The sequence below is a fragment of the Perognathus longimembris genome, chromosome 23, assembly GCF_023159225.1.
Source record: "Perognathus longimembris pacificus isolate PPM17 chromosome 23, ASM2315922v1, whole genome shotgun sequence".
Classification (NCBI taxonomy): Eukaryota; Metazoa; Chordata; class Mammalia; order Rodentia; family Heteromyidae; genus Perognathus; species Perognathus longimembris.
In genome coordinates, this window is record NC_063183.1 from 29878651 (window position 1) to 29950739 (window position 72089).

General features: G+C 43.6%; 2 protein-coding genes and 1 long non-coding RNA gene across 4 annotated transcripts in view; 1 reads left to right on the forward strand and 2 right to left on the reverse strand.

The window, feature by feature from the left end:
* Positions 1 to 7534: 7534 nt before the first annotated feature.
* Positions 7535 to 41614, reverse strand: Sqor (sulfide quinone oxidoreductase). 2 transcript variants are annotated; one of them, XM_048331871.1, is made up of 9 exons: positions 41359 to 41609; positions 39911 to 40081; positions 33533 to 33586; positions 31003 to 31197; positions 29101 to 29310; positions 25992 to 26175; positions 21618 to 21685; positions 20622 to 20832; positions 7535 to 7545 (listed from the first exon to the last, which is right to left on the reverse strand). In XM_048331871.1, exons 1-8 carry the CDS (start codon positions 41593 to 41595, stop codon positions 20650 to 20652), a joined length of 1302 nt encoding a protein of 433 aa, XP_048187828.1. In that variant the 5' UTR covers positions 41596 to 41609; the 3' UTR covers positions 7535 to 7545; positions 20622 to 20649. The 2 variants fall into 2 exon arrangements, with proteins under 2 accessions (XP_048187828.1, XP_048187827.1); XM_048331870.1 differs by lacking the exon at positions 7535 to 7545 and adding an exon at positions 18879 to 19632 and having other exon boundaries at positions 20654 to 20832; positions 41359 to 41614.
* LOC125340352 lies at positions 22933 to 35039 on the forward strand. Its single transcript, XR_007208753.1, has 3 exons — positions 22933 to 22945; positions 25714 to 25718; positions 33686 to 35039. It is a non-coding gene; the product is annotated as an uncharacterized LOC125340352 (long non-coding RNA).
* Positions 41615 to 70469: 28855 nt separating the features above from the next.
* Bloc1s6 (biogenesis of lysosomal organelles complex 1 subunit 6) overlaps positions 70470 to 72089 on the reverse strand; it is a 10001-nt gene continuing 8381 nt past the window's right edge. The window contains exons 4-5 of the mRNA XM_048331872.1: positions 71719 to 71805; positions 70470 to 70990 (exon numbers count right to left, since the gene is read on the reverse strand). Coding sequence (XP_048187829.1) covers positions 70871 to 70990; positions 71719 to 71805 — 207 coding nt within the window. The 3' untranslated portion in view covers positions 70470 to 70870. The remainder of the gene's footprint in view (positions 70991 to 71718; positions 71806 to 72089) is intronic.

Genomic DNA, 72089 nt, shown 5'->3' on the forward strand with positions numbered 1-72089 from the left:
GTGGCATTGTGGCAAATCTTTCAAAACTGAAAAATAGATGTTGTTACTGTGCCACCAAACCTGCCCCCCACAGTTCCTTACCATCCTTTTTATTAATGGAGCCTCTTTCTCCTTTTTCCTATCACAAACAGCCTTCACCTTATCCCCTGCCCGCCCTAGACCACTACCAGCCACCAAGAAAAAGATCATTTATTTCTCTTCAGTTATTCTACTCTGTTTTCCCCTTATCTGTAATACTTGGAAGGTCCATGTCCACCTGCCCCCAACTACTTCCACATACCAAGCTAGCTCCTGTCAGTTAAAGAAATCAACATGAAATTCCATCCTTCTGCAGAACAAGAACCCAGGAGCAGTTACAGGGTTATTTATTCCCCTTTAAGCCTAATCAGCAACTTGGCAGCCAGGGCTCTGTGTTATCAGTGTTTTTGTTAGATTAGATATCACGCTAGATCCTAAGACATTCATAGCAGGACTTTGACATTCTTTTTTCTCATATTTTTTTCTCTTTTTTTCTCATTATTTTTTCTCTTTTTTTTTTTTTTTTTGGCCAGTCCTGGGCCTTGGACTCAGGGCCTGAGCACTGTCCCTGGCTTCTTCTTGCTCAAGGCTAGCACTCTACCCCTTGAGCCACAGCGCCACTTCTGGCCATTTCTGTATATGTGGTGCTGGGGAATCAAACCCGGGGCCTCATGTATACGAGGCAAGCACTCTTGCCACTAGGCCATATCCCCAGCCCAATTTTTTCTCATATTTTTTTTCTCAGAGATTTGGAGGGGTGTGTGTGTGTGTGTGTGTGTGTGTGTGTGTGTGTGTGTGTGTGTGTGTGTTGGTCAAACAAATCATAGCCATCCTTTTGAATTGGATATTATTATTAGCATCTCATCTATGATGACAAGGTGCATTGTGTATATGATAAAACAGAGGTTCAAGAATGTAACTGAGATGCCCCAGGTCCCATGCTAGCAAATGTTTATGTCGATATTTGAACTCAGATTCATACAACTGCCAAGGCCTTGCTTTCCTACTCCCTCTTCTATGAGGTTGAATGGTGATTTAGCAAACTGACCCAAAGAAGGTGAAACTTGTAAATAACAAAGAAGGTGAAACTTATTACATAATTCTCTTAGCAGATTGACTCAAAGAAGGTGAAATTTTGACATCTCTTGTTACATAAATTTCAACATATACATATATATATATAATTTCCTTACAGCTAATATCCATAGCAGTCCTTGGACGCAAGCTCTATGGAGAGAACCCTGACCATCAGAGCTGAGGACTCTGGTACGTTGTGTGGAGCTGCTCTTCCCACGACTGCCCAGAGGCAGGTCTGGGATACATTGCTTCCGAAGGTCTGCATGGATAGATCTCAAAGCAAAGGCGACGATGCTGACCACTGTGTGAAAATTCATGAATCATCCCACAGAGCTAATACATACTCCAAGCCTTAACTGTGATTTACAGAACGCACAGGCCCTGCTTGAGGGTGATGGTAATCTATTGGCAGGGACTGTGTAGGAGAGTCATTATTCTCGCTGCATTTCAGATTCCTATCGGCAAACACGTTATCACCTCCGCTCTCAAGGGGCACAAGGCCACGGCTGAGGCCATGGAGGTCGTGGGCTATCATGCTCTCACGAGTGCTAAATATAAAATAGTAAGGCCGTCCAAAGATGAAGCCGAACCAGTACCAAAGAACATCTCAATGACTTAACGTTCTAGAAAACACTAGCTTGGGGAGGAAGACTGGAACATTCCACTCCACAAATGCCTACTAACAAGAGCTCTTCGGAGAAGGCAAGCATTTGGGTTTGTATTTGTTATCTACTGCTGCATAACAAATAGTTCAAGCTTTAGCAGCTTAAAAAAAAAAAACATACATGGGCTGGGAATGTGGCTTAGTGGTGAAGTGCTTGCCTAGCAAGCATGAAGCCCTGGGTTCGATTCCTCAGCACCACATATATAGAAAACGGCCAGAAGCGGCACTGTGGCTCAAGTGGCAGAGTGCTAGCCTTGAGCAAAAGGAAGCCAGGGACAGTGCCCAGGCCCTGAGTTCAAGCCCCAGGACTGGCAAAACCAAAAAAGCATACATGTATTGTCTCCTAACTTGGATGGGTCAGGAATCAAGGAGCAGCTTATCTGGCTGCCATCATGTCAAAGCTCGAATGAAGATTACTCATAGAGTTGTTGCCGGGTTCCTCGCAGACTGTTGGCCACAGGCCACCAGTGTTTATTTGCTGTGTGGGCCTCTCCATTAGGGCAACTCACAGCATGGCTTCCCTCAGAATGAAAGGGCAGAGGGTAAGAAAGGGAAGCAACACTGAAAGGTAGAGCCTACTCTCATCAACCTCCTAGTCGTTATAACCTACTCTCAAAAGTGGCCCCTAATTACGCTACCATATTCCATTAATTACAAGAAATTCTATCGGGCTGGGAATATGGCCTAGTGGCAAGAGTGCTTGCCTCGTATACATGAGGCCCTGGGTTCAATTCCCCAGCACCACATATACAGAAAACGGCCAGAAGTGGCGCTGTGGCTCAAGTGGCAGAGTGCTAGCCTTGAGCAAGAAGAAGCCAGGGACAGTGCTCAGGCCCTGAGTCCAAGCCCCAGGACTAGCAAAAAAAAAAACAAAACAAAGAAATTCTAACAAGTTAGAGAAAAGAATTATACAAGAAGGATTATAGAAGCAATGAGCCAGGGCTGAGAAGCCTTGGAAGATGTCCATGGTATCAACAGACTTCATACCAGAAAAGCATCCAGGCCTTAATGATGACCCTTCCCGCTCTCTCCAAGTACAGTTCCCTTCTTAGGCCCGGGTGATGTATCGGTACAGAGGAGGTGAGCTTTGGCTTCTATGGGGCTGATTCCACATATAGTACTCCCTGGTGAATCTCTGATTCATGCAAATAAAGTAACACCAAAGGAAAACATGTTACAGCACGCATGCGCGCGTGCACACACACACACACACACACACACACACACACACACACACACACTGGGAGTGAGCAGACATGGAAACAAATTTTTTTCATCCTTTTGAATGTATACAATAGGGATGTAAAATTTCCTGAGGAAGGAGAGCCAGAAGAAGGTAGGGAAGGCGGGAGGGAGAGAAACATTTAAATATGAGATTTGAACTTGAGTTGGAGTGCTGGCATGATGGTGTACTTATATAGCATGATCCTGTGTCAGTAAAATAAAAGTAAAGAGAGTCTTGAGTTCAAGTGTTCCTTTTTTCTTACTCTTTTTGCCAGTCCTGGGGCTTGGACTCAGGGCCTGAGCACTGTCCCTGGCTTCTTCTTGCTCAAGGCTAGCACTCTACCACTTGAGCCACAGTGCCCCTTCTGGCCATTTTCTATATATGTGGTGCTGGGGAATCGAACCCAGGGCTTCATGTATACGAGGCAAGTACTCTTGCCACTAGGCCATATTCCCAGCCGCTCAAGTGTTACTTTAAATAGGCACCAATTATATAACTTTAACATACTGCTTAACCTTCCCTCCGCTACCAAAAGAGAAAATGGATAAAGTGGGGGGAAACAATCTAACCCAACTAGCTTTTAAAGGTCTCCTCCAGTTCCTTCCCAAGGAAAAGAGATTCTCACAACTGGTCCCTCAGAGCCCAAGGTCAACAAGGTCATTTGCCCTCTTTTTGCATAACTCCAGAGGATTGCGTTCATTTAAATTTCCATAGTAGCCAAAGGCTTTTTTTTGTTGGAGCTAGGATAATACATTTACCGGGACATTTTTAAGCCATTTAATTGGTATTCAAATTGATGGTCCAGATTCTTTATCCCTCCCGGGAATGGATACTGAGATATTCCTGTGGAGGGCATGCTTTGGAAACGCTCCTACAATCTCAACTCTCCCAGCCTCACGCATAAAATGTTCGAGAGCTGACAATTGGACACATCCAACCAGAAACAAATCATCATCGTTAAGCATCACTGATAGGCCATCCACTAAACAGATGTGTAAAAATTGGTGTTGTAATTACCTACAGAAGAGTCGCCAGCAGCTATTGCCCCCAGCACATTTTTTTCAGGCACACGGGAATATTTTATGTCTATTGTTTAATATGCCAGGAATTGAAGGTACTTTGGCATAAGTATTAGCAATCCAACTCTCTGTAATAACCTATTGTGTGTCCAGAGTCTCAAACCAGTATTCTTCCTAATGACTCATAAGTCCTAAATACTTACCATTCATCTTTGGTTACAACAGCATTTGTAAACATCAAGACTTAGGCGTGAGTATTAAAGAGCCCACTTCCCAACCTCTAATGGTAGCTGTGGACCTGTGGACCCCAAAATACTACAATAAAAACCCTGCGGATGGATTTCTACTGTATGCAGCACATATAGAATCCTTTATGCTATACCAAATCTTAGATTGGAATATGATATGTCACACACTAAATTGTCCAATAGTGTTTTGGGGGGGCAGGGGAGGGAAGCAGAATATGAAAACTAACCACCAAGGTGTAGAGCCAGAGTGACCGTAAGTCCTACCTCCCACCCCTCGCTTCCCAGTAAAGACCATATTCAACTGTGAGTTATGAGTGGAATTTTCAGTATCTAATCGTGAGTGCGATTTCCAGTATTTGTGAAAGGGATTTCCAGTATCCAATTGTGAGTGCAATTTCCAATATCTAATCAAAACCCTGCAGCTGTGCACACATCCCCCCTTGCTATACCCCTGTGGCTTAACCAATCAATTTTAAATGCATCAGTCCCTTGAACTGACCAACGACCCTTTCCAGATTCCTTCCCCCACCAAATGCGCCAAACATGCTTAAGAATTCTTTTTTTAATTTTCCCGCGGTGTGTGTTGATTTGTTGGGAGATGCTATGATGTATGCTAAGTCCCTGCCTTCCCCAATAAATGTATAAAACAGCTAGAAGCCCAAGGCTCAAGGCCTCTTGCGTCACCAGCGTGCTGAGTGCCCGGAGGACCAAGCTAGCTCGAAATAAACGCCCTTTTTGCTGCTTGCACTGGTCTTGGTCTCTGGAGGTCTTTCGGGGGATCCGAACTCAAGCATTTCAAAGGTAGCAAAGGCCAAGAGAGCAAAGAAAAAGGTGGACACAAACAACTTTGCACAAAGGGAAGTATATTAGAGGCAGCAATTCAGGGGAATCTGTCCACTTGGAGGCCAGAAGCAGCAGTTTGTATGTTAAGCTAGACAAAGGTGAACCACAGCCAATTGGAAAGTATTTGGGCGGAGGGGGCGGGAGGAGGGGGACACTAATATGTCAAACTTCAGTTAGGAAACTGTCTGGGTACCAGTGGCTGACAAGAGCTACTTGGCTGACTCTCTTCCTGTCTTTATTTTCTACTGGGGCTTGGCCTGCAGACCAGAGTCACCTGGCAGGCACAAGGGCTGTCACCCCCAAGATGTCTGTGCTCCTGGGAAGCTGTGTTTCCATAAATGGCAGCTGAGCAAACGGCTCTCAGCACCCTCCACACTCCCACCCTCCTCCCAGCACATCCAGTGTCCTCTTTGTCCCAGAGGCCTGCAATAGTGGCCAACATACCAAGAGCTCTGTGCATTTCCTTTCTAAGTTCCTTTCAGCCCTATCTACCACAGTCTTCCCGTGCCTTTCACCATGCTCCTATCAGAAGAGCTTGAGGCCCTCTGCCTCTCATTCCTTCCATCCTCTCTCCTTCCCCTTTGATCTCCTTCATGGAAACCTACTTTCCTCCTTTTGCCATGCGCCACCCACATTCCTACATGCCTATTCAGGTTCACCCCCTCCACTCAACCCCTTAAATCCACTGGGTCACCTTTGCCGCTCCCTGCCTTCTGCAGGGACTCTCCCCATCTCCCCGCCATCTCGCCCTTCCATCTCAGGAGAACAGATGACTTCCCCAGGTGGGTTTTTCAATTGTTTGTTTGCTTGCCTAGTGTGGCTGACCACTGCTGGTGTCCACCTCCAACCCCGGCTGGTTGAGTTAAAAAGCCAATGCCATTCCATGACTGCGAAAGAAAAGATGGAAAAGCTCAGAGAGCAAGCCTCCAGGACTGCCCCACTTCTCCATCCTGCCCCAATTGCCCCTGCTGCTATGACAGGGTCCTCTAGGCTAGACACCCAGACCCACCCTGGGCCTTGGTAATCAATGTTGTTTATACAGCTGTTGTATATTTGCTTAAAAATAAAATGTTCTGGATTTTCTACACCGGTTTATTTTGTTGTTGTTGTCACTGTTGCTGAGAGTTTTGTTGTCTTGATTCCTGCTGATTCAATTCTTTTTTTGTTTATTATCTAGTCCTCTAAATTCAAAGCTTCTTTTCTTTTTAAAGAATTTTCCCCTTAATCCTCTTTGTCAAAGTATTAACACTCAAAAGAGCATACTTAATTCCTTAATCTTTTACTTCAGCTTCAAACCCTTCTCCTGTTATGTTTTTAACACTTCTTTCCTGCAGATTTTTAGTCTGTTATCCTCTTAATCTTTTATCTCTGTCACTTTGATGTAGTTAACCTTGTAACCTGGTTAGTTTATATTATTTTATCTGAAATCTTATTTATTATCTTGTCATTACTTTTAATTCTGGGTTTTTATTTTGCTTTATGACTGCTTTGATAGCCTCTTGATTTGTTTCCTTTCTTTTAGTAACTTTAGTCTGATTTTCGCTTTAGCTGTTCTAATCCTTTCACTTTCCTTTAGTAGTTATACTCTTCCTCTTCCTCTGTCCTGAACCTCATTTTATCCAGCTCTTTGTTTTACATTTTTTCAATATTAGGCTTTTACTCGTTTATTGTATTTATTCTGTTTCTTTCCTTTAAGTTTCTCTTACAGAGTCTCAACATTTTTAGTATTCTGTTAATGCTCTCCTATGCTTTTGCTACTTAATATTTCCTCCCTTTTCTTATTATATATTTTTATGACTTGCTTTAAAAAAAATCACTAGCAAGACTAATAAGGAAAGAAAAGTTCCATTTTCCATCTTCTGGAGAAGGCTGAGAAACTTTCCCTCAGGGAGTTCTCGTAACTGCTTCCTGACGCTACACCTCAAAGGCTGATTGTGTCCCTCCGTCCATTCAGAAGACTCGAGAGAACGTCAGCTCATGCTATTCTGTGGATATATTTTTAAGATCACATCTGGGTGACCTACCTCTGAATTTGGGATTGCCCCATGCCTCCGCCAATACTGAAGCAGTTTTAAAAGCCCAGTGAAACCAAATGATGAGCGTTGTTAAAGATAAAGCTGGTTACATGTTCTTCCAGTCCATGAAAGGAAGATTTTTTCCAAGCTTGGCGTCAGGAGGAGAACTAGGAACACCGGTTCCTTTTTCCTATGTACTCTGCTTGGACTGCCTCATTGGACTGGCTACCAGGCATCTGGAAGACAGATGTGTAGCCAAATCCCAAGCCAGTAGCCGAGGCCAGACCCAATGATGGGCACCTTGCATACCAGCCTCCCACCTCACGCCATCTTTCTCTCAGCTGCAGTTTTCTAATCGATGGCTTTTATTCCATTTTGTGGTGTTAGGAGTATTTTTAAGCGTCATAAAACCCTCTCTAATAGTTGTACAAGGGAGCTGCCATTGAACAAAGCAGTTTGTGGATACAATGCATCTTCACCTATGTCTTATTACCTACGTGACCATAGGCACAGGTAATTCTTCTTTCTCTACTTCCTCTCCCTCGTCTGTCAGATGAACATGATAGGCCTCACCTGATGGGTGACTGTGAGACGTGAATGAGACCCTGACTGTTTAGGACTTAGCACTGTCTAGGACTTGGCATGATCATCTGAAGCTAACATTAAGAGACTCTAAGAAAGAATTGGAGCCATTCAACAAGTAAAAAAGGACTAAATGCATGGATTGAGATAGACGGTATTTCCCAAAGTTAGCAGCAGCAATATCTGCCATCCCACCTGCTCTTCTGCAAAGTGAGCTAGTTATGGGACTGCCATGAGCATAAGGTATGTCCCCACCTTACTGAGTCTGGGCTGGCCCCGGGGTTGTTCCGTCACTAAGGTACAGCTAAAGTGGTTGGGCACATTCTAGGCACATCCCTTAATATTCCTTGACATCTTACTTCCTTTCAAGGGCCAGTGACCACTTACAAAGTGCTACTTCCCTGAGAACCACACACTATATGATCTCTAGAGGCCCCGGTCTCCCCTTCCCTCTGTTCTGGCAATCGTTACATTGCTGGGCCTAACACCACAGTATGGGGGAGTTCCTCTTTTTTTTCCCCAGGAACCTGCAAGACTGCTCCCCCTATTTGCCCATGCTGGTCACGTGGTGGAAGTGGTTTCTCACTTCACTCCTTCCTGGGTGCCTGGTCATCCCTTCTCTGTCTCTCTGACCCTGTCCTTACTCCTGTTAGGATCACCTCCCAGTAGTTCTCTGCAGCGTCACCTCCTTGGGTATGCTGTTTTGTTAGGAGTCAGAGGCCCAACTGACTGATATATGCCTAGTCCAAATACTCATCCTGCCTGAGACCTTTATATGGAACACACTGACCAAGAATTACTGACCACTCAGTTACGAACTTTACCACAGCTCTGAAGCACAGCATTTACAAGATGTAAATAAATACTAGAATCCTACATTGAGAAGAATTGTAGGACTGTATCGAGGCTCTGCAGGAATAAGTTCTGTAATCAATTAGTACTGCCTGCACAGAGCGGGAAGTAGTAAACCACAAATGCACTCAGGCTGTGTTTTTCAGGCTATGATGTCAGTATCACTGTTTGTATCATTGTATGTCCTTGGTATCTTCCATAAATACTTTCTCAAATGCAAATTAATACATAAAGGCCTACAATAATTATTTTACTTCGTGGAAATCTATTTCCATGGGCCAGAAATTTTTTTTTCAAAGCACCCAGAAGATCAAGGGGCTGAGCTAACCTGAGGCTTACGCCCTTGAGCCCATCACAGAGATCTGGCTGAACAAACTAAATTTCAAGCTAAAAGGACTTTGTATGCTTGGAAAGTCTGTATTTCTTTGTAGAAACCTCCTTTAACAATGGAATTCTTCACTTAAATTGCACAATACACAGTATAATCCTATGACCAGTTCTATAATTTTGTAACCAACCAACTCTTTTGTTTTTTGTTTTGTTTTCATACATTTTTTAATTTTTTAACTTCCAAATGTTGTGCAACGGGGTTACAATGTAACAGGCTCAAGTAATTGTTCAGGGCTTCCTGTTCATCTCCCTGATGCTGTCTATTTTCTACCCCCAATACTCACTTCACATTTCCTACTTCCTTTAACTAATGGGTTCCTTGAGTAGTCTTTCTTTTTATTTGTTTTTCTTTATTGTCAAAGTGAAGTACAGGGGGTTACAGTTTCATATGTAAGGCAGTGGACAACCAACTCTTTTGTATGTGTGCATGTGCATGTGTGCTGGTACTAGGACTTGAATTCAGGGCCAAGGCACTGAATTAACCAACTCCTTTCACCTCCACAATCCCAGTTATGCTGTGAGCCAACCAGATCTAGGTATTTAAGTATGAGACTGCTATTGACAACAGGAGGATTCATCCCAAGGAACAGTCAAAAGGCAAGGTCCAGAGCTGGGAATATGGCCTAGTGGTAGAGTGCTTACCTCACATACATGAAGCCCTGGGTTTGATTCCTCAGCACCACATATATAGAAAAAAAAGCCAGAAGTGGCGCTGTGGCTCAAGTGGTAGAGTGCTAGCCTTGAGCAAAAAAGAAGCCAGGGACAGTGCTCAGGCCCTGAGTTCAAGCCCCAGGAGTGGCAAAAAAAAAAAAAAGACAAGGTCCAGGTTAAATGAGTGTGACTAATCAATATCAGACCACAATGCAGTAAGAACTGAATCAGAAATATCAAGAGCTTAGCATAAGAAATGTTACTTCCAATGGGGCCTCCAGTTTAGCAACATCATCTGGAACATTCCCCTTGAAGGATGATAGAACAAAAGGGGAGAGAAAATGAACAGCTCCCGTCCACTTGAAGACCCTCAGCCTAAACATCAGTGTGCCATAACAAAATATTGACGGCTTTGAGTAACTCAAATAAGACCAATTTATTACTCACAGTCCTGGCAGTTAGCAGCCTAAAATTCTAGTGTTGGCAGATATGGTTTCTTCTCCTAAGACCTTTCTTCCTGGCTTGCAGAGGGGCTGCCCTCGTTCTGTGTCTTCATTGGTCTTTCCTCGAAGTGTACACATCCCTTGTGTTGCTTCCTCGTCTTATAATGACATCAGGCATATTGAAATATGTCCCCACCATTATAGCCTCATTTAACTTTAATTATCCTTTCAAAGTCTTGGCCCCAAATATAGTTGCAGTGAAGGTTAAAACTGTAGCCTTGGTAAGGGTAGAAAAGGGACCCAATTCAGTCCATTACAGCCTAGAATGAGGAAGTATCACCCCCATTACAGCTTTATTGGCTAGAACAAGTTACCTAACTCTAAGGTCTAGACATGTACCAAGAAGGAAAGAAAACCCAGATATTGGAGAGTTAGCTATCTCAACCTCAAAAGTGAGAAGATTCTGGGGGGGGAAAAAAATATGTAATTGGGAACACACAGACTACATATACTAGATTGATAAGGATGGGTAAAGAAGGAATTAATGACAACAATTAACAAAGGACCACTATTTGGAGGGATTATGTAGATAGGACCACAGGAAGTGGTAGTGAGAGAGAGGTCCTCTCATCCGCCCACCCCAGCACCATAGTAACAAGCGGAAGTTAAGTCAGTTATGGGGATTCATATTTATTCCCATTGGAGTAAGCACTTCCTACCCAACAGCACTGCCAATCCATGCTAACCTCCCTTCCTTCTATCATCTGATAGAGATTTGTTACCAACAGTGGTCAGCGCAAAGAACTGTGACCCCCAAGGGTCATTATCTGACTACTCTAGTGGACAGGTCTACTTTTCCACACACTCACGGGCAACCCACTTTTCTCAAGGACCTAGAGGCAGAGGATGCAGATGGTGATGGTATGGAAGAAACAAAAATTCTTCTTCAACCATACTCCTGACCTGTGAGATAGAGAGAAACAGCTCAGGATTTCCTCACTGACCAGGGCAAAACTGATCCTTTCATGGGTGAAAAGGTACTGAATGTGTCAACTCAAGGAATGCCGCAGAGCCATCTACTGGTCCAGAGAGAGAGAGAAAAGAGAGAGAGAGAGAGAGAGAGAGAGAGAGAGAGAGAGAGAGAGAGTCAGTCTACAATCAATCAATAGGAAAAATAAATTCAACTTTAATAACTTCATTCTAGAAATGTGATGGGAAGTGTCATCTCATTTTCTTCAATGCAAGAAAATACGAGAGACGCTCGAAGCCAGGCATGCCTTTAGTGGATGAGTTTAGGGAATTAGAATTGTAATATACCGGGAGGTCAGCTAGCCCACTGTTTTAAGGAGCTCTTCAATTCTTCCAATCTTACATGTTCAAACCCTGCACAAATAAGACACAAATTCATTCTATGGAACCTGAAACTTGCCGTTTTAATTAAGGAATTGAAGGTCCTGCAGCTTGGCTGACAACTGACCTGCTCAGCACCCCATTTGCTGCTATGAGAAGACCTGCATACACAACTACAGTCTCCACAGCATTACCATTGTGTGGCTAGACCTATTTTCCTCCGTGGCAGTCACGGTTTCTAACAAAGAAACGGCTCCACTGTCTTGGGGATGGGGTGAGGGCAATATTGGGTTTGGACACTGTGCCTTGTCAGTTAAAGCAGCCATGAGGCTGATAAGGAACCCGAGTTACTTTCCATCCAAACCCTGCACCTCCCACAGGCCGGGAACATGAAGCTAATGGAGTGTGTGCTTTCAGGTACCAAACCCAGAAGTGCCACCCAGGCAAAGGCTGGGGAAGAAAACACCTTGGGGTCATTTTCACAGCCTGTGGGCATAATTCCAAAGCCCAGCCCAGGACATGAGCTACCCCTACGGTGAAATGCTACATTTGAGCACAGAACGGCTGACCTTCCGTTTAGGGTCAGAAATCGGCTAATCTGTTTCTCAGACTTGCTCCACAAAAGCTGAACAGATAGATCAGGTTTAACTAGAAAGATGCCAGACTCCATCTCTTCTCCAAAAGGAAATCTTAGAAGACACGAGTATACAGCACTGAGTACACAGCGCCACCTACAGCACAGTAGGAGCAAGTGCTCACAATCCTCTTCCCAGAAAACACTGGAAGAACACCTTTTTTTGCTTGCTACCTGTGCAGGGCAGAAAGCATCTGACTTGGTATTTAAATTCGGCAGGTATTGTGTTTGAGAGTAGGAAAAAAAATGTAACAGAGAAGCCTTCATGACGGGTCATATTATGTATCAGTTCGGGTTTTTTGGTTTGCTATAGATTAACAGGACCGATTTCTTGGGGGTGTTTTTTTTTTCATTCTTTTTATTACCTTTAAGTAATTGTACAAAAGGGTTTCAATTCAACACATCAGTTTATGAGTGTAGCACATTTTGGTTAATTTCACACACCCCTTCTTCTCCCCCACCCGTCCCAACCCTACACATCCCATCAAGATACCTGCTTTCATTTTCCCCTATTTATATTGATAATATGACAGCATCCACCTAGCCTTCCTCTCTCCATTTGTCTTCCACCCCCCTCCCCTTGACCGCCTCACCTCCCAACAACCCAAGTTTCAACTTCCTGGTATTCATTTTTGACAGAACTGATTTCTAACACAATGTTGTTTTGTCCCCATGATCTGTGTCAGGAATTCACCGGGGAGTGAAGACAGTCAGAAGTAACCTTCCAGAGCATTCGACACTGAAATGTGAAGTGTAACCATCAGTCAATCATCTGCTCTCTCTGAAATTTGTTAAATAAACCCCTAAGCCCTAAAACCCTTTAACTTATGGGGGTTCGTGTGATCACAGCTGAGGATTCTGAAAGGGGCCCACAGTGACCTCTCCCACTAACATGGGAAAGCTGCTTTCTTCCCCTTCTCTCTCGAGCCCTGACCAGTCATCTACTGTGAGATACAAGGAGAGAAGACACAGAGATGAAATGAGTTCTTACCCCTAAAAGCTTCTACCATTGATATTGCTAAGCATTATATGTTATCACTTCAATATAACAAGCTGTAATACACAGAATTCATATTTTCTACTGAGCTCTATCTGTTCAGAGAAGCAAAGGATCTCTGAGTATAAGAAGACTTCACGAGGAGGAAAGAAACATACAAGTTCAAGATCAAATGTTATGGCTACTAGAAACAATTATATGCACAAAGCTATGGAAGTAGAAAAGTACTAGAGAGCCCTATATAAAACTTCACACACACACACACACACACACACACACACACACACACACACACACACACACACACACACGGCAGAGAAAGATATGCCCTCATCTACATTCCATTCCACTCCCTGTAAGGTTTGCCGGAAAGAAAACCTGCCAAATGGTTCAGTCAGAAAGGAGTTTACTGGGGAGAGAGCAAACTGCCAGTCCACACAAGACGGAGGTGTGGGGACAAAGGGGAAGGAAGAAGGGCAAAAGAGAGAAAGAGAAAAGGAAAGAGTGAGGGGACTTGTGTTGAGCCAGATTATATAAGGAAAGGCGGGAGATCTGGCCAGGTGCATTGAATGTGACCTCAGAGAAGGAGGAGCTAACTGCCTCCAGGTGTGCTAGTTACCTAGGTAACTCAAGTACTGGACTTAAACAGGTAGGGGGCATCTGCATGGAGCCCTCCTGGGGGTGGACCTTACAAGCACCAAGTGTGTCCCCAAATGGATCTGGCCATGGGGACACAACAAGCAGACCCAGGTCAGCCTTCAGAAGGAAAGGCCATTCCTGTTTGAGCCAGCAGAGGCCATGCAAAATAGCACAAATGCTAAGGAAGGATTCTAACTGGAGGCAGATAAAGAGGCATCATGACTAAGTACAAGATGTTATGTTGGGATGGAGTCTGGACAAGACAGGCAAATAGAACATTTTGGCGACAGCTGAACTCATGGGTCTACAGACTGGATGGATGTTCCAATGTCATGGATTTTTTTTTTAATTCCGAGGACTGTATGATGGTTATTTCAAAGAGAGCTCCCCCCCCCTTTTTTTTCCAGTAAAAGAGCTACTGGTGTGTTTAAAAGAATTAGTGATTTGTGTCTATTGTTTGCATTTAAATAGCTCATTAAAAAAGAATGATAATGATGACTCCATACAACAAGTTTTATTTTTAATTACATACAATGGTATATGTGAAGCACTTGGTTTATCCTCATGACTAGTTAGTTATCTCCCACAAAAGAAAGGGGAACAGTGTCTTACCACTCTAACCAGGGTGAAAAGACTGACCTCTTCAACATAAGAAGCTAAAGCCCATATGAGGGTCAAACCATCTGACCACTCGCCAACATCTTGATAGCAGTAATAATAATAAGTATTTAGCAACACACCAGTATAGCAAAGGTTCTTTTTGAATAGCAAGACACTTTTTAGCCAATCATCTGATTATATCCCCAGAATATCCCAATGAGATAGGCAATTATCCTTATTGTTGCTGGTATTTTAACCTTTACAGTTATTCTAATGAAATGATAGCCCTGAGACCTCAGAATAGAGCTAAATGAATAATAATCAAATGGAAGGCTTATCTATTTAGGGGAAAGGCAACATTGTACTCATCTATATACAGAACCACACACTCTGGACCCTAGAGGCATAGCCTAGGCGATGAAAGAAAGAATGGGCAGCCCTTCAAATCCATCCCACATCAAGGCAGACAGACCCCATCAAAAGGGTCCTAGGGAGCCCCAGCCCTACCCCAAGAAGGGGAGCCAAAGATAGATATGCACACTGGAGCCTCCTCCTTTCATTCAACAAAACTGAGCTTAGTCGGATCTCTAAGCGAGGATCTTGGAGGTCACAGATCTGCAGTGACCCAGCAGCAAGACCCAACACTCATCCAGAGAAAGGGTTCAGTGCATGGAACAGTCGAGGTCTTTGCCCTTCCAATACCTCAAATCTGATGGGGAGCATGGGTGGTTACAAAAAGCCTTCATGGAGGCTTGAGAGCCCTCACTTTTCATTAACTGACAATCCGAAACGAGAGCTGATGGTCTCACCAGAAAAGGCCACCACTCTTCCTCTGGGAAAAGCAAAGAGAATTTAGGCCTACGGTGGGGTGGGGGATTGGAGCAGCCTGAGCAAGCAGACAGAGGTGACTGAGGTTTGAGGCCTTTGCACAATCAGGGCCGGAGAGAACACCCAGAACCAGCCTGAAAGCAGCTGTAGGTCCGTGAACACCCAGAACAGAAGCACACACGACAAGGCTTGTCAATCCCAGCGCACAAAGGTTTCCCGCATCATTCTAGTTTCATCCGCTACGGTCACTGACCACTAACATCACAGAGTTTACAAAACTCCTCAGTGCAAAACTTTTGCTCTGAAGACAGGCTTTTTTTTCTCTAGTGACTAAAAATTAGATATAAGTAAAAAGCATAAGCTTAAAAGAAGAAGTAAACTAGCATAATTTTGACTTCAAGAAAAATTTTTCATCCTACCTACAGACCATATTCAGAAAGCCTCTCTGTGCCCTGAAATAAAATCTCGGGGATAGACAGGTAGAAGGGAAGGTATTTTTGTGGTGTTTCCCTCCTCTGTAAAACACAAATGCCCACTCTTCGGGCAATCCTGAGGATTAAAGAAGGATATTTAAAGCTCCGAACCCAGTTTGTGCCTCAAAATTCTCCAACAATTGTAACTACTGACGTTTTTTTTTTATCACAATTGTGATCATTTGGGCTGATCCATCTCACCTAGCACGAAATGGTATTACTCTGCTTCTGATACCTCAGAATTTAACCGAAATGACCGTAGTTCACCTTGACTATTCTGTTCGCTACTGTTGCCCCTTCTAGCTAACAAATCTCACCTACCGAAAACATCAGCCCCACGTCTCATGTACCGGCTCATCGCCCAACCATCATGTCTCACTCTACAAGAGTAATTAGGAATCCGCGTTAATCAGCTTGTGACTACTTGGCCCATAAATGCCTCATAATTACATCTGAGGCTGGAGTAAAATACCAAGAGCGTGCGGCTGGATGCATGTGTGTGGTGGTAAGCAGGAGCCTGGGCACTGTCGGACTCATGCCCCCCCCCCCTTTTTCTGAGGACAAACGCAAACGCAGAGAACTCCCAGGAAGGAGGCAGGAGGAGAGCACCTGCTGTCCAGCGCTGGAACCAGAGGCCACCGAGCAGCACAAAATGTCATCAACTCAGTGGGTTAGTACGATGGCTTGGGTGTGACCCCAGAGATCCCTGGACCGCAGACTTGGGGTCTGATGGCTGGGGTCATCTTGAGGTGCTGCTGGGAGATGTTGGGACCTTCAACAGGGAGGACTTAGTAGAAGAAAGGTAAATCATTGAGGGTGGGCCCTTGCAAAGGATGTTGGGAGCTCAGCCCTTTCCTTTCTCTTTGCTTCCCAGATGCTAAGAAGTGAGCAGCTTATTCCAGCACCTATTCCCACCGTGATATGCTTGCGGCCTTGCTACAGTCCCAAAACCATGGGACCAATTGATCATGCAACCATGGGCCAGAAATAAAGATTTCGCCTTTACAAGTTGGTTGTCTCAGGCATTTTGTCATAGCGACAGCTGACTATAATACATTTAAGCAACAGAAATTTGTTTTTCTCATAATTCTGGATGTTAAAAGCCCAAGATCATAGAATCCGCCTTGTCAGATAATAGTAAGACACCTCTCTCTCTCTCTCTCTCTCTCTCTCTCTCTCTCTCTCTCTCTCTCTCTCTCTCGCTCTCTCTCTCTCGCTCTCTCCTCTCTTGCTCATGGGGTTCAAACTCAGGATGTGGGTGCTGTCCCTGAGTTCTTTCACTCAAGGCTAGTGCCCTACTGCTTTGAGCCACATTGCTACTTCCAGTTTCCTGGTGGTTAAGTAGTGATAAGAGTCACATGGACTTTGAACCCCAATCCTCAGATCTCAGCCTCCTGAGTAGCTAGGATTACAGGCATGAGCCACAGGTGCCCAGCCAAGTAGTCTCTTTTAATTGTATCCTCACATGCAGAGAAAGAAAGCCCACTATGGTGTCTTTTGTATTAAAGAGTACTAATCACTGCATCAGGAATCTACCCTTAAAACCTCACTTAACTTAATTACTTCTGCACTGACCCCCTCTAAATACACGCATACTGGGGCACAGGCTTCAATGTAAGAATGGGACCGCAACATTCAGTGCATAGCAATTACTATGCTGTTTTCACAGTCAACGTTTCAGTACAATATTCCCCACAATATTGCCTTTGCTCCTAAGAACTATTAGAAGGCATCCCTTATTGAAATGACACTCTAATTAGTTCGGTGTAAGATGTCACAGTAGTTTGTAATGATGGATTTGCAAGCTGCATATTACCAAATGAGGGAAGTTAAGGTGACTAACTCATCTTTACAGAGTGAAAAGGCCCACAACTGAGGTCCTTCTCAGATAGGAATCTGAAGAGAGTTTCCTACCATAATCTTGTCGAGTTTCAGAAGAAGATCTCTAGTCAACAGTTGGGAGGCTAGTCGAGGGAGGGATGGGGACCCCAGACTGACTTGGTGAGACTCCAGGTCTCAGCAGGTGTGGTCCCCATGTATCATCTTGTGAAGGAGGCCCCTCAAAGGGCCCTTCTCCCATCTCCACCCTCCGTCTCCTCCCCGCTCCCTTCCCGTTTGCTATTCTCCCTGTTGCTTTGCTTCCTCCTCCTCTCTCTTCCTCTCTCCCTCGCTCTCTCTTCCTCTACCCTCTCCCACACGCCCCTCTGGCATCCAAAAGATGGTGCCAGCCAACAGGACTCCTGAGCCAAAGAGAGTGCCAATGTGTTCCAGCTCCTGGAAGGTTTTCTTTAAACCCATCCAAGGAAGATTTACAACTGTGTTAGCCTGCGCGCTGGATATTCATCTTCCGCGGCAAGAACTACGAATCCCACGTTTGGAATACCAATTTCTTTTTATGTCAAAAGTACTTTATGGTTTTACTCTATGAATAGATCTGATTAAACCCCACTGGACCAGATGGCCATGGCTCCACTCTACCGTTGGCCGGGGTTTGGGAATCTAACCGCCCAATGGCCTCCCCTCCTGCCCAGTGTCCCGCTCTTCTGTTCCTCTTCCTTCCCAATGACCACACCACAATGCATCACAGTCACCCAGGCCTGGGAGTCCAGCCTCCAAATCCCTACCCTCACTCGTCTTCCCTGGCTCCTCTTCATTCAGCTCTGTTGAAACCCCATAGCACAGAGAGGATTTGACCTCTCAGTGTGACAAGGCGTTTTACAGGCCATTAGACCTTTCACCTCAGTAGCATCTGTAAGTCTGAAACACGCGCAGTTGTAAAATATCAAGTTGACTGAGACAAAATATCTGACATCAACTGATGGGGAGCAAATTATTTGGAAGTTCTTGCTGAACCTCAAATAAACTACTTCCTGCAATAGTCGGCTTCAAATCCATTTGGATCATGATGATCTAAATTGAGACCAAATTGAACAAATGCCACAAAAGCAGATTTCCTCTAATCCAAGTCATTGTGTGTAAGTTCTCTGAGAAAACCCAATCCGAAAAAGATTTAGTAGGACAAATGCTCGTGACAGAAAAGGAGAAGGAATAAGAAGAGGCGGGGTAACCCTTCAGATGCACGTGCAAGAAGGACCCCCGAAGGCTGGGAATATGGCCTGAGTGCTTGCCTCGTATACATGAAGCCCTGGGTTCGATTCCCCAGCACCACATATAGAGAAAACAGCCAGAAGTGGCACTGTGGCTCAAGTGGTAGAGTGCTAGCCTTGAGCAAAAAGAAGCCAGGGACAGTGCTCAGGCCCTGAGTCCAAGGCCCAGGACTGGCCAAAAAAAAAAAAAAAAAAAAGTAAAAAGGACCCCGAAGGAGAGATTGAAGGAGGAGAAGGGAGGAGGGAAGCCTCAGATTCAGGATAATGCTGGCAGTTAGGCTCACAGGGATACAGAGACAAAATTGCCCAGTAGGGCAGCGCCATGTCCCATAGAATGAATGGGCACCAGTGCCCCATGCTGTCTGTCACTAGTGTGGAGAACCCATCACCTCCAGACAAACGGGATAGAGGAGCTTAAGCATCTGGACTCTCAGTCCAACACTGGTGTGTCCAACAGCAAAACTTTGAAGCAGCCATGTTCAGCGTTTCCACCCACTGTGTTTAAAGCAATGTTGTCTCTGGGGTTATTCTTTGCTGTGACTCCAATATGTGTATAAAGTAATATCTAGCTATTGAACACTGACAGTAGATAACAAGTTAGTCAACCCACCAACGCCGCTTCTTCTCCTAAGTGTGTTCCGTTTTTGCTCCTACTGGTGAAGATTGAATTTTCTCGTAGAAATCAATCAATGACAAACTTTTATTTGGAAAATAAAAGTCTATTCTTTCATTTGATTATTCCCAAAAAGTCGAGGCCAGCTTGAGCTGCCCATATAGTGGCTGTTTAAAGGTACCGTGGTCCTCATATCCAGCGAGACGCTCCTTAGAGGGTTAGGTTCTGAGACCTTCATGCCATTTTGGTCAATCACTGAGATTTAAGCCCTGAAGCCATCCAAAGAGACCAAGCAGGGAGCCATTCTTAACTCATACCCAGATGAAACAACTTCCGCAGGAAGGCTGGGCCTCCCCAGTATCCCCTGTAAAAAAAAAATAAATAACACAGAACAGTTACTGGAGACAAAAGAGACTAGGTGACTTCCGCCAGCAAGCTGTTGAATGGGGAAGCCAGGAAGCACCCAAAGATTTGTCTAGCAAAGTAGGGAGAGCCCATGACAGGCTGCTGAATCCTAGCATGAACACTCGCTCCTGTACAGTGCCTGCTCGCATCTATCCCTGTATGTGTGAGCTCAACCTCCCTCTTAGGAGGGAGGCAATAGGGACTGGGAATATGGCCTAGTGGCAAGAGTGCTTACCTCCTATACATGAAGCCCTGGGTTCGATTCCCCAGCACCACATATATAGAAAATGGACAGAAGTGGCGCTGTGGCTCAAGTGGCAGAGTGCTAGCCTTGTGCAAAAGGGAGCCAGGGACAGTGCTCAGGCCCTGAGTCCAAGGCCCAGGACTGGCAACATAAATAAATAAATAAATAAATAAATAAATAAATAAATAAATGGCACTTAAAAAAAAAAAAAGAAACTGAAACCTATATCTCTGTAGAGCTGAAGTAACTTACCCTAGTCAATGGTAAAAGCATGATTCAAACACAGGTCAGATTCCAAAGCCTGCTTGTGATTATTTTTATTTTTCCCCCCAAATACAGTCAGAGTAACTATAAAGTCACAGATGAGGAAGTACTCATGGGGAAAATCATATTTTATAATTATTAATACTTAACCAACAGCAAAAGAGTCAGAACATGGTAAACAGAAGACTTGATCACTGCTCATAGACATTCCCTGTGGGTGGTAGATTGCCACAACCCTTTTCTTTACCCAGGGCAGCCCTCTTTCCGAAGCGTGACTTGGCTGGAGGCTTGGAATCCCTTCAGGGCTCCAATCGCCAACCCATAATAAGCGGCACATCACACTGGGACCCCTTTAGCAAGTGCTGCTTTAGGTGGAAGCTAGAAGGCGCCTCGAAACAATCACATCTGCTCAACTTTGTGCAATGCAGCGCAACAGGTACCTCCTCAACAGCAGGCCAGGTGACCCACTCACCTGAGCATCACATTCCAATACAGGAAAGGCATCAGGTCGGCCTTCATGAAGAACATCGAAAGTCGCTCTTTGCTTTGATCGAAGGGGAAGGTTTCCAGTGGCTGAGCGCTGTAGTCAAACTCCGCGAGAATCACCCGGTTGTAGCCTGTCACCAGTGGACATGATGTGTAGCCATCATACTAAAATCGTAAGAAAGACTGAGCTAGGAAGTAGCTTTTATCATTGTAGTATACAGACACTTCAGAATTTATTCTTTTTATTTTTTCTTTTGTCAGTTGTGGGGCTTGAACTGTGGGCTGGGCGCTGTCCCTGAGCTCTTCAGCTCAGGGCTAGTGCTCTACCGCTTGAGCCACGGCGTCATTTCTGGTTTTCTGGTGGTTAACTGGAGATAAGAGACTCACGGACTTTCCTGCCCGGGCTGGCTTTGCACCGCTGTTCTCAAATCTCAGCCTCCTGAGTAGTTAGAATTACAGGTGTGAGCCACAAGCGCCCAGGTCAGAATTTATTCTTTTTTATTCATTTTTTGCATATACTAACTTTTTATACTGTAAAAAAAAATGAAAATTATGTCAGACAGGCGCTAGTGGTTTACCTCTATAATCTTAGCTACTCAAGGGACTGAGATCTAAGGATCATTGTTCAAAGCCAAGACAGGCAAGCAAATATTAACTCTTATCTCCAATAAACCAGCAAAAGTGCCAGAAGTAGAGGTGTGTCTTAAGTGGTAGAGCACCAACATTGAGCAGAAAAGCTAAGGAATAGTGCAAGGCCTTGAGTTCAAGTGCCAGTAGTGACACACAAAAAAGAAAATATATAAATTATGTCATAACAATGGTATAAAAGACTAAAAGCAAAATTCCCATATTGGATAAACTAATGAAATTAGTTTCTCCCCTCCAAAATTGTGGGAGAACACTACCTTCACAGAACATGGGAGGTGGTGATTCTTACTAGACATACAAACCTTCTTCATTGGTGTCTGATTCTTCATAATCTGAGAAATTGTTCTGTCGAGTATTCCTGACTGGGCAGCTATAAGAAATATGGAAAAGTCAGAAAAAAATAAGCATATGTAGCTTTTCCATGGAAGTGGATTTACAAACAACTTCAGTGTAAACACATAAGAAAGACTCCATTCCCCAATCCTTCGTCTAGACTGTAAGTCGAACAAGAAGACTCTTCTGACAGACATGGATATGTATCTACATCAGTCATTGCATCTTATATACATACTTGCTTTTTGTTTTGAATGGCAAGAGTGGAGACACTTCCTTTTTAATTATGAAAATAGCCAAACCCTGTCATTCTTGTTACAATCATCCCATTACATGTGCTACTAGCTCTTGAAATATTTTTAGAGCAGATATCATAACCACTCACCTGCAAATATTCCTTGAGCATCTGTCTGACATATGAGGAATGTTTATAATGCAAGTACAATTTTCACATTGAAACACATTAGCAAGAATTCCTGGTATCAACTAATCCCAGCCTACGTTCAATTTTGACTAGCTATAAGCAGTTTGTGTCTCTAGAGATAATTCTCTAGGTCTACTTTTGAGGGAAAATAAGTTACTTTCATACTAAAAAGTGTTCATTAAAGAATAATCCCTAAAATCAGGGTCACAAAAACTTTTCCTATAAAGAAAACACTTAGGCCTTGTGGGACAAGAGGCCTAAACCCAAAGATATTATATAACAAAAAAAAAATCTTATTGCTAAAATGCAAAGTATGATCATATTCTGTAATATAGTTCTACTAGTTCTCATCAATAAAATAAGGGAATCTTTTTAGAACTGGGAGAGATTTTAGAATGAGAACTAGTTCCCTTTCGTGCAACTGATTATGAACATTTCTGTAGAAAGCATTCTGTAGTCAGCTGCAAAAAAAAAAAAAAATGGGCAGCTGACTACATTTTGGTTTCCACTCTGGTTGGCTGACACTCAAATCAAAAAAGCAATGAGGTTTGTTTGTTTTGTTTGGATTTTCTAGAATGAGGAAGTTCCAAAAAGTAAGGAAGGGGTCGCTGACTCCCCTTACAACTATTAAATGACTGTTTTTACTGTGGGCAAAGTAACATCTCCAAAGACATTGTTTCTCTGGAGAAAATCTGATTCATCTCTGAGGCCATGAAACGTTGGGATCTGCACTGAGAGGATCTGAGGAGGCCCTGGGCAGGGCATCAAGGTCAACAGAAAAGGAGAGCAGCAAACCAGGGCACCACTGCGGAGGGGATCGGCCTGTGTACCAAGGAAGCAGTCATTCCCGATGCCCCACTTCATTGTGCATGTGTACAGCCAACATCAGTCATGTTTCTTTCCTGTAATCCTCTTTTATTATGCCCACGCCTTGTCAGATTCTACCAAACGCCATATCCTGTCCTGGCTGTACTATAGCCAATTAGGGAAAATGTCTGGCAGAGAGACAAGCAAAGAGAGAGGCCTGAGCTACAGGAAAAAGCCTCATTCAACCCAGCAAGACAGGATCTCACTCACCGTTGATTAGTCGTCTAGACAGAGAGTGGGAGGCAAGTAAAGCCAAGGAGGGAAGTATGGAACAAGTGTGGGTACTGCCGAAGAGCAGTTCACACAAATGTAGTAAGACATGCAGATTTGTCTGGGGAAAACTAGAATAACTGCTATTTAGACATTAAAGAATGAGCAAATAGATATCCATACATTGAAAGGACAAAGGACGTTCTCTACAGTACTGCTTGAACTAAAATGAGTTGCAAATGAAGACAAACTGAGAGTGGACTGTTTGGTACTTCTGGGGCAATCCTATAATAGACTAAATGCTAAAGCACAGATGTAAAAACTGCAAGAATGTGCTCTGTGTGGATGGGAGACCGTGCAGATGGAAGGCAGGACTTGGAGCAAGACTTTTCACCTCACTTTTTTGCTTAATCATACAGGATATTATCTATCTCAAGCAGGAATATGATCTATCTCAAACACTGAGTTAAATGTTTGTTGAAACAGATTAGAAGCTGGATAAGCTAAGCCTCCTAGCACAGGTATTTCTACCACAGAAATGGAGTAGGCTTACATTAAGTGACTATAAACTCAAAGTACTGCATCACAGACTACTGTCAATTACAAAGAGAAAAGGTCCCCTTTTCTTGGGGGAGGGAGAAGGAGACAGTGAACACCACTGATGAAATCTAGCTTTACCAAAAACCAGATAAACTTGACAGGACAAGCTCCTGAGGTGCTTCCATTGGAAGTATGGAAGTATTGAAATTCTAGCCAAAACATTTAACTTGAATATAACCATAAGAAAACAACTGGGCAATTCTAAATTGTGAAATAACCTACAAAATGATACAACCTTCCTTGAGTTTTAAATGCACATGTCCGGTAGATGTAATGATAAACACCTATAATTCTAATCCTCAAGAGACAGAGGGATGACAATTCAGAGTTCAAAGCCAACCCAGGATACACAAACAACAACAATAAAAGACAAACATCATGAATGTAAAAAATGACAGTTTCATGAAAGACCTGGTGGAGAATAAAAGAGAGGGGGGAAACAAAATGGGCCACGGTGGTGCATGCCTGTAATTCAAACTACTCAGAAGGCTGAGCTAGAAGGATCATGGTTTGCAGTCAGCTTAGGCAAGGGACAGACCCTACCTCAAATTCAAGCCTGGTGTGGCAGTACACACTTGTCATCTCGAGTACTCTGAAAGAGGAGGAAGAAAGAAAACTGAGGACCCAGTTCAGCCCAGGCAAAAGCATGAGACCCTATCATGAAAACAAACCAAGAGGAAAAAGAACGGGATTCATGGCTCCAGGGGTAGAATGCTTGCCTAGAAGTGTGAGTACACAAGTTCAATCCCCAGTACTATACACACACATACGCACACACACACACACACACACACACACACACGCACACATCCACGGATCAATTTAGTGTGCAGCGTATCCAGCTGGTGGGTTTAAAGCAAGTGGGGTGCTACAAACAATGTTTTCAGGAAAATTCAAACTGGATTGGAAATGAGATGATTTTCTTATACAATGCTAAATTTCTTGGGCTTGATAAGGGCCCGGAAGATATAGAAGGAAATGTCCTTTCTACCTCAAAGAAACAGGCTAAGTTAACTATCATCATAGCTAAACCTTACTTTCATTCAATAACTCAGCAAAAAGTACACACAGAATGATGGAGCAAATATCACACGATATTAACAATTGGTTAGGAGCTGAAGGGCACATGAGTATTTATTGTGCTCTTTTCCAAGCTTTTCCAAGATTTGGGAATTCTGAAATCAAAGAGTTGGGAGATAATCATCATTAATAATGAAAACTACCAGCTGGGTGCCAATGGCTCATGCCTATAATCCTAGCTACTCGGGAGGCTGAAATATGAAGATCACCATTCAAAGCTAGCCTAGACAGGAAAGTCCATGAGGAATCTTATATCCAAGTAACTATCAAAAAGCCAGAATTGGAGCTGTGGCTCAAATAGTAAAGTGTTAGCCTTAAGCAAAAAAGGTCAGGGACAGCACCCAGGCCCTGAATTCAAGCCCCAAGACCATCACACACAAAATAAAACATTTTAAAAATGAAAATATGTCCAGTGGATTTCCAAGAAAGTCACTCAATGTTGAAATAGTGAAAGTAATGTAATATGTTCTGCACGTATCTAATTCCCACAAAACACAACACTACCCATCAGCAGGAAGGTCCGTATTTCACAGCATTCAAAGACAACTCCTGTCTGCAGAGAACAGAATCTAAAAGGCAATTCTCCCCATCACTGCTAGTGCAGAACACCAAGGTAAAGAATTTCCTTCTCCAGACTGAGATCTTAATCATGTACCAATCAGGCCACGCTCCACTGTATTTGTCTCAACAGAACAATTTTCTACTCTGCAAACTTCTATCCACTTGCATGCATTTTATGGAAAAGCAAATGTTTCCCCTGTTGTTGTTTCCCCCCTCCCTTGGTGTTTCAGGCCTAAGAAATACAGCCAACTTGCCTGGTACAAGAGGCTAAGACTACTAAGGACATAAGGTTGGCATTAGGAGAAGTAGCAGAATTCCAGAAGCCTGGGTGAAATGCCCTCTTTCTGTGGCCCTTGCCTTGAATCCCACCCCCCAACCCAACCCCGGACCAGAAAAAGCAGGTATGATCATGGTGGTGAGGGAAAGAGGCTCGATTTTTCATACAACACTGGCTTCATTGACCTGTCTCAGGCAGGTCAAAGTCATTTTTTAGCCCGCAGAACTTTTTTCCATTATTAATGGGATGTTGTTCGGGATAAACTTTGGCTTCTGCTAGAATGATGTCGGTTTCAAAGAAGGGGAAGCGGAGCTGGTGTCCTACCTACTGCTGCAGCAGTCTTCGATGTGGGAAGGTTGGTACAGTCCCCGATCCCAAACACATTCGGGTATTTCTTGTGCTGAAGAGTATCTTTGTCTACATCCACCCAGCCAGCAGCATCAGCCACAGGACTCCGCTTGAGGACGTCAGGAGAACTCATTGGAGGCGTGACATGAAGCATTTCATACTACACAAAAGAACACCCGCAGTTACATCTCTTCAATATTCCTATACCGTCCTTACTCTGTGTGTTCTATTTTGGCTGCACGAAGCACTGTAAAACCAGTGCTTACACCAATTCACACCCTCTTTAAGACTTTACCCAATCTGGAACCAACCCAGATGCCCCTCAGTAGACGAATGGATCAGGAAAAAGTGGTACATATACACAATGGAATTTTATGACTCTATCAGAAAGAATGACATTGTCCCATTTGTAAGGAAATGGAAGGACTTGGAAAAAATTATACTAAGTGAAGTGAGCCAGACTCAAAGAAACATGGACTCTATGGTCTCCCTTATTGGGAATAATTAGTACAGGTTTAGGCAAGTCATAGCAGAGCATCACAAGGCCCAATAGCTATACCCTTATGATGCTAAGTGAAATGAACTCCATGTTATGGAAACAATTGTTATATCACAGTTGTAACTACTTTCAACGTCCCATGTGTATCTGTAGCTTCTATTATAGATGATGTTCTTGTATCACCTTCCTGTGGTTGTACCTACACTATCTCTGTAATCTTATCTGAGTATATTGGAAACCGTGTATACTGGTATTGAAACTAGGAAATTGAAAGGGAATACCAAAATTGAGAGACACAGGGTAAAAAAAAGACAAATAACTACAAAAGCAATACTTGCAAAACTGTTTGATGTAAGTGAACTGAACACCTCAGGGGGGAAAGGGAAAGGGGGAGGGGGGAGGGGGGTATGAGGGACAAGGTAACAAACAGTACAAGAAATGTATCCATTGCCTAACGTATGAAACTGTAACCTCTCTGTACATCAGTTTGATAATAAAAATTTGAAAAAAAAAAGACTTTGCCCAGAGGATGGGGCTGGGAATGTGGCTTAGTGGTAGAGTGCTTGCCTCCTATACATGAAGCCCTGGGTTCGATTCCTCAGCACCACATAAACGGAAAAAGCCAGATGTGGCGCTGTGGCTCAAGTGGTAGAGTGCTAGCCTTGAGCAAAAAGAAGCCAGGGACAGTGCTCAGGCCCTGAGTTCAAGTCTCAGCGTTGGGGGGAAAAAAGTGACAGCTGTATAGTTCCAAATGTCAGTGTGATAAAATGAAAAGGAAGGCTGTACAAACATCCCAAACTAAAGGAAGCTAAAGCGATATCAAAATTAAACTGTAGATTGTATCCTGTGCTAGAGAGGAGGAAATAGTACAAATGTTGTTTAACCAATCAACAAAATTGTATACAAACAGATTAAAATATTATGTATGTGCTGAATTAACTGAGCTGCTAAATACTGTGGCTATACAGGAAAATACCTGTCTTAGTTTACAACAAAGTCGCTAGGAATAAAGGTGAACAGTGTTTGATGCATACAATTTATCTTTGGGAAAACTGGTAAGAATAGAAATATACATGAAAGCATATAAGCAGATCCAATGATAAAGCTAAGCAAGTTACACACGATTCTATATGTGAATCTAGGGTGTACTCAGTGTTCATTGTTCTATTTTTATTTCTGCGACTTCTCTAAGTTTGAGATTGTTTCCAAATATTTTATTTAACTCTGGGTCCTGAGTCTGTGGCATTCTTAATGATATTTCATGTACCCCATTTAAGAAAGGAGAGATGTGTGCAATCAATTTAAGAAAGAGTTTAAGGGAAAAGTTTTAAATGTGTCATTTCGATGTTTAGAAGGCTGATCTTCAGTTCGTTTCAAAATTGCTTTTTCTTAAAATGCCTTATCCTTCACCGTTCAGTGAACAGGAAGTGAGGGTAGGATGCTTTTCCATTGCCAACACCATTGCCAGAAGGCTGTAAACAAGTATTCCTCCCCACATGTCCTGCATTTTGTTCTTTTTCTGTTTTGTTTTGTTTTGTTTTTGCCAGTCCTGGGCCTTGGACTCAGGGCCTGAGCACTGTCCCTGGCTTCTTCCCGCTCAAGGCTAGTACTCTACCACTTGAACCACAGCGCCACTTCTGGCCATTTTCCGTATATGTGGTGCTGAGGAATCGAACCCAGGGCTTCATGTATACCAGGCGAGCGCTCTTGCCACTAGGCCATATTCCCAGCCCTGCATTTTGTTCTTAATTGTCAGGTCTCTATAAAAGTACTATTCCTACTTTATGGAAGAAACAGAGACACATAGAGGCCCAGCCCGTACAACAAAGGCCAGATATTCCCAGACCCTAAGAAAGACTTCCAAGGACTGCCTCTTATCATGATCGAAAGACATTCAAAAGGGGCTGGGAATATGGCCAAGTGGTAGAGTGTTTGCCTCGTATACATGAAGCCCTGGGTTTGATTCCTCAGCAGCACATATATAGACAATGGCCAGAAGTGGCGCTGTGGCTCAAGTGGCAGAGTGCTAGCCTTGAGCAAGAAGAAGCCAGAGACAGTGCTCAGGCCCTGAGTTCAAGCCCCAGGACTGGCAAAAAAAAAAAAAATGAAAGACATTCAAAGACAGCCTAGTCCAATGCGTCTGTGCCGCAGATGGAAGGCCCTTCTGGTTACTCTTGAACTGGTCACAGTGTTGCTTCTTGCTCACAAGCACAAGCTGAAACCACCACCAGATCCTGCTTTTGAAGAGTCCTCCCTCAACTCCCTTGGCAATAACCCAAGTAGTAAAGTATGTTTAGACACTTCAAGTCACTTGGCACCATGAGAAGTAGAAACAAAAGAACAGAACAAAAATTCACTTTGTACAAACATGTAAACCTCCCTCACCTTCCCCTCCATAAACTCGTCCATCTTGCTCTTCCTCACACACGTTGGTCCACCATCTCCCCTGATCACTGTCTTTCCCTGCTCATTGTAACCAGCCTTTCTCTGAAAGCAATAGTTACAGACGGAGCAGTGGTAGCACAGTGTCTACAGCACAGTGTAGCAGACAGAGCCTCAGGCAGACAATTTAACCGTGACACTTACTGGAATCACTCGTGTCTCTCCAGGTTTGTCCAAGTTCTCAAAAACAGCCTCTTGTTTATCAGCTCGGACTTCAATGAGGTTTTGCTTGTAGTTAACAGTGAGGTTCCTCTCTTGGATGATCTCCTGAAGGGCATCTGCATACTTCTTAACCCCAAAAATGACTCCAAGAGAAGTGTTGAAGATGATATTGGCTTTGGATCGCTTCCCAGTCTGAGAAAAAAGGAAAGAAGAAAATGACTAGCATTGCTGGAAGCGGGTGCTTGTATCTCACCACGGTGAGGTGATGTGTGCATGAATCCAGGGCCTCCTTCTTTGAAGGTGGACATGGCCACTGCTTAGTCAAAGGCTAAAGGTAAAGACCAAGTCCAGGTGAAGAAAGGCTAGACCCCAACTGTTTATTCATAGACTCACTCACTCAATAAATACTTAATGAAGGCCTCAACTGGTCAGATTCTGTTCGAGGCACTGTAAAGTTCCTGTCCCCTTGGTGTTGTTCTCATGTTTGGAACAGGCTGGTATTCTCCCCCATGCTAAGACCCTGGGGCACCTGAGAGAGCCTTCCCCTTCAGTCATTCATGACTTGGGAGGAAAGAATCAGACAAAGGGAATGAATTCTCAGTCTGGAAGAAACAGCTGGTCTTCCACTCTTTCCTTTATTCTGCTCCTTTTAGGCCTTGCTTTCCTGAATCTCAACATGAGAAGAAGCCTTAAAAATGTTTGTGCAAACGCTGCCCCCCTCTGCCATAATCCAGAATAAACTTCCTCGGAGTTAGAAATGATCACTAGCACTGTCTCTTCAAGCACCACCCGATGGGGCTGTTGTGACTTATAGGACTCCAGTGATGTCTTAGTGACTACCTGGCTACAACCACCCATTTAACAGTTCTCCAGTTTCCTCTTTCCCACCCTTTCTGTCCTCTGCCCCTTTACAGAATCATGGACTCTTATCATGGGCTCTTTCAAGCAGTGTCTCTGGTCAGACAATGATTAGGTAAACAAAATGTCACATCTTAGACAAGAGCAGGTAGGGCATCCTCTCCACAAGTGTACCTTGGCTGCAGACATAGCTCTGACACAGGCAGCTTGGGAAAAGCTAAGCACAAAGTGCCTGGGACAAACGGCTGCCCTAAAGCTCTCTTTCCACAGAGCTTTGAAGTTCCACGTCAACATTGTTTTTGTCTGCATTTCAAACTGGCATTTTGCCTATATTTGTAAGTGTGTGTGTGTGTGTGTGTGTGTGTGTGTGTGTATCTCATAACCAAGAAAATATATGTGACCTTGAACTTGATTGGAAGCAATTAAGGATATATAAAGGTAAACATCCGGCAATTAATTGTCTAACTATAAAGTATTTAAGCAATAGCCAACATACCCCTCCTGCAGATTGTTAGTGTGTCTTCAAAAGGTAGGTCATAAAGTCTATCGAGTAACATGTAATATATTTAATTTTGTGTACAATATGATGGTAACCATACTTTTAAACTGCAGAAGAACATGTCAAATAGATGAAAGCAGCTTTATTAAAGGAATCACCTCATGTATGCATACAATAAAAATGTAGAAACAAGGGGCTGGGAATATGGCCTAGTGGCAAGAGTGCTTGCCTCATATACATGAGGCCCTGGGTTCGATTCCTCAGCACCACATACACAGAAAATGGCCAGAAGTGGCACTGTGGCTCAAGTGGCAGAGTGCTAGCCTTGAGCAAAAAAGAAGCCAGGGACAGTGCTCAGACACTGAGTTCACGGCCTAGGACTGGCCAAAAAAAAAAAATATATATATATATATATATGTATATATATATATATATACATATATATATATATATATAAACAAAAAGCACCTGTGATAGGGATGTCAGTGAATGTCTATGCCATCTCCCACTCCGGAGAGGAGGCTTACCTTCCTGAAGTAGGCTTCTGCTAAATACATGATCTTCTGGGGGGCTCCAGCACATTTCACGGGAGTATTTGGGAAGGTAAAGATGGCATTGCCCTCTTTGAAGTCCTGCAGAGCTTTCCAGGTCTTCTCTACAGTCTTCACTGAATAATTGGACCCTATTTTGGGATGAGCAAAACCTTCAGGTAGGCCTTTAATCTGCAACCAAGCACAGAGAAAACGTTTTTTAAGCAACAGCATAGATGCCTTTAAAGTCCTTTGTCTTTGCTACATATCCCCACGCTATTATTTCTCCCAGGTACCCACACAAAATGGAACAGGCAGGAGAATAAGGGTTCTTAGGCCAGAGCCATGACACCTGTCCTAACCTGTCAGGCTGCTGAATGGGCCTGAGGCTAGGATTCAAATCAAGTTCTCCCCACCCACAGGGTAAAGGCAGATGTCAATTACACTTCCTCTTAGGAGAACTATCTGCCTTACTTGGAAGGAAGAGGATAGGCTAGACCATTTATATTCATTTATATTGCCAATAATACCAAACCCAAATTGCTCTTTACCAGGTTGAACCAGATCAAACTCTTGATAAGTGCAGTAAAGTTGGGTAATTAAAAACATGGACTTTGGAATCTCACAGACTTAGTATCCTGGCTTTTGGTTGTGACTAGAAGGAATTATTATTTCAAATTCTATAGATCTCTAATTGTGGCTACCAGGCCAACAACAGTTCCACTTGGAAACTTGCTTGAAATGCAGATTGTCGGGCCTCACCCTCAATCTACTGAATCAGAAACTCTTTAGTCAGGCTTAGAAACTGCCCTCCAGCTGGGCACCAGTGACTCATACGTGTAATCCTAGCTACTTGAGGATTGGGAGGATGGAAAAGTACTTTAGATTGGGAGGACTGCAGTTCAAGGCCAGCCCAGGCAGAAAAGTGCCTCAAACCCTTTCTCAACCAAAAGCTGGACATGGTGGAATACACCTGATATCCTAGCTACAATGAGAAGACTGAAATAGGCAGAGCGAAGCCCAGGTGCATACCAGGCAGGAAGTCAGACTATATATGAAAAATAACCAGCACAAAAAAAGACTGGAAGCATGGCTCAGGAAGAAAGGAAGGGAGGAAGGGAAGGAAAGAGGGAGGAAGGGAGGGAAGGAAGAGGGAGGGAGAGAGGGAGGGAAGGGGGAGGGAGGGAGGGAAGGAAGGGGAGAAAGAAAGCAAGGAAGGGAGGGAGAAAGAGGAGCAAGAAAGAGAGGTTTCCTCCAGGTGACTGACCCATGCTGCTAATTTGAGAAGCTTTTGTTTAAGATCTGTAAAATGGGGCTATAAAATGATGTACTACATAGGACAGGAGCAAATAAGACTTAGGTAAAAAGCTTCTCACAGTAAGATGTCTTCTCACAGTCAGAACTCTATGTTAATTACTGCCAGTAAGATTAACTAGGTACTTATCCTAAATATTAGAAAATGCCGAGGATGTAATGAAGCTGTCACAGATCGAGTTAAATTTAAGCACCAGTTCTCAGCCAAAGCAGGCTCAACTCCAACCTCAAGGAATAATTATCCTGGGCTGAGATGTATCTCGGTGGTAGAGCACTTGGCTAGCATGCATAAGGTCTTAGATTCCATCTCTAGTATCACAGAGAAGAAGAGAGTGGGAGAGAGAGAAGTAACCCTTCCCTGCAGGACCTAGAGCCTGTGGAAATGGGCAGCCTCCACTGAGTCAGCCCCGCAGGAGCTTTGGGAGGATATACATGAACCTCCCAAAAGCACTTGCGGTTGGCACGCTTCTCTATCTGAACACGCCATTCCTACCTGAGTCACGCTTTCTACGCTTCATCTTACCTCAAAGACCTTTCCCAGGGCCGCCTCACCTGAGGCCTTTGCTGGGTCACACCCCTGCAGCTTGGGAGCTGGTTAGCACTGTCCTTCCTGTGCTCCAGCGCCTTACCCACTGGCAGCCAGAAGACTTCAGCACAGTCTAACAATTACTGGCTTGCTCCATTGTGTGCAGAAAAATAAACCTGAAACTCACCGCCGTCAGTTAGCATGTGGTCACAGAAAAGAGATCTGAGGCCTCTTTAGGGCAGTGTGTATACTGTTTGATCACCACTAGAAAACTCAGTAATTACATGATAAAACTCAGTTGTCCTCCCAGTGTCTGACAAGCTAACTACTTCACAATTCACAACCTAAACCTGACATATAAAAGAACTCTGAATCTTTAATACAACCAACTCAGTACAATGTAGATAGGTAAATTTTCTATGAGCACATAAAGGGCTGTTGTTTTACACGGACATGTCGAACTCCAACTCACGTTTAAAGCTAAAAAAAAAAAAAAAAAAGTTGTTACTATCTACAGACATTTAGAAAAGACTTCTTTTCTACAACAAAAGGACTGCTGAGAAATAAAGCCAGGAGAGGATTTCTTAGGAACTCTTTCTTGTCAAAATGAATGCACAGCAACCAAATGCAGTGTCTGATCTCGGCATAAATAGGCCAATGTAACAGAGGACCCACTTCAAACAGTACCTTCTCATAGTCCAGCTGGATTCCAAGAGCAATAATAAGATATTTGTAGGAGATCTGCAACACAAAAAAAAAAAAGATGCTGTTTTTAGACCAGGACTTTAAAAAGTAAAACTTCCAGGACTGACCTCCAGAGTGCCATGATGTCTTGGGGAGGAAGGTGGGGGACAGGGAAATAGGGAGGGATGCATGTTCTAGTTGGCCCTCCTACCCCATTTTCTGTGGCCTCACGTCTCAGTGCTCACAAAAATGATGTGACCTTCACCCCCAAAAGCTTAGGGTGCCTGCCTATGTTGTTTGTTTGTTTTTTTTATAGCAAAGAGTAACAAAAAAGTTACGATTATTTGTGCAGTAAACTTTTCTATATTGAGAGGTGGGAGAATGGACTTCTGGTGTTAAAAGACATTCAACTAAATAAGGCATAGTGACACACGCCTGTAATCTCAGCACTCAGGGGACAGAGGACAAGCTAAAGCAGGAGAGGAGGATCAGAAGAGTTTAATGTCAACCTGGGCTAAATGATGAGAAACTGTCTCAAAAATCAAACAAACAAGCAAATAAACAACAACAAAAACAAAACCACAAAGATAAGCAGGCAAGGTTATTCAGGCCTAGCATCTTCTGGAGGAGGATTATGGTTTAAGACTACGAGCCCGGGCAAAAAGTTCTTGAGATCCCAACTCAATCAAGTTTTAAAAAAAAATGAATATGGTAGCATATTCTATCATCTCAGTTATTTGGGAAGCATACATAGGAAGATAATTAAACTGACATGTTGAACTGAAACTCCTTTGAACGACTAAAGGATAATTTAAGTAGCCAGATAAATAGATAGATAGACGGACAGAAATATGAAGTAAAAAGGGCTCAGAGCATGGCTCAAGAGTAGAGCACCTGCCTAGTAAATACAAGGACATGAGTTGGGAAAAAGGATGTAAAGTAAAAGAATAAGCCTTAAAGGCTAAAGATGAAGAATGATGACAACAAGACTTTGGGAGCCCAGTAAGGAGAAATAGGCAGTGGTGAACATGCTGTTTTACTAAATGGAGAAGCAAAGCCAGAAAAGCTGAGCAAATCCCAGGTGAAGAAACAGGACTCACAGACATGAAGAGCATTCCAGTCCATCTAGGGAGTGAGGAAGGCAAGTCACTGAAGAGGCCTTATCCTACCATCCAGGAGATTCAGCTCCAAAGTCACAGGGCTTTCCCGCAACCCACTTTCACCATGGGCCCTTCTGGAAGCTCCCTTAGCACAGAGTGAATGACACTTTCTAACACCTGCCATGTTTTATGGGAGGCCTATCCTCCCCCAGCATGGAACATTCCTAGAGAATAAAGGGTACATCTTATTCCTTATATTCCAAGATTAAAGTGAGGATTCAGTAAGGTACATTGGATAGAAGGATGGGCAATGTCAGCTGCTTATAAGAAAATACACCTTCTCAGTATGGATAGATGATAAACAAGTCTTTATCCAGACACTCTGCCTATCCGCAGAGATCTGGTGCCTTGAAATATCCAGCCTTGTAGGGATTGCATAGAGGACGCTGGATGTGTGTGGATGGGAAGAGGGTCCGAGGATGAGGAGCTAGAGGTGGTAGTAATGCTGTCAATGGAAAGAGCTTCTGATTGGTGCAAACTGTGGTGGTTTTATTAAAGTGTTATCCTGATTGTTTCTAAGGATTAAGCACAAACAAGCTTGAGCTTGTGGTTGGGAAGCCGTAAGGGAAATGGAAGTTCTACATAACAAGAGACGAAAAGAAAGCCTCAAGCCTTCTGAATGAGTTCAACTTGCTAGCCAGATGACCTAAGTCCTAGGAATTGCAAACACTTGGAGCAATTGCAGAGCTCAGGGCAGACTTGGACGCACAGCTGAATATGGCCAAGTATTCTCACTTCAGGCAGGATGTGAAGGGGAATCCTGAGCACAGGCTGCTGACGCCTGGCCAAATTCTAAGCTCAACTACTAATTGGATGCTTCAGTAATCGAGTTCAGAAATGATAAACCTGCTTTCAATCGGGAATCAAGAACCGTGCTGTCCAATAGCACGCACGCAATGTTTCCTCTTATATGTATTCTTTGAAAAACAACAATTCTATTTCTTGTGCATTTGTCCTGTGCATGGAAGTGAATTACATGTTTCCAATCATTTAATGGTCAAAACCTAGTAAGGCATTACATTTAGAAATGAAGAAATTGAGACATGGTTCCTCACAAATACTTCCTGGGTACTTTCTGAGTATACTGTGATGAATAAGATAGACATAGTTCTTCCCTATACTAGTAGAGAAGATAATCACTTCAGATCATCAGCCTAGCACCAGTGGCTCACACCTGCAAGCCTAGCTACCCAGAAAACTGAGATCTGACAGCCAGGGCAGACAAATCTATGACACTCTTATCACCAGTCCATCAGCAAAGATCCAGGTGGAAGTGTATCTCAAGGAGAGTGCCCACCATGATTGAAAAAGCCAAACAAGAGCTCGGGCCCTGAACTCAAGCCCTAGGACCTGCAGAAAGCTGTGGCAGTTTGACAAAGTAGAACTGGATCAAGCCGGGTGGGTCAAAGAAGGCTTGACTCATGGATTAAATCTAAGCCAAAGACAAACAGGTATTAGCTAGGAGAAGAGGTGGGAATGAACATGTGCAAATGTCCTGGGACTAGGAGGAGATAGAGGCATTTGAGGAAATAAGAAGTAAGTGTGACAAGAGCAAGAAGAAAGGAATGAATAAAACCAAGTTAAGGCCAGAGGAAGAGGAGGGACCAGTATACACAAAGAGCCCATGGAACAAACAGGCTCCAGAGTCTGGGCAGTCAGAGACACTCAGCCTAATTCTCAATGGCACTTTTTTTTTTTTTGCCAGTCCTGGCCCTTGAACTCAGGGCCTGAGCACTGTCCCTGGCTTCTTTTTGCTCAAGGCTAGCACTCTGCCACTTGAGCCACAGCGCCACCTCTGGCCACTTTCTATATATGTGGTGCTGAGGAATCAAACCCAGGGCTTCATGTATAGGAGGTGAGCACTCTTGCCACTAGGCCACATTCCCAGCCCCTCAATGGCGCTTTGAATTCCATCTTTTACCTAGTGAATAAGATAGGAAGTGTAAACTAAAAATGGAATGAGTTAGTGATCTGAATAATATTTGCTAAAGAATGTTGATTAACTTCTGTAGTCTAAAAAAAGCTCTCTAAGGACATATTACAGAATTGAGCTTTAATGAAGCCATCTGTAGATAACAGCTAAGAAAAATTGCTCAGTCGATGACAGGAATCATAAATCCAAAAGATCCAGACAGATAGGGAGGGCTATGCTAACTCACATAAGATGTGATGTGCTAATTTCTGACCTGTCTATATAGTACAATTGCATACTCAAGCCCTAGAAGAAAGTCACCAGATTATACCAACTTCCTCCCTTAAAACAAGACCCATAACTTCCCTGGGTCCCTGAGCTTTTGTAATAACAAGCAGGCCACAGCAAGGACAGTACCTACTTAGTGCCTCTCATTCTCAAGAGATGAAACAGGGATGCAATAATTACAAGTGAACCCAACCACAGAAGGCCCTGCTGAACCAGGGGTGAGAAAGGCCTATGGAGTAGACACTAGCAATGTAAAGAGCCCCCAGCCCAGACTGGTCTTAGAGATGTTCTGAACCATCAATAGGGAGAAAGCAACCTGTAAACGTTTAACTTTTTAATTAAGGTGACATATACATATTTATATATGTTTACCTATATGTCCCTATATTCCTTCTTGCTTTCAGGGGAAATGACCAGGAATTATACTCTGCCAGGATAAGAGAAGGCTGATGTCACAATGTTTCACATGGGAAGGACTCAGAGATGCAGACGGATCTGCATCAATCCTGTGCTGTTGTCAACGCAAAGGCAGGTCTGCAGAGGCAGCATTTGATTGTGGAAGAGAACAGCCTGCTGAATTCTAGACTGTTCTGTAGATGCTTTCTCTTTCAGGCAACTCATTGAGACAGAAAGAAACAAGACAAATGACGTCCCAGGCAGGCTAAAAGAGGGCTGGAGGGACTGGAAACCATGAAAGGTAAGAAAAAGTTGAGGGAAGAGGGAACAGTCTATTGAAAAGAAAACTTACACAGAACCTAAGAAGCCTGTTTAATGAGTTCAGGGGGTCCCCCTCAGAAAAGAGAGAGGATATTTTCTCAAAGAGTAAGGGCAGAATAAGGAGTAAGAACGGTATTAAGGCCAATAACAGCCTGGAGGCCCAGAAAAGAACAAGGAAAGGATTATAGGGAAAGTGGATTGAGACCCAGAAAAGACAGGACTTTCATAAAACCTGCCTGCCTTAACACTTGAAGAGGGTGAATCTATTTGCAGACGACTCGCCTTGGCTAGAGGGCCTAGTCTAAATACCAAGCTATTTTAAGCTCACAGTCCATGGTTCCCAGCCCCCTTTACTTGGCTATATTTTTTCATTAATATTCATCTGTGCTAACATATTGTATAATTTACTTGTTTTTTCTATTTTTTTTATCTGTTCTCATTCTCTAGGATATAAAATCTAGGACAGTGAGGGTTTTGCCAGCTTTCGTTTACTTACATATCCCAAATGCCTAAAACTATCCGATCCCTAGCTGTAGTGGATGCTTAATATTTGCAGAATGAATGAATGCAGTCCAGAGAGCCAAGGACAATAAATGCTGTAAGGCAAGTACTCTAGACAGGGTATAGGAAAAGGTCCCAGAGAATTGTTAGCATAGGCAATCAGGCAAACAGGAACAGGAAGGAGGAAATGGCCTGGGCCACAGTAAGAGGCGGGACCCATGTTCTAATGGAGCTCCTCCCTATCTTAACCAGGAAAAACACAGGGGATCAAATGGGCGGGCCGATGCCCCCCCACCACGTCCACACCGCCTGTGCAGGGGCCAAACCATTTGAGAAGGGCCACCAGGCAATGAGGGCTGTCACTCTACAATCAGAGCTGCAATCCCTGACACCTTCTTCACAATCCATCTTCACCAGGCTTGAGATGTCATTCTGCTCTCCTAATAAATCAGTCTTTGCTCGCCTCGTGGCTCTTCTGCTGTGCCTGGGACGGGACGGGGCGGGGGAGTGGGGGTCGGAATCCTAATCTTAGGTATTATATCAAGAACTGGGAAACATCTTGAACTCCCCATCCCCGTTCACCTTGCTGAAATCAAATGCAAAATTTGATACATGTCTGTATTTTTTTTCTTTTTTTTTTTGCCAGTCCTGGGCCTTGGACTCAGGGCCTGAGCACTGTCCCTGGCTTCTTCCCGCTCAAGGCTAGCACTCTGCCACTTGAGCCACAGCGCCGCTTCTGGCCGTTTTCTGTATATGTGGTGCTGGGGAATCGAACCTAGGGCCTCATGTATCCGAGGCAGGCACTCTTGCCGCTAGGCTATATCCCCAGCCCTGTATTTTTTTTTCTACAGATGGTTTTTATAGGGTGCTCAGAAAGATCGTGACCCAGGGGAAGCTTAAGAGAGCCTATAGCAGGTGAATCCTTGCTTTGAGGAGGGGAAGGGAAACCTTTCAGACCAGTTCTCAGGGCTGGGAAGGTGGCTTATGGGTAGAGTGCTTGCCTAGCATGCACGCAGCACTGGGTTCGATTCCTCAGCACCACATACACAGAAAAAGCCAGAAGCGGTGCTGTGGCTCAAGAGGTAGAGTGCTAGCCTGGAGCAAAAAGAAGCCAGGCACAGGCTACTGTGGCTTGAGGTCTCACGATCTTGCTCTCTGCCCCTCAGGTAAATACATGGACAGCAGTTGCTAAAAAGCCTTGCGTCTTGGGTGACATATGGAGGGAAGAAGGCACCTCTAAATGGTCCAAATGGGCAATCAGGAGCCTCCAGCTGGAGCAGCAAAAGCTTTCCATACTCCTCCCCAAGCTTCCATTACAGGATTCCCCTCAGCTCTGGCACAGCGCCCCCTAGTGAGAGCCCAGAATGCTTCGGCCACAGGATTCAAAAATACCCAGTACTCCAGCGTGACTGAGGTAGCTATTTCTCAACACCCCATTCTCCTGGGAGGCCAGATACCAGGTTAAAAAGAGAAAGGAGGTGCCTGTTATCTTACCATGGAGCAATCGTATTTGTTCAATAAACATTCAGGTCCAAGATCCTACACGTTCACCCAACAGGGTACACAATGAGTATTTAACAAATAGTTAACGTTGTTAATTAATTCACTACCACGTGGTCCTTCTATCTCTTCTCCATTTAGCACCTTGCAGTAGTCAAGACACACACACACGCGCACACACACACACACACACACACACACACACGAGCATCTACCACCAGGAAGCCAGCCAGCTTGGAAAGGGCTGTGCCTGAATCCAAGCTCTCAGTCAAACAAAAAGATCCACGGGCCCCTCGGGGTTACCTCCTTGTTGTTGTCCGTATAGACACAGTTCTTGTCTGGGTTCAGCTCAACAACTGTGGCTTTGACCCACTCTACACCGGATGGGATCACACTTGCCATGGGGCGGCCCGACAAGGACAACTGCTTGGCCCCGGCACCCACAAGGGTCCAGATCGGCTGGTAGAAATGTCTCTGAAAAACAAAAGATTTGCGTATTTACTTCCATGTGGACCTGATCTAAAAGGCCTCAGTTAAAAGCACAAGGAGTCAAGCGTCCGTGGCTCACACCTGTAATCCTAGCGAGGCAGGAGGCTGAGATCTGAGGATCCAGGTTCGAAGCAGCCCAGGCAGGAAAGTCTGTGAGACTCTTGCCTCCGATAAACTATTCCCAAAAAAAAAAGCCAGAAATGGCCCTGTGGCTCAAGTGGTAGAGGACTTGACTTGAGGGAAAGAAGCCCAGGGACAGCGCCCAGGCCCTGAGTTCAAGCCCCAGGACCTTTCATTAAAAAGTGAAAGGTACCAGAGCTAGATTTTCTTAATTACTCACCCTTGACTCTTAGGACTGACATAACAAATGACTACACACTAGGTGACTTAAAGCAAAAATTTACAAAAAGCAACACTTGGAAAAGTCTCCAAAATGTGAATTCCTGTTACATTAAATGGACAGTCATAAAGCCCCTAGAGGGTTCCTCAGAAGAATATGGAGACAATGGGAAGTTTGCAGCCACAGTTTGTTTTTGTTTTTGTTTTAAGTACCAGGCAGAGACTCTACCACTTAAGCCCTGTCTCCGTCCTTTTTTGCTTTAGCTATTGTTCAGATAGCATCTTGCTATCCGATATAACTGGTGTCCTTATGAGAAGGACACTGGAAACATGGTAAACAGAGAGCGCCATGTTACGGTGGATTGATGTTGCTGCAAGCCAAGGAGTAGCAAGATTGCCACCAACCATGAGAAGCCAGGAGTGAGCATGGTACAGCGTCTCCTGCCCCAAATCGCCATCCAGCTTTCGGATGTGTCCCCGTGAGAACGGTGACAGAACGCGCAGCTTTTGCTTTAAGTCACCTGGTTGGTATGTCATGTTTGCTAGGTCAGCCCTACAGAAGCAAGATGGAAGAAAATACAAAAAAGCAAGGGTCTGGGCTTTTTCTCTTTTCTCTCTCCCTTTCCTCTTTCTCTCTCTCTCCTTCTTCTTTCCCTCCCTCTTCTCTCCCCCTATCCTGTCTTCCTCCCTCCCTCTCTTCTCATTCCCTCTCTCCTTCGCTTTCTCTCCCTCCCTCTCTTCCTCCTTCTCTCCTCCCTTGCTCTCCCTCTCTTCTCTTTCTCTCTCTCTCTTCCCCCGCTCCTTCCCTCCACTTTCTCCCCATCCTTTTGGATGATCAGCTTCTTGTTCACTGAGATGCTATGCAGACCGAAGGGCCAGAGCCTGCCTAGTCACCCATTCCCACACGCAAACAGAACACTTACCTCGCTGGGTTCAATGATGGCCACGTTCTCGGCCCCTACTTTCCTCTTCATGCGGGTGGCCATGGTGATTCCCCCACTGCCTCCACCCAGCACAAGCACCTCATAGTAGTTCTTGGCTGCATAGCTGACCCCGGTGTGCAGTTGGAGGGATCCGGTCTGCTGAGTGCCCAGCCTGAGAAAATGGGCTAAGAGCCCAGCACGGGGGCTGAACGCCACAGAGACCAATGGGGCCATCATCAGGCTGGATCAGGCTGGAAGAGAACAGGCGAGGTTATGAGCCCCAAGGAAAGACCACGCCACAGAACCAGAGGAAGCCAAGACTGGCATCGAGCCCACTCCAGCTGGTACCTACAATCAATCGCCTGTCAGGACGATTTTCTCCTGTGCCTCCTATGCTCTCCAGTGAACTTTCAAATATAATGGCTAGCTAATGGCAAAGTTCTCACTTCTCCCCTTCTTCCTACTTCAGGCCACCCAGGGCTAAATTTGAACTTGATATGCCTCGCCCTCCAAGATCTGCCTAATAACTTTTCTCCATCTATCCTTGTCCAGCTGTAAAATCGACATCACCAGCAGCTGGGTCCAGTTGTCCCATTTTCCTCTATCTCCTTAGCTTTTTCAACTCATTAAATAGATGTAGGAGTCCACAAATAGAGACCTGGTAACACTCTCTGTCAGAAAGGATACCTGTGACCTTGCTGAAAGAATGATGGCCCAGCGAAAGACCCATCTTCAGTCACTCCGGAATTCTGAAGATGGTAATGAAGGGCTTCCGCCACCAAGCAGAGGCCCTGCCGACCTGCTGGCCCAGGGACAGGCCGTTGAATCAAATCACTGGTGACAGATGTGTAAGCAAAGGCCCTCCACCCCTTAAGCAATCTCAACCAGATGATTAAAACAAAGCTATAAAAAGAGCCCTACCTGGTATCATAAAGTGATATTTTATGTAAGGAATCTGCACATGCTTCTGACCAGTCTGATTAATTTAATTCAGTCAACAGTTCCTCCCTAATAGCTCCTCCGGGAGACATAAAAGTGTGTTTCTACTCTGAACAGTTGGTGATTTGGCAGTAAGGGGAACTGAGGCTTCTCAGGTTTTGCTTCCCCTGGTCCACAGAACTGTGCTTACATGGAGGACAACATTGACTTGTGTAGCTTGAGGGCCCAAGTCCAAGATCTCACCATCTCTGGGCTCCACAGTGCCTCAAATGTCCCCATCAGCCCTATGGTTCAACACGGTTCCAAGAACCTTATAGAAAATGCAAATACCACACGGGGGAGAAATGCTTCTAGCTAGGAAGGTCACTCACTTCCTAATGGGCACGACTTAATTTAATCAGTGCCAAAGGACCACAGACAGCAAGACAAGCTCCTAGATTCTTCCAGCAAGACTAAAATCAGCCTACCTTCCTAGAAAACAACAGCTGTGATACAGAAGTGTAACAATGTATAACGAATGGAAGCTAATAAAAAAGAAAGAAAATAAAACACTTATCATCTCTTGATCCTGTGTTTCCATTTTTGAGAATCAAGTCTCAGGAAATAACTTCTAATATTGAAGAAACAAAAACTATTCATAATACGGTCAAACATGGGTTGACTGGTTTGTGAATTTACTCCTTATTACATCTTGGGACAGACAAAAACAACAGCAGGATTTACTCGAGCCACAGACAGCTCTGGTTCCTGGCCATGGACAGATTTAGTTTCCTGTTTTAACTGAGGTTAATCTCTATTTCTACTTAATACGGGGACAGAAAGTATTCTTAATGTCAAAATATTGAGGAAAGGCTAAGTAAAATATGACTACCCAAGATGATTCTTGTAACCTTTTAAGATCTTGTTCATACGAAGAAAATGCTCATGGTTAAAATACAAACTAATAGGGGCTGGGGATATGGCCTAGTGGCTAGAGTGCTTGCCTCGTATATATGAGGCCCTGGGTTCGATTCCCCAGCACCACATATACAGAAAATGGCCAGAAGTGGCGCTGTGGCTCAAGTGGCAGAGTGCTAGCCTTGAGCAAAAAGAAGCCAGGGACAGTGCTCAGGCCCTGAGTCCAAGCCCCAGGACTGGCCAAAAAAAAAAAAAATACAAATTAATATAAAATATTATATTTATTATAGTAGAGTATACTTATTACAGTATACAATTAAGAGAAAATGCATCATAATAAAACAGCCAAAATCATCATCATGGGTAAATAGTCTTCTCTGGGTTTTAGAATCATGACTGATTTTTATTTCCTCTACTTTTCTGTATAAAAGTTCCTACTACATATCAATATTTATAATAAAATACTCATTTCAATGACAGAAACATTTTAAGCCTTTTCCGTAGCTCTGTGTGTGTGTGTGTGTGTGTGTGTGTGTGTGTGTGTGTGTGTGTACCAGAGTTTGGACTCCAGGCCTCATGCTCTTTCTTGCGTTTTTCACTCCAAGCTGGCACTCTACCCCTTGAGCCCCATCTCCAATCCACCTGTGAGCATTTCCCTTGTGACTGGACCACCATCATCATGCTCATTTTACAGATAAGAAAACTGAAGCAGACACCATTTCCAGGACTTTCTAAAGGACACACCGCCCATAAATGGTAGACTGCGATCTCAAGCCAGCCATTTTGGTATCAGAGCCTCTACTTTCAACTACATTCTTTCTGGGCTCTTTAGAACAATTATGTATCAGCAATGTTGTTGTCTGGATGTTAAATTTCCCCCAGTGGCCCAGGTGTTGAAGGCTTGGTCCTCAGTATGTGGTATTATTGGGAGGAAATGGAGCCGTAGAAGGTAAAGCTTAATGGGAGGAAGTTAGGTCATTGGGAATGTAGCCTTGAAGTAAATATCGGGACCCCGGTCCTTCTCTCTTAGCATCTCAGCTGTCAGGAAATGAGCAGGCCTTTCCTGCCATGCATTCTTGTCTCCCCACAGGTCCAAAGCAGCAGGGAGAAGTGATCATGGACCAAACCCTCTGACACTGTGTGCCAAAGGAAACCTTCCCTCTTTTAAATTCTCTCAGGAATTCTCCCATAGCAACAGAAAAAAAAAAAAAGAGGGGGGAACAAAATATTTTCTACAACTTTCCAGAAGTGAGAACTGTTTTTCATGACGCTGACACCTAAGTATTAACCGTGGTTTTGATACATCTACTAATGATATTTTTCCTCTTCTTTGTATACCAAGTTTTAAGAATTCTACATTTTACATTTTAAAATATTCAAATGCATTTTAACATAGAATTGTGGAAGGAATCACCACGTGTCGGGTAGGAAATATAGAAGATATTTCGTGTTGAATACACAGCTTTCCGATCTTAGCTTCCTTTCTAGATGCTCACAGAATAACAGAGTCACTTCCCAGAAAAGGGAAACCATTTTCCATGTCCTGAAACTGCATCTTAGATGCATGGAAAGAGTTTTGATTTGTTTTGTTTTACTTTGCTTTTAAATAAAGTCAACCTTGGAAGAGACCAGGCTAAGTTTCTGGTGTGCAGCCAACCCAGCTGCCCATTGAGTTATACAACCTCTTGCAATCTGCACAGATATGTCCTTCAGCTAGCCACGAAAGCTAGTTCTGACTTCCTTCAATGGTTACACAAAACCTGCTTCTGGATTCAACCTTTATAAACACTCTTGACTGGTTTTATCAGCCTCATTTGTAACCATCATTCACCCTAGAGTCCTCAGCCTTTTTAGTCCTACTTCACTTTTTGTTAGAGGAAATGACTCAAATTTCAAAGTAAGTCTTGGTAACTCTCTCATTCTAACAAAATGTCATGTAAAAATCCATACCAGAACACTTGGGACCATAATCTAACACTGTGAAGAAAGGAAGGCAGGAAACAGTTTTATAGGTAAGAAACAGTACACATTGTATTCACAATCTGCTTTGTTAAGTATTAAACTCTTTTGTACAACTACTTACAGATATCTTTAAAGAAGAAACAATCATGTAGAATGATACTTTTTAAATCCCATTTTTATTTGTCTTTATTCCTCAATTTGTCTTTATTCCTCATTCCTAAGACCCTTAAAAAAAATTTTTTCCTGGGCTGGGGATATGGCCTAGTGGCAAGAGAGCTTGCCTCGTATACATGAGGCCCTGGGTTCGATTCCCCAGCACCACATATACAGAAAACGGCCAGAAGTGGCACTGTGGCTCAAGTGGCAGAGTGCTAGCCTTGAGCGGGAAGAAGCCAGGGACAGTGCTCAGGCCCTGAGTCCAAGGCCCAGGACTGGCCAAAAAAAAAAAAATTTTCCTGGGTTTATGTATTGAGGTGACTCGGGCTGGGTCCAAACTGTGATTGGAGGATTGGAAGTGAGCCCCACCCTGACCCTTCAAGGAGAAAGGGGTTGAAGTCTAGGACCACCCTGGAATGGTGAATGAGTCTTGAAGAGCTTCCAGGCTGGGGAATACACACTGGTGTTGGGAGAGCAGTGTGCCAGAGAGGGAAGGAAAGCTCTGTGTCCCATAGCTTTCCTAGCCATTCCTGAGCCATTGTAGCCTGTCCATGCACAGGAAACAGCTGGTCATATCTGCAATCCTAGCACTTGATTCTCCTGAGTCAGTCAAGAGTTCTAGGCCAGCCTAGAGTTCTGAGCGACATAGTGAGATCCTACCTCAAACACACACACGCGCACACACACACACACACACAGAGAAAAGAAACGTAAACATGAGTAAAATGTTGCTGCAGAGTTCTGTGAGTAGTTCTAGGTAATTTTCAAGCTTGGGAGGATTATCGGAAACTCTGAATGTGTATCCACGAGACACCCATGCAGGTTGCCTGGGGGCTTATTTGGGGTGGACATCTGAAATGGGGACAGTCTTTTGGGACTGAGCCTTGTACCTATGGGGTCGCTGCTAACTTGGAGTAAATATCAAAATATCCCAACCGGCTGGTATTGAGGGGGAAAGAAACAGATTTTGGTGTTTGACATGTTGCAAGAAAATGTCACTTGGGAACCAAGAGGAATTTCTGACATTGACCTAAACCAAGTCTATAGCAACAATCAGAAAACCAGACAGACAATTCATGGAAGTGACAGCCATGGAACCGTAACTAGAAGACAGAAAAGAAAAAGAAGGGCAAACTTGAGCTGAAGCCAGCAGAGAAAACATGGAGATGCTGTGTTAACATAATATGGAAGAAACAAGAATCTGCTATAACTTAGAAGGTTACCCAGAAGATGCATGAAATGTATATCCTTGTTTAAGGAATAAGAATGAATGGCCAATGGTACAGAAGGATACAGTGCCTTAATCTCTATGTTCTTATGAATGTGAAACATACACCTGAACAATTCAATAAACAGGACAAAAATTAACCTCCGCTTACTGAATAGCACATGCAGTATGCTTTATAATTAAATGATGCCATGCTATAAAGTCAGATGAAAGTCCCTCAGTTAATCCTCAGTTGTGTACCTAAAAGGACCTCAATAAATGCTTTTATAAATCCACAATCTAACTAGAAGAATAAAATCCTTGTGGAAAGATTAGGCAGCTCCCTGACTATCTCCTGCTTGCTTAGCTTCCTGGCTGGTTCCTGGCCAAGGTCTGGACAGGTCTTAAAGAGTCCCCATCTTTCCACAGCCAGCCCCCCAGGACAAGCTGCTCATCCAATGTCACATGACATGCCACTCACTGAGTTGTGAGCGGCGAGGACACCTGGCTGAGTTTAACTAGAGCTGGGATCTCAGCAAGGGTTCGCCACAGCATTCTTAATGAAAGACCCACCGAGCTAGCCAGCTTGTCGTCAATGCTTCAGCTATTTTCGATTTTAAGGGAAAAGGTACTATAGGGGTTACAAATGCTTTCTTCCCAAGCCTATCCAGGCTGGGCTCACTTTGTGTTAGGTTTCAACAACTGCGAGACCAACCTTAGAGAATATTTCCAAAATCAAAGAGGAAAATAGACAGCAAGCGGCAGCTAGCTCTTGCCCCCACCACTTGGTAGACACTTCCTTGGAGCTATTGTGTCTGGAGCCCTGTGGGCTGCCGAACCTGGGACATGAAAGGATAAGCCTTGTCCACAAAGACTCACCTAGTGCCCACATGGGGAACCTCTGGAAAACTCTTCTTCAATTAGATCTTCCCCTTGGGCCTTCCGTCCTATTGAATTAAACCGGCCCTTGGGCTACCAAATGGTTACATCTCCACCATATGATGTCCACAAAACCAGATTTGATATGGAAAAAGCGTAGAGAAACCATTATAAGAATATCAGCTAACGTTTGTCGATGTTTACTAGGTATTGTACTATGACTCTACGCCTCGTAGTTCTGAAAGGAGTATCTCCATTTCGCAGATGAGAAAATTAATGCCTAGATTCGCTGTTGAGAGCATTTACCTTAGGTCACTGCTGTGACACAGCCTCACATTTGAGCGTGAGAACATGATCTCCATTGCAACCGTGTTGAGAGGCAGAGCCTAACCTAAGGGGTTAGGTCAGGAATGGGCCAATGTCATTGTCATGGGAGGAGGTTGGAGAATGGAGTTTGGCCCATTCTCGCTCTGTCTTGTCATGTGATGCTCTCTCTACTATGTTACGATGAGACTCCTCACCCTGTGTGAGCCCCTGGACCTTGGACTTCCCAGTCTCTAGAATGGTAATAAATCTCTGTTCCTTATAAATGATCCAGTTGCAGGCATTCACAAAATATATTAAGACAAGCACCTTAAGAATTAGGGTTTAATTCAAACTGATTCTTCAGTAATTCAGAAAAATAGCCACTTGGTAGAATTTTATTTTCATTCAGATTTAAAGTGGTCTGTTCTAAGATGAGAGAGTATATATGATATGAAATTTTAGCTAAGTAAGTAAGTTGAAAGAAGGAAAATCTGAGGACATGGAAGTTGCAGTAGAAATACTGATGTGATTTAAGAGGTTTTATCTTTTAGAAATATAGTCACAAACTAGATGTGGTAGCACACATTTGTAGTGCCAGGTACAGAGAGGAGTCAGAGTGAGGAGAATCTCAAGTTGGAGGGTAGCCTCGAGCAAGTTAGCAAGACCCTATCTTGGAAACAAAATACAAAAACCAAAGAGATGGACATATGGTTCAAGAGGTCAAGTGCTTGTTTAATAAGTATTAGGCCATGGGTTCCATCTTCAACACTATTGTTAGAAAGATAAAGAAAGAAAAGGGAAAGGGAAGGAACAGAAGAAGAAAAGGGAAGGAGAGGGGGAGAAGAAAAAGCAGGGAAAAGGAGAGGCGGAACTATTTCAGTTGAAACTATTTGGAATCTGCTTCAAAGTTGTACAGTGGGTGGAGACCAGAGAATATATATGTGTATGTGTGTATGTGTGTGTCTTTGGTAGTGTGTGTGTTCCTTGAGTTCACAACGAAAGCGTAAAAATAAGTGAAATGATTTTTTTAAAGCAAGAGGAAAAACTGTGTCAGAGTAGACACTGGCTTTACTGACTGAAATGTTAGATCACAGGCCTATTTAAAGATATTACAACAGCCAGGTGCCAGTGGCTCACACCTGTAATCCTAGCTACTCAGGAGACTGAGATCTGAGGATCATGGTTCAAAGCCAGCCCAGACAAGAAAATCCTTGAGACTCATCTCCAATTAACCACCAGAAAACTGGAAGTAGTGCTGTGGCTCAAGTGGTAGAGTAGCCTTGAGCTGAAGAGCTCAGGGACAGCCTAGAGTTCAAGCCCCATGACCACCACCAACAACAACAACAACAAAAAAGAAGATATTACAATGGCAATACACAGAATAGTAACACAACTTATGACCATCCATCTCTCCTGTGTATGGAGAGCTTTACAATTAATCTACAGGACCCACAGCTGAGCCCACAGAGCAGGTTTTGATAAGATTTTACTAATCAAGAAACGGAGAGTACACAAAAGTAGCTATGATGTCTAATATTTTTGAATAAGAAAATAAACGATAACAAATGGTGGGACCCTTGATAATTCAGGATCCTTTGTAGACCAGAAATACATCCATAGAAATGTTTGCCAGGATAAGAACCTGGCCAACCCTGAAGCATAAATTTTATTTGCTCCCCAGTAAATTTCACTTTAGTACCTACAGCGCTGCTCTAAGATGACACTTTGCCTGCTCCGGAATGCCTGAGAGAGCTAGCTTTCCTTATAAAAATTTTCCAAGCCCTGTTTCACCCTCATTGTAACTTTCCCTGTTATGTAGAGAACACTTCTCAGTTCACATAATTATGGAGGCTGCCAGGTTCTAAGATCTGCTCAGCAAACAAGATACTTAGGAAGGTCCAGGGTGTAGTTCCACTCCAAAGGACAGGAAAACCCAGTGTTTCAGATGAGTCTCAAAGCAGGAGAAAAACCTCAAGACACTCGATAGCAAAGATTCTTTCTTCTTCATGGAAGCATTAGCCTTTTGTTGTTGTTCTACTCAACCTTCAACTGGAGAAAGCTCCTTCACATTGGGAATTGTCAACCAATTAAAATGTTCACTTTATCCATAAACACACCCATGGATATATCTGGAACAGTTTGGTCAAACAGCTGATCACCTCATAGCCAATCAAGTTGATAAATATAAAGATAACCATCATACCCTCTGACACACAAAAAAAAATGAAAGTCAGGTCTAAGTCTGGAAAAATTTGAGGAAGGAAATTGTTACTATCAGAGTGAGAAGTTACTTGAGTGCCAAGAAAATGTCAGACATTGGCTCACAAATGCTATGGTCGCCTTCTCATAACCTCATCTTAACCCAAAGCACATGCAAGTAACGTTCACAACACTGTGTTATATTTATGCAATCATATTCATGACTACTGCCTTAGACACTTTGTCTAAGTGACTGCTTCCTCCTCTAGGAGATATTGTGAGTTCTCCTGCATTGATCAGGTTTCTTTTTTTCTGTATTGATGATGGTTTGGCGCTGTAGACATTTGCTAGTCCTTGAAACACCTAGCTAACCTCTAGAGAGTAAAGGACTGACCTATCAGCCCACCTGTGCTATGGAAACAAACAGTCCAGAGACTGTATTCCAAACCACTTCCTCTATCTGCCTTTTATCTTCCAGAAGACAATGATAGTCCCTGCCCTGACCACCCCAGTGCCAGGCACTGAAAACCCACTGAAAGTATTCCAATGAGCCCGACCACACCCAGCCATTCCGTCTCACAAAACTACAAGGTTTTTCCATCTTTGCCTTCACTTATTCTATCTCCTGACCTACCCATGTGCTTCCCTCAGGGACCTACAGGTGTACGGTGCCTTTGAGAACTGTAAGTCATTTTTTTTTTCCTTCATGGCAAGTCATCTCCTGATCTGATGGCTTCTCCACTCTTGATTAAAGCAAATCCCAGGTGCATTTTTAAGACACCTACATTAAAATGCATGTGCCAACTGCTCAGTCAGATGGAAGATTTTTACGTGGGTAACACATTTTTGCTCCGTTCCTTCTCCTTATAGATTCTGCTGAACTGTCAGATGGCATTTAAAAAGCAATTTGATCACCTCTTGCTCAAAAGTATTGAAATTATGTGGGTGATTGGGCCAGATTTTTGCAACTAAATAACATATCTAGATTTTGAGTTTTTTAATGCAATAATTACTTGAAGAATGAAGCACGGGTTTTCCTTTCCTCTGTCGCACTCTGCTATCCACTCTATTGAAACTTGAGATATATATATCCCTTTTATCCATTTAACTGTGACAAAGAGGCAGCACCAGCCGGAAATGCTTAGAAAGGACATTAAGGAATGAGTTTTCTGTGAAATCTAGGTGCAAATTCAGCTTTATACCCATACTGAACTTGTCTCAATCATGCCGTGCCAACTTTCAGAACTGAAAATCAGAAAATACAATCTAATACATATTTTTTACTTTCAGAATTTATTTACTGCACAAAAACATACACATTAAACAACATTTAGCTATTCTAAATATACAAGTATACCTACAAAGAAAACAGAATTATATGGACTATATATGGTCACCATCGTGCTGCTACTTGTTTCCAATGTATTCACTGAGCATCTACGAATGACTCATACTGATGGTCAGAAATTTCCTTTCCACAGTCCTTGCCCCACTCCCAGTCTATTAGGTTGGGTGCTAAGGGAATAATAGAAAGGCCTACCAACAGCTAATAACCTATGCCAAGAATAAGACAAGACACAAAAGGTCAAATACTGTATGATTTTGCTTGTATATGGAAGCTAGACTTTACATACATATTCATGTGTGCACACACACATATATTATACATTACACACACACACACACAGAGACACACATAGAACATGATTCTAACTGTGGACTGTTTAAGGGGATAAGGGTAAGGGGAGCAGTTGAAAAACATGGAGGGTGAATATTCATGAAAAACAATGCAATTATGTGTGAAGATGGCCTAAGGAATCTTAATGAAAGCTGTTGCTCAGTAAAGGGCTGAGGGGCCTCCCTTGTCTTTTGGCTTCCAGTTGGGTTCCTCTGAAGGAAGTCAGTGTTCACTGGATACCCAGTATTGTGATAGGCACCAGGGAGATCAATAAGAACAACTTAACAGGAAAGATGAGGAATATGAAAATCTGTCAAGAAGCTGATTCAGAAATGCAGACATGGGCAAGAGCTGAGTCTAGGCAATGGGAATAGAAGTGAAGGTGAATCTGAGACAAGGAAGGAGCTTTTGTGCTCTGAGCTATGGGGGATAAAGAGGAAGGAAGGCTGTGAACTATGACATAATACACATTTGTTCAGGTCAATACAATGAAGACCGGATGTAAGTAACTACATGGGATTACTCAAGGTGAAATGAAGGTACAAAGTGTGGTAAGACAAAGAAAGCAAAGATACTATTCAGGCTGCACCCTTCCTCTTTAGTTCACCTTCTCTTAAGTAATGACAGCACCCTCTCCTGCCCACTGTTCAAGAACTGAATTACTATATTGCTAACAAACAAAGCAAATGGAGCAATCTTCACTTAGCCATGCAGGCCAGGGTGGAACACTCCCTCACTAATTCTTTAAAGGGCCAACTGTAAAAATTTTCTCCTGAGAAATACTCTACAAGCGTCCCTAGTTTATCGTTATGGTACTTTACTATCAGAGAAAACATTGTAATGAGAGGGCTGACAATTTCACTAAATCAATCCAACTGCTGAGTAGAAAATAAAATTATATTGACACAGGGAAAAGTCTTGCAGCCAAGCTCTCAAAGAAAAAGAAAATATTTAATCAGCAAATTGGATTATCATTGAAAGTTGGTTGTTTTAAACAAGTGATATAGAGACAAACAGGCCTTGTGTCCTGTTTGCTGTCAGAGTTTGGCTTTTCAAGTTCCACTCTGTGAATAACTAAGCCAAGCACAACCTAGCTTCACTTCCGGCCCATCATGCAGAGTTGGCCTCTAGTCAAGTGTTACAGGTTCCCTTTCAAGGTCTACAAACACCTGTGTGTGGTCATCCTCAGACTCACTGGAGAGGAAGGCTGGGATGGAAGTCATTGGCTCCCAGTCACACCGCAGGGATCAACTTGACTCATGGACAACCGTCTTGACTTATTAAACCTGTATGACGACAATAAAATGACTCCTCGGCTGGAGAAGCATTGGGATTCCTGCCCAGAATGTCACAGACACGGAGGATCTGTGGGAGCCAAGGGAAGAGTGTCTTTGTAAACAAGAGACTGCCCATTACTCAGTCATATCATTTCCTGGAATCCAGTGTGCGAAGGCTTAATGAGAAAAAGACTCTTTAATTACAAATTATACGTGTTGTTTGAACATGATTAGAGAGATGCTAAATTCAATCTTTAAATAGGACAGAGTGAGATGTATAAAAGGTAACCTGGGCTGGGACTATGGCCTAATGGTAAAGTGCTCGCCTTGTATACATGAAGCCTGGCTTCGAGTCCTCAGCACCACATATACAGAAAAAAGCCAGAAGTGGCTCTGTGGCTCACACCTTTCCTATGTCCAAGTAGACTACACAGCTATCCATTCCTGGTGAAGTTTTGTCTAAGGGATGTCAGTTGTCAAGAGACCTTGGACCACCAGTTAGTGCTCATCTTTAGCCATTCTGGTCCATGCTTTCTTCATGGATAGAAAAAGATCTGGGCTGAGTAGTTGCAAAGGTTACTTCCTTCTCTAAAACTTATTATTAATAAGTTTTCAATGAGAAGGCGGGGATGACAGGGAGATTCACAAACAGGCATTCAAATGGGATATTTGTTCTAACTCCTCAGGTTCATCAACGCTGTGATTATTTTTCCAGTGCTGGGGCCTTGGACTCAGGGCCTGAGCACTGTCCCTGGTTCCTTTTTGCTCAAGGCTAGCACTCTGCCACTTGAGCCACAGTGCCACTTCTGGCTTTTTCTGGCTTTTTCTGGTGCTGAGGAATCAAACCGAGGGCTCTACCACTAAGCCACATTCCCAGCCCAACTGTGAAAATTTTTGTGGTGAATATTGGCCAGAGTTTGCAACAAAGTCATCAGGGAAGGTATGCCTCCCAACCTTTCCATCAAATCCCACACCCACACCATAGAACACTTATGATTCATCCACTGGGTAGCTAATACAGGTCAGTACAAGATCCAAAGCATAAGAAAAATATCCGGAAAATAAATCATTTGTGGAAGGCATGCTATGTGCCAGACACTGTGACAGGACTTTGCATAGTTCCTCGTGATAACTGCAGAGGTGGGACACATTATCCTCATTTTGTAAGAAAACCAAAGTGGTAGGACCCTGGATGAGTCACTTAACTACACTGAGTCTATTTCCCTGAGAGTAAAATTAGCAGGTGTGTCTACTGCAGCTTAAAAGTCCTCTTACTCTACGGTTCCAATCACAGATTAGATCTGATCACCTGGACCGTGAGTCTCATGATTAGCAACCAAAGTTGGCCAGAGAATGTATGTTTCCTCGCCCCATTTCAAGCATTGTGTACAGACTCACAGAAGTACAAAGCCACCTGGTGCTCATAGACGTGTCGAACTGAAACCCCTCTGTACAACTACTTAAGTAAAGTAATAAAGTAAAAGAATAAAAATTGAAATATAAAACCATCTGTATAACCTCACTCTCTTGGGGAGCTCTCAATCTATAAACAAGGTTTCCATGACTTCAGGCCTAATCTGGGCAACTTTTAACAAACTATCACACAGGTCCTATGTACCAAGTCTCCAGAGTCAGCTGGGAATTTGGGGCTCAGAAAAGATTAAAAAAGAGAAGATAAATGTACATCTAGGCCCAGAAATGCCTTGTCATGGGTCCGTCTCTTTTCCTTACAAGACATTTCCTGTGTTACAACATAGCAGATTAACAAGCCTTGACACAAGCAAGATGGAGAAAAACTTCTGCAAAGGAATCCTGTTTTTCCCTTCCACATTCAATTTCATTTTCTCGGGCAGTGCACAACCCATACAGACTGACACACAGACTCCTGGGTCCACACTGACATTTTTAGTATTCCAGTTCCAGGTGTTTGTGTGTTTATTCAGCTAGATTTAAAAAAAGTTCACAATTTAAACAGTCGTTTCCCAAACCACCAGCTGTCTCCTTGATTAATTTTGGTTTTAAATGTAGTCACAAGCCACCTTCACCAATGCACTTATTTGGTCAATAAAGATGGGTTGACTAGCCCCCACATACCAGGACTGAATGATTGGCTCTTGCCCCGTGGGGAGGGAGACAGACAAGTTCTAATAGAACTCATTTCCCCCCTCTCTACTTGGCCCAGTGCTGAGTGCCTTACAATATATAGGAAGGGACTGGGATTTTTGTTTTTTTTCTTCTACTTTACAATGAAGCATCGGATAAGCAGTTCAAAACCAGAGCACCAGGCTTGCGGGTGGAACTATTAAGCACAGAAGCAAGGTACCCAACTGGCTGGACAGTGCCCTTTCTGATGGGGGGGGGGCGGGGTGTCTTAACTTGGGGCCCTGGGAACTTAGATGGAAATAATAATAATAATAATGTGTTTTTATCTTCATCTGCACTACATCTAACTGGTAGGGATTTTTCTGCCCTGGCTGAATTCCAACCACAATTACCCACATCTTGGCCTCCTGAGTAGCTGGTGAGAGTCCACAGTGCCTCAGTTTCTTTTCTTTTCTTTTCTTGTTTGTTTGTTTTTCTTAATATTTTTACATGCCCTGCCTCTTATTTGGGGCCTTTAAACAGTATTCTTCTGACACGGAACGATTCAGAATCCCCCTTGCAGTGGAATTAGCCATGGGTGAGGACCCTGGTTTCTTGGGGAGGGGGAGGAGCGGGGGGGTTAAGGCAGCCTTTCTGCCCCTTCCTACCAATTGCCCTTCGGCCTGTGCCCCGAGGGCTCTCCCCGGGTCCCCCTCCACACCCGTGCGCGCCTGGCAGGTGCCTCCCCCCGGTGGGCAGACGGGGGTGGGGGGGTCCCCAATCCAGACCTGTGCCTCCCCGTCCCCTCGGGGCTGAGCAGCACACTGTGGGGGGGGGGGGGGAAGTCCCACGCCCGGAGGCCGGGCCCCGGGTTCGGTTCCGCACCCCGATTACCCCCCTCCACCCCACACCCCCCCCCCCCAGCCCGGTGTGGCCGAGTCCCCGTCCCGGGAGCGAGCGCAGAGGGCAGGAAGAAGTGGGGAGTGCGAGGCCGGCCGTGGGGCGATCTCAGTCCCACTCACCCCCGTCACCCCCCCCTACCCTGTCCCGGCAGGGGTCCGGAGACCCCCCGCCCCCCCGACGCCGCTTACCGCGGGTGCGCGGAGCCGCCTCCCGGCCGGCCGCAGCGAGGGCAGCCCGGGGGGGTGGGGGGGGCCGGGGCTTCCCGCTGGGGATCAGGGCTCGGGCGGAGCCCCGCCCCGCTGCCCAGCCCTGCAGGAGGAGGAGGAGGAGGCTGGAAGGCCCGACGGGGAGAACCGGGTCCCCCACCCCCACCCCGCCACCCCACCCCACCCCACCCCCAGGAAAGGAAAAGTCCCGAGAGGGCTCCCTGCTGCCCGGCCTGCCCGGGGCCACCCGGGGCTTGAGCTTGCACTTGGGACAGAGACACCTCCCCATGGTTCCAGCCCCCCCCCCCGAGCTGCCTGCGGGGTGCCTGGCAGTGCAGACACACGCCCTCCCCCCTCCCTTCCCGCCCCGGCTCTCTCCGGAGCGTGGCCCAGCCCAGGGCACCCGGGCACCCGGTGTCCCCGCCCCTGGGTGCCAACCCCATTGCGCAATCCCCACTGGCACGCGGGGCCGGACGGCTGCTCCCCACGGGGCTGGCACGGGAGGGGAGGGGGCCAGGCCCTGAAAAGCTGGGGGGGGGTCTTTCCTCCTCCGACCCCCCAGACCCGCCCGGGGCCAGCTGGCTGTCACCTGCGGGGCGCGGAATGGGTCAGGAGACACCTGTCCCAAGTTAACACGAACTTTCCCAATGGTCTGGCTGTACTGTTTGTGTTGGGGGGGAGGGGGGAAGGGGGACAGTCCTAGGGCTTGAACCCGCCCTCCCCCCCGCCCCCCAGGCCTGGGCGCTGTCCCTGAAAACACCATGAACAGCATAGTTACAAATGCTAATTAGAGATTCTTATTCTCAACTGCATTTACAGAACCCTTTCTGTTGGTTTTGGGGTCTGAGGTTTGAATTGAAGGTCTGAGCTTGAGCCACACCCCCCAACCCTGCTTTCATGGACCCCCATTTCAACCATGGTGAATAATCAGTAACAACATTCTCAACAAAATAAAGTATAATCTCCTCCTGATTTGTACCAATAGAGCCATTGTTAGACATTTCAATATCTTTAAAAGACCAAAAAAAAAAAGTGCTTGATTTTTGTAATGATCAGAGCTAAAACTGAATTTATTTTACCAAGAAATAGTTTGCATACTTGAATGATGGGGTAAGGGGTAGGACTCAGGGTGGGTTCCTTGTGGAATGGCGCGATCTACTCAGCCTCCTTCCCATCCTCTAAATGCCAAAAAAATAAAAATAAATATGTCCTAAATGTTAATAAATAATGCCGGCACTTGAAAACCATCAGACTTCATTTCTACCCGGTCTAAAGTGTGCAGCATAGTGAACATGCACTTGGGGAGATGGAAAAGTAGGAGAAGCAGGATTAAAATAGTGGCAAAAGGATCTGAGAGGAGGGACGGGCACTGCAAAGGATATATTACAATTCAAAAGCATCCAGGAAAGGGAAACGGAAACGGAAAGGGTTCTGAGAAGACTGCGGTAGGAAGGGCTAGCAGCAGGAATGGGTGAGAATAAAGAGCAGAACAGAGAACATAATCATCAGTATAACAATAAAGGAAAAGCACAAGGCAAAGAGGTCAATCCTGCAAAGAGGCCATTTCCGCCAGCACATAGGACCTGTTTGCTACCCATTCAACAAACCTTACCCTCAACCTTTTCCTACCACAAATGCTTCCTAGGTGAGTGACTGTGTGCAGAAGCAGCATATACTGGCCCCCCACAAACCCTCCTCCCTGCAGCAACCCAGGCAAAATGATATCATTCCTGACCCACGGAATGAGACAGGCTATGGGCCTGGAGAATGCAGACAGGAAGCTGGAGATGAGGTCCTGCTATGGATGCACTGGGACCACGTGCTGGCTGTTCAAGATGCCAGGCCGCCAGGAAGTCTCAGAGCCAGGGGAGCTACAGAGTAGGTGAGCTACAGAGAGTGATTGTGTGTTATGCTCCACTGGTTTTCTCACCGCCAAACTGCTTATCAAATACTAACTGAAATTGCTATCAGGCTCCAGGGGAGTTCCTTCATCTGTGTCATTTAAGATCAAGTTGTTTCTCAGACCCGAAACACTAATGTATATGCAGGTGCTTCACAACTACAGTGTTTTTTTCTCAGTCAGCATTGTTTTTTTATTTTGTTTTTGTTTTGTTAGGTTTTTTCTTTGGTTTATTCGTTGGTTGGTTTGGGTTGGGTTTTTTGTTGTTGTTTTTGCCAGTCCTGGGGCTTGGACTCAGGGCCTGAGCACTGTCCCTGTCTTCTTTTTGCTCAAGGCTAGCACTCTACCACTTGAGCCACAGCGCCACTTCTGGCTTTTTCTGTTTATGTGGTGCTGAGGAATCGAACCCAGGACTTCATGCATGCGAGGCAAGCTCTCCACCACTAAGCCACATTCCCAGCCCCTCAGTCGGCATTCTGTGTTGCAAATAAGAAACCAACTGTGGATACCTTGAGTAGAAAAGGATTAAGTAGAAAGGATTGAGTTGAAAGGCTCAAGGTAAGTACACCGTGGCACATATGTATAGTCCTAGATACTAGTGAGAAGGAAATTAGGAGGATTTCAGTTTGAGGCCAGACTAGGCAGAAAATTCTTGAGACCTGCATTAATCATTGAAATGCTTAAATAAATAAAATGATGCTCTGAACATCAGCATACCTACCATACCAGCTACACAGGAAGTTATAACTGGGAAGATTATAGTCTAGGCTAAACAAACAAGCAAGCAAGACCCTATTTACAAAATAACAAAAGCAAAAGTGGCTGGAGCCATGTACTGGTGGCTCATGCCTGTCATCCTAGCTACCCAGGAGGCTGAAATTTGAGGATCACAGTTCAAAGCCAGCCTAGGCAGGAAAGCCTGTGAACCCCTTCTCTCCAACTAATCACACACACAAAAAGAAAAAAAGTGGGGCTGTGGCTCAAGTGGCAGAGTGCTAGCCCTGAACAAATGAAGCCTTGGACTAGCACCCAGACCCTGAGTTCAAGCTCTAGGAGCGGCACTAAAGAAAAATGTGGCTCAAGTGACTGCCTAAAAAATGAAAGGCTCTGAATTCAAATCCCAGTATCATCCTAAAAAGTAAAGGCTCTCAAGCTCACAGAACCATCAAGGTGATGGAATGGTGATGGCAGGGAAAGTGGACAGGAATTAGGACCACACTAATCACAAAGCAGAAAGCACAAGCCATCTTTTCGCAGCAACAACCTAGCCACTCAGCGGCTCTAAGGTAGTGAGAATCAAGTCCTCAGCGGGCGTGTCCATTTGACTGACTGTATGCCCAAGGCCAACATCATAGCTGACAATGCCGAAGAGGAAGCATTGTTAGCCCCTCCGGCTTCCACTAGGACTACTATGAGAGGTGTTCTTTCGAGAATGGGAGAGGGGCTGGGAATATGGCCTACTGGCAAGAGTGCTTGCCTCCTATACATGAAGCCCTGGGTTCAATTCCCCAGCACCACGTATACAGAGAATGGCCAGAAGTGGCGCTGTGGCTCAAGTGGCAGAGTGCTAGCCTTGATCAAAAAGAAGCCAGGAACAGTGCTCAGGCCCTGAGTCCAAGGCCCAGGACTGTGGAAAAAAACAAAAACAGAATGGGACAGAGGGTTAAACACTAGATAGTGGTTGGGGGAGGAAGGTGTCTACTACAGACTCCATAAATATAAGCTCTCCTTACCATACATTATTTCCTGCATAAACAGCAAGTTGGTTTAACAGTGAAAATCCTCAGTCTTTGACTCCTAAAGGGTTCTATTAAGTGCATGGCTTTTAAAATGCTACAGATCAGGGGCTGGGGATATGGCCTAGCGGCAAGAGTGCCTGCCTCATATACGTGAGGCCCTGGGTTCGATTCCCTAGCACCACATATACAGAAAATGGCCAGAAGTGGCGCTGTGGCTCAAGTGGCAGAGTGCTAGCCTTGAGCAAAAAGAAGCCAGGGACAGTGCTCAGGCCCTGAGTCCAAGCCCCAGGACTGGAAAAAAAAAAAAATGCTATAGATCAGTGGTGTGGTTTAGAGACAGGCTTGACTTTTCCATCCAGAGAAGGTGCCCTCAGGATAGAAGAAGAATACTAGGTCTGTTTCGGAAATTTAATCCCAAACTCAGTTATAGTCAATTCTTTTTCCTGAATTTCCTTATGTATTAAATATAGATGAGCTGTATCTCCCTACCTCAAGGATATGCTAGGAGACGAAACAGCATGTCCTTTGAGTCTCAGAGTCTGTGGGACATGAACCTTAAAGGTCTTGATTTTTTTTTTTTGAGAATGTATTAATTGGCATCAGTTAACTGTATTAGTAAGTGGGTATTTTGAAAAGAACCTCATATGATCATTATAAGAACAAAATAAGTTTATACATAAAAGTGATTAGTGCTCTGCCTGGAAGAGAGTAAGCCTTCAGTTCATGATTGGTGGTGGAATTTTAGTTATTATAGCTATAATGTTATTGCTATGATTTGTCCCCGTCAGATCTCGTTGAAATTTTATTGCCATTATAGCAATATTCCAAGGTGGGGCCTTTGGGCAGTGCAGGTCTGTGGGAAGGGTTCCTCCTTTCCGGGTGGGGTTGATGGCATTATAAAACATCCAATGCTGCCATCCTTGTCCTCTTCACCCCCCACCTTACACTCACGATGCCCACCGGGGTGCTCTTCCAGAGTGCCCACACCCTCATCTTGAACAGACCTCCGGCCGCAAGCCTCTTCTGTTTCTGCTCATTACAAGCTCAAGTCAGTGAATTTCTGTTCAGAACCAGTTACTCAAGTTTTGTATTTCTATTATAGTAGCACAAAACAGACTGAGAGAGTAAATAGGTACAGAGGTACAGTTGTCAAACGTTCTCATAGTATGCTACATCAACCTAGCTACTCAAGAGGCTGAAATCAGAAGATCAAGGTTTGAAACCAGCCCAGAGAATCTTGCTAGACTCCATCTCCAAAATAACCAACAAAAGGCAGAGCTGGAGGGCTGGGGATATGGCCTAGTGGCAAGAGTGCTTGACTTGTATACATGAAGCCCTGGGTTCGATTCCCCAGCACCACGTACATAGAAAACGGCCAGAAGGGGCGCTGTGGCTCAAGTGGTAGAGTGCTAGCCTTGAGCAAAAAGAAGCCAGGGACAGTACTCAGGCCCTGAGTTCAAGGCCCAGGAATGGAAAAAAACACACACAAAAGGCAGGGCTGGAGGCATGGATCAAGTGGTACCATGTCAGCTGAGCAAGTAATCCAAGCAAGTACAAGGCTCTGAGTTCAAACCCCAGTACCACTAACACCCCAAAAAGTAAATGTGGAGGCAATAAAAAAATGTTTTATTACAAGGTAGTTTGTAATTCTACTTTTTGTTTTCTAAATGACTTAAAAGATTAATCCTTTAAAAAAAAACACTACTGGTCTAAAGGCTCATATAATTACAACTTTATAATTCCATATTTTTTACATAATGCATTTTAAATAATTAGTTGATATTTAAGAAGATACAGGAAGTAAAGATTTAAATGTGTGCTAAAAGGGATAGAGAAAGAGTTATTAAAGTTGCAAAGTTTTTATATGTTACTGAAGTTAACCTAAGTTCATATTAGCGTGTTATAATTTAAGGTTGTTAAATGCAATGCCCATTTCTGTCACCAAAAAATACCTACAGAATGTATATGAGGGCTGGGGATATGGCCTAGTGGCAAGAGAGCTTGCCTCATATACATGAAGCCTTGGGTTTGATTCCCCAGCACCACATATGTAGAAAAAGGCCAGAAGTGGCGCTGTGGCTCAGGTGGCAGAGTGCTAGCTGTGAGCAAAAAGAAGCCAAGGACAGTCTGTGCTCAGGCCCTGAGTTCAAGGCCCAGGACTAGCAAAAAACAAAAAGAATGTATATGAAAGGAAATTAGAAAGGCTTTTAAATACTTACTACCAAAAAAAAAATCAACTAACCCCAGAAGATTAGAATAAATGCTGGAAATAAAAGAGAAAGGGCTCTAAGGAAAAGAGAAAACAAACAGCAAACTAATCGAAGTCCCTTCTAGTCAATAATTACTTAAAATGTAAATAGATTAAACTCTCCAATGAAAAGGTGGTGATTGGCAGAATGAATTAAAAACACATGATCCAACTTTTGCTGACTTGGAAAGACTAGCTCTTGATCAAAAAGTCGCAAAGATGTTAAAAGTGAAAGGATGAAAACAGCACTCCACGCAAACAGGATGAGACAAAAACAGAATTTAAATGAAAAAAGGACACACAAAGGACAATATGCACTGACAAAATGTTCAGCATAGTAAAAAGGCATAACGATTATAAACATGAATGTATGTACCTACAAACAGGCCATCAAAATGCATAAAGTAAAACTTAACCAAATAGAAGGCTTCACAATATTTGGAATATTTCACCCTCAAAAACAAAAGGAGGGGCTGAGAATATGGCCTAGTGGCAAGAGTGCTTGCCTCGTATACATGAAGCCCTGGGTTCAATTCCCCAGCACCACATATACAGAAAATGGCCAGAAGTGGCGCTGTGGCTCAAGTGGCAGAGTGCTAGCCTTGAGCAAAAAGAAGCCAGGGACAGTGCTCAGGCCCTGAGTCCAAGGCCCAGGACTGGCCAAAAAAAAAAAAAAAGGAACCTCCAGACAGAAGATAAATAAGAAATTAGAGGACTTAATACAATAAACAAAGCATATCTTATGGATAACTACAGAACACCTAGCATGCACATTCTTTTCAAGTGAACATAGACCATATTCCAGGATATGTTAAGCCAGAAATTATATTTCAATAAAATGGTAAAAGATAGATATCATATAAATTATCTCTGATTAAAAATGAAATGAAGGGGCTGGGAATATGGCCTAGTGGTAAAGTGCTCGCCTCGTATACATGAAGCCCTGGGTTCGATTCCTCAGCACCACATATATAGAAAAATGCCAGAAGTGGTGCTGTGGCTCAAGTGCAGAGTGCTAGCCTTGAGCAGAAAGAAGCCAGGGACAGTGCTCAGGCCCTGAGTTCAAGCCCCAGGACTGGCAAAAAAAAAAAAAAATGAAATGAAGCTAGAAATCAATACGAGAAGTAAAACTGGGAAGTTCACAAAATTGTGAGAATTAAATAACCAATTATTAATTCACCAATGGATCAAAGAAAAAATCACAAAGGAAACTAGACTCAAATGAAAATAAAAACAACATACAAAAACTTATAGGATATAGCAAAAGCAGTGCTAAGAGGAAACTATAACTATAAACACTTACAAAAGACAGGAGGCAGGGGCTGGGAAGGTGGCTTAGTGGTAGAGGGCTAGCATGTATGAAGCCCTCGGTTCCATTCCTCAGCACCACATAAACAGAAAAGGCCAGAAGTGGCACTGTGGCTCAAGTGGCAGAATGCTAGCCTTGAGCAAAAAGAAGCCAGGGACAGTGCTCAGGCCCTGAGTCCAAGGCCCAGGACTGGCAAAAAGAAAAAAGACAGGAGGCAGCCAGGTCAACTGACCCCAGGAGCTATTGAATCAACTTAGATCACTAACCTCACTGGCAACCACGATGACCTAGCCATATTGCAGGGGGTATAGCACTGCTTCATGCAGAGATGTAGGCTAACAAGAGGGCCTGGACACTGTCCCTGAGCTTCTCAAGGCTAGCACTCTACCACTTGAGCCACAGCGCCACTTCCAGCTTTCTCTATTTATGTGGTACTGAATAATCGAACCCAGAGCTTCATGCATGCTAGGCAAGCACTCTACCATTAAGCCACAGTCCCAGCCCTTGAGATGCTTTTCTTAGGGGAGTCTAAGCTTGCTTGAGGACGAGGAGATGATAGATGGGCTGATAGAGGGCAAAAAAAAATCTCCAAAGTCCTCAGGCCAATTTCAAACTACATGAGACAAAATGAGAAAAATGTAGTTGGAATCCTATAATATAGATGACTTTCAAACATGTACTGTTCAAACTGTAGGTCATCTAGAGTTTAAATGGCTTAGCTAAATCTCATCAAACCCATTGAGACCAATAACATTTGTAGAATGTCAGAATTTGTAGACGTGGGAAAGTATAGCCACAAGATGGCAGCATTCTACCATCGATGCTTTATCCATTGCTTTGAAGTCTGGTTCATCTGCTGAGCCTGCTCTGGAATGACCCACCTCTCCTGGAAGCGACTCGACCAGCCCCGACTACATGAAGACAGTATACATCTAAACAGTACTTGGGAGCATCTAGTTTTCTGTCCTTTAGTCCACTCACTGTCTCTGAGTTCATGTCAAGATCTTGGTACCTGTTATCATTACTTTTTAGTCTCATTAAATACATAATTAGGCATAAAAGCAGTGGTTAGAATGGTTAGATAAGCCACTAAGACAAGCTACCTAGACATGTCTGTTTCAGAAGTTTAACTTTATGATGTTTCATTTTGAGTAATTATAGTCATTTAAAATGTATTATTTCTCTACTAGATTAGGTCCCCAAATATATACAGAAAAGCGATGGTTTCTTTCATATGGCAACCTGACTAGGTCACAGTGTAACAGCACCTGTATGGACCCTAGTTTTAATCGCTGCAGGTCTTCTTAGCGCTTGTACTGGCAAGAATATGACTGTATGTTCCATCCTTCATGCCCTTCTGTATGTTCAAGAACCAATCTGAGTGGCCGGAGCTATAACTCAGTGCTAAACTTGCTTAGCAGGCATGCATGTAGTTCCCAAGACGAATCCCTCCCTCCGAAAAGCCAATGTAAGATTTTGTATTGGCATGGATTCTGCATAATGGCAATCCCACTTTCCATCTCAGCTCTCCCCTCGGTGAGGCCTTCTTTCTTCTTGGTGAAGCCAAAGTCTGCTTTCCTCGGCACCTCAAGAGCCGATCTTTGCCCCATACCCTCTTATGACAGGATAGACAAATGCTACTTTCTGCCATGCATCGATATTGATGCTAAGCACGAACAAAATATGCCAGCCTATTTATCAGAGTTTGTTAGAGACCTTCCTGTCTTGGCTGAAGTTGCTACTACATCCCATTAATCAACAAGTCAGTACACTTCATGTGAAGCCGCTTGTCCATCGTATCACAACTGAGCAAGAGGGACTTGAACCAGCTGAAGGTCTTTTTCAATTAAAAATTAAGACTGAAGACCTGAGGACGAGGCAGCTCCGCCAGCTTCTGAACTCAAGACTGCAAAATAAATTCTTCTGAGTCTCCAGCCTGCCCTAAAAATTTCACATTTGGTAGCCTGTACAATCATTTAAAATGTAAGCCAATTCCTCAGTCTAATACTACTCATTCCTTCTCCCTCCCATCCTCATCCTACTTTCTTTTATTCCTATATGAATGCATGTACCTCTTCCTACACACGTAACTATGAATGAAACCTCTTGTACTATTGGTGTATCCTAATAAAACTACTAAAAAGCAAACACATCATTGGTTCAATTTCTCTGGAAAATCTTAATATGCCAACTACAGATCAGAAAAAGAAAAACCAAGATATACTACAGATCAGAAAAAGAAAAACCAAGAAATATCTTTGAGAGATAGGGACATAGTTCAACTGATAGGTATAGTACCTGCCTTGCAAGAGCAAGGAGCTGAGTTCAAACACTAGTACTAAAAATAAATTTATAAAAAGAAAGTTAAAAAAGACAATTAAGAATTTACTAGGAGCCTGGCTCAACTAGTAGCTTATAGCACCTGCGTAGGAAGTGTTATGTCCTGAGTTCAAACCCTAGTACTGCCCCCCACCCAAATTTTTTTAATACCCTGAGGAAAATGAAATACTAAATAAAAGTTCTTGTGTTTATGATGAGAAGGATGGAGTCTTGACAGGCAATGATTACAAGGCCAGGGCTTCTAGGCAGTAGAAACCTTACATGCAAAATTAGATAGGCAGGAAGTGGAGCTGTGGCTCAAGTGGTAGAGCAAGCACTAGGCTGGAGCTGTAATTCTCAGGCACAGCGCCCAGGCCCAGAGTTCAAGCCCCACGACTGACAAAAAACCAACCAAACAAATCAAAACACATTTAGTGTTAAAAGTAGATGTGCAAAAAAAGAAAAATAAGTACCTGTGATATCAAGGTACTCAGATACATGCAGCATTTGAACTCTTATTTTATTAAGACTCATATAAAAATTGCAAAACTTCACCACCTTATGAAGCAAGAAACTGGATTATTCCAACTTTACAGAAACTGGGGCTGGGATGTAGCCCAGTGGCAAAGCACTTACCTAGTAAGTGCAATGTCCTGGGTCTGATCCCCAGTACCAATAAAAGACCAAAAACAAAAACAAAACCCAGAAACTTCACATATAGCATTTAAAGAATTTGCCCAATGCACCCAAATCAAGCAGGAAGATGAACCAAGACAAGTCCCACTTCAGAGTCCACAGCACCATTTCATAAGACTCTAACGTATTAAATGTTTTTAATGTTTACCATCAGAGGCCAGAAAGCTTCAGGCCTATAGACATTTGTTTCTTCATCTTTAAGTCATCTTTCCTAATTGAAAGTGTTCAGCATCCACACATCATTTTTCTGCTCCATCCTTACCTGACCTTGACTAATGCAGACTTCTTGGGAGTAGCCCATCAGGAATACATCCATGGTATAAATCACAACCACCCAGCTGCCTTTTCATTCAGTTGACATGAAGTGACGATAGAGGGCAACCTTCTATTTTTTTTTTTAATCCTAAAAGTGAAAGTTATTTTTTCTTCTCAGAAGCCTACAGGGCCGTATTCATAAAATGTTCATAAAGAATAGGTAACCCCAGCCTTCCACTTTGGTCATGGTCTTTCCTCTTCTACTTCTACATTATAACCCATACTCTAAATTTTACCCATCTTCTGATTGCCTTTCCTTTACACATTGTGTCTGGATTTTTTGCTCTAAGTACCTTAAAAAAAAAAAAGTCTTGGGGCTTGAACTCAGGGCTTAGGCACTATCCCTAAGAGCTTTTGCTCAAAGCTAGTGCTCTGCCACTTGAGCTACAGCTTTGTTTTCAGTTTTAGTGGCTAAGGTAAGAGTCTTAGGGATTCTCCTGTCTCTGCCGGCTTCAAACCATAATCCTCAGACCTCAGCCTCCTGCATAGCTAGGATTATAGGCATGAGTCAGGAGTATCTGGCTTTAAGTGCTTTTTAAATTAATCATTAGACTACTTGTTTCTTGCTTCACTGTTACTGAAAGACTAGAGGGCATTTGGCTTCACAAAGCAAACTGAGGAAAACACTTTCTCCCAAACTACTAAAATAGCTTTGTTTTGTTTTTCAAGAGGTAGGCCTCACGATGTAGTTTAAGCCATCCTCAAACTCATAACCCCCTTCCACACCGGCCTCACAAGATATACAGACATGGCTAGGTTATAGCTATTGTATTTATTCTGAAAGAATAGTAAAGGAAACTGAGCACTAGTGGCTCATACCTGTAATCCCAGACAGTCCACAGACTGAGAATAAAACAATCATAGTTCAAGGCCAGCCGAAGCAGAAAAAGTTCACAACCTTATCTTGAAAGAACCAACAAAAAACAGGACTGGTGGGCTGGGAATGTGGCTTAGTGGTAGAGTGCTTGCCTAGCATGCATCAAGCCATGGGTTCAATTCATCAGTACCACAGAAACAGAAGTGGTGCTATGGCTCAAGTGGTAGAGTGTTAGCCTTGAGCAAAAAGAAGCCAGGATGGGGCTGGGGAGGGATATAGCCTAGTGGCAAGAGTGCCTGCCTCGGATACACGAGGCCCTAGGTTCGATTCCCCAGCACCACATATACAGAAAACGGCCAGAAGCGGCGCTGTGACTCAAGTGGCGGAGTGCTAGCCTTGAGCGGGAAGAAGCCAGGGACAGTGCTCAGGCCCGGAGTCCAAGGCCCAGGACTGGCCAAAAAAAAAGAAGCCAGGGACAGTGCCCAGGCCCTGAGTTCAAGCCCCAAGCCTGGCAAAAACAAAAAAAAAGGGCAGGAGGTGTGACTATAATGGTAGAGAACCAGTATGAGGCTCCGAGTTCAAACTCCAATATTGCCAAAATAATAACCATAACATAAAAATAGCAATGAAGTTAGGATATTTCTACTATCCTTTTCACATACTTCCTATCACTTTTCTTGAAGAGAAGGAGGACTGCCATTTTTGTTACTCTATTCATGAAGAACCTTGGAGGGAGAAGAGAAAACAGCAAACCAATAGAATGCACAGAATAGACAAAAAAGGAAATATACCACACCATGTACAGGAGGTGGCTTGATAAATACTGAGACTTTATTAAATGCACAGAATAGTCTTTACAAGACAAAAATCAGACAAATGTTTTAGCTTCAGTAACTGGTACATTGTAAGCTGAATCCACCAAAATCTTCCCTGTGGACATAATCTGTATCAGATTTAGCGTCTGCATATTAAACAACACTCACTGCACAGTAACCATTATCTCGGCTCAGTACATATTTCAGAGTTTCAAAGCAAAGACAACTTTTTCAACCAATTCCATTTTGTGAAAAATACATTAAGACTAATTGTAAGGGCTCCACATTTAGAGATATCTTTCTAGGCTACTGTAACAGGGCTAAATTTTATATTTTAATTACCAAGGTAAGAGTACTTCTCATTTATCAATGACCTTAAAACTGTGGGTGAAAAATGTATTTGCTTTGTGGTTTTTAAGTTCTTAAAACTTCAGCAATGCAATTCTGAAGGTCCATATATGCCTTCCCACTCATTAAATAAATATGATTCATTTTAATACAACTCACTGAAGTCCAGTTAATTTACCAGATTTATATATCTATTTCCTGCCAGCTAGGGCTCAGCCTTAAATATGACTAGTAAAAATAGCAGTTTAAAATTTAAGATTAATGCCAAATGCTATTGAGTACTTTTTAAAAAAACTATTCTACTGCTAAACTATTCTCAACAGCTGGTTCCTTCATCACTATTATCTAGGGAGCACTCTAAAAACATATGGACTTCACATCCAAATTAATGAGCAAGAATTTGGAATGTGCATATCCCAAGTTTCATATTTCCATTTCACTTGCAAATTTGATCTTAGTAATTTAAGGTCCCTCTAGTTCAACAAAATATGCAGTGTGGGAAGAAGCCCAGACCTTGGCGGCTAGACCTGTGGTTCTGATCTTTTAAGGTGTATCAGAATCACTGGGGGGAATCTTTCAAAACAAAAATAAAACAGAGCAGTACCAATGACAACAACAAAAAAATAGATTTACTACAACAAACTGAGAAGCAGTATCCAGGAACCAGCATTTTAAACAACTACTGAAGTTGGTCTAGAACTACTCTAGTAAAACAATACACAGCCTTTATCACATATTATAAATAAGTACATTCAACAATTTAGGAGACACTGGCCTTCAAGTCCTTACTGAACCTTGCCCTAGGCAGATGTAGCAAGTAACAGAGGCCAACACCTACCTTTTTCAAATAAAATATATTTTTCAATATAATGTCAAAGTCAAGTGAATTGTAAGGCCATAATCCACTCATGAAATTACTTAAACCCTCAAACAGGTCAGTTCTTAACATTCAACTTTAATTCTTTCTCTATCATTGGCCTGACAAATGGTCAGAGGTAGTGATTCCAGCTTACCATGTGGTGATATGGATTGTACAAGATACACATTCTACTCAAGACACTTTCACAGGATTTGCACAGGCCATACATAATAGACATCAGATACCAGTTGGATATACTAAAATAAGAGGGTATAATAATAATGCACTCTTGATTTATAACTTCCTAAATTTCCCTCACACAAGGAGTTCCTATATACATTATCAGGAAAAGAAAATCCTAAGTAATACTGAAAGTATCATGCTGACTCTTTTGTGACACTATTTACTAATTTTCTACCAATCCTACTGCTACTTGTCAAGTGGGGAGTTGGTACATTTCATTCCACTTTGAGAAGTTTTAAAAGCTGTACATATAGGAACTGTATCTCAGTGTGTGATGACTGTTACTACATTTGACTAAGTGCAGATGAGTGTGTGACAGCTCTGCTATCTCTGCCAAACTTGAGGAATGGACGTAACCTACATTAATATGCATCCACACTAAGAAACACAGAATACGTGGCTAGAAACTGGCATCCACAACAGCCTACATCTAAGGTGCTATTATGTCCCGTGTATATACTTTCCCATTACATTCTTCACAAAGACTTAACCCTCTCTCTTTCTTTCTAGCAGTGCACAACTAAACAATTGGTATTCCTTAACTGAGCAATAAAGACAATTACCAAAAATGAGTGTGGCACTACAGAAAAAAAAAACCTCATATTCAATAAAATGAAACTTTTAAATATTCACTCAAGGAGCTAAAAACATTCAGACTCATTTTGAGCAACTCGGGAATCCAGACACGTGTGTGTGATGGTACCAAGGGGCTTGAGCTCAGAGCCAAATGCTATCTCTGAGCTTTGGTGCTCAAGGCTTGCGCCCCACCACCTGAGCCACAGCTCCACTTTCAGTCTTTTTTGGTAGCTAATGGGAGTTAAGAGTCTCAGGCTGGCTATGAAATATGATCCTAAGATCTCAGCCTCCTGAGAAGCTAGGATTACGGGTATGAGCCACCAGTGCTTGGCTGAATCGAGACTCTTAAAGCATTTTACACTTTATAAATGATTCCAAGATCAATAAAATGAATTTTTAAATTAAGCAGAAGTTGAAAAAATACAATATTAAGAACAAGTGATATTGTGTCTACTACTTAGGAAGAAAGGCTTCTTGAATGACTGAAAAGAAGATATGGAGCACAGAAATCCTGAAACAAGGACTTCAAAACATCCACCATAAAGGTATAAGGCACTACCTGAAACCTCACTCCACACTTCCTCTCAAATCCATAGAATATGGGACAAGGAAAGAAAATGCACACAGACACAACTCTTCATGTCCTTTTAGCTGGTTTGGCCGTTAACTGTTTTTCCCTTTCAAATTCCTTCTCCCGCTGCTGCTCCCTCTCCAGCTCTTCCTTTTGCCTCTTCTGCTGCAGTTTAAGTGCTCTTTTCTGTGACAAAAAAAGGAAGGGAGGGAGGGAGGGAGGGAGGGAGGGAGGGAGGGAATTAAAACTCAAGACAACAATCAAGGGTTATAGTTTAGGGCCTAATTTTAAAATGATGCCCTCAGAGTGCTAGCCTTGAGCAAAAAGACACCAGGGACAGTGCTTAGGCCCTGAGTTCAACCCCCAGGACTGGCAATCAATCAATCAATAAATCAATAATATGATGCCCTCTTTTTGCCAGTCCAAGGGCTTGAACTCAGGACCTGGGCACTGTCCCCAAGCCTCTCTTGTGTTCAAGGCTGGCGTTCTACCACTTGAGCCACAGCACCACTTCTGGCTTTTTCTGTTTATGTGGTACTGAGGGATCGAACCCTGGGCTTCATGCATGCTAGGCAAGCCCTCTACCACTAGGCCACATTCCCAGCCCTGATACCCTACCTTAAAAGTGATACTTTGGCTTGAGATAATGAAAACATCTCACATTTGGCTTATAAATTTGATCTTGGTAATTTAAGGTCCCTCTGATTCAACAAAATGTGTTATCCCAAACTCAGGAAAAATGAAATGCAGCTGTAGATTCAGAAAATGAGTCTGTCAAGCCCTCAAAAATGACCTTTTTTTTTTTTAAAGAAGTGAATGGTTTAAGTATGTTATTGTAGGTGGAGCAATGAAAAGTCGAGCAGTGACGACAAGCTCTGAGCGTGGTGAAGAGTGTGCGAGGACTCCCAGCTTACCTTTAACCGGGCTGTCTTCTCGTGAAGCAGCAGCATCTCCTTTCTTATACACACCAGCTTGGCGTGGTAGTATTTCGCTTCAGCGAACTTAACCACAGAAAAGCAAATGGAAAGTCAAGTTAACACAGACCGGAACACCCTAATGGGTCAGTATGTTGGTGCCTAAATTACAGCTCCTCCCTCCTAAGCTGGTCCATTTTGTAGAAACTTAGTCATATCTACTTTTTAAACTCCAGAATAGAACACCAATTTCACTTAAACCATTGGCAGGATTTTGAAGATGTTTGATTCAGTTCAGACTGATCAAAAAAAAAAAAAAAAAAGTGGGGCTGGGGATATAGCCTAGTGGCAAGAGTGCCTGCCTCGGATAC

Bases quoted from the DNA above. Each gene is read 5' to 3' on its own strand.
- Sqor (XM_048331870.1), bottom strand. From the start codon at position 41,595: ATGATGGCCCCATTGGTCTCTGTGGCGTTCAGCCCCCGTGCTGGGCTC. The intron at 26,176-29,100 runs GTAAGTGTCACG...TCTTTTGTGTAG, and splicing joins GAGAGACACGAGTGATTCCA to TATGAAATGCTTCATGTCAC. The intron at 20,833-21,617 runs GTTTGTATGTCT...TTACGATTTTAG, and splicing joins ATCAGACACCAATGAAGAAG to TATGATGGCTACACATCATG.